Source organism: Pinus tabuliformis, chromosome 9, assembly GCF_031772625.1.
Source record: "Pinus tabuliformis cultivar Carrire ecotype Pingquan chromosome 9, CPIR1, whole genome shotgun sequence".
NCBI classification, from domain to species: Eukaryota; Viridiplantae; Streptophyta; class Pinopsida; order Pinales; family Pinaceae; genus Pinus; species Pinus tabuliformis.
The window spans coordinates 262,744,685-262,816,773 of record NC_142307.1 but is presented as its reverse complement, the minus strand read 5'-3'; the positions used below and the strand labels follow the sequence as shown (position 1 = coordinate 262,816,773).

The 72,089-nt window shown below is 38.8% G+C and overlaps 2 pseudogenes; both read right to left on the bottom strand.

Annotated features, from left to right (window-relative positions):
• Positions 1-427: 427 nt before the first annotated feature.
• Positions 428-1,068, bottom strand: LOC149148210 (uncharacterized; annotated as a pseudogene).
• A 296-nt stretch (positions 1,069-1,364) lies between these two features.
• On the bottom strand, positions 1,365-1,859 carry LOC149148209 (protein MAEA homolog pseudogene; annotated as a pseudogene).
• Between the last annotated feature and the right edge of the window lie 70,230 nt (positions 1,860-72,089).

The following is a 72,089-nucleotide window of genomic DNA, read 5'->3' as shown; positions in this document are numbered from 1 at the left end:
AGCTCAGTTCTCCTCCAGCGCTCAGAATTTTCTCCTCTCTCTTACTTACTAACTCTCTCTCCACACCAAATGAATTTTTTCTTTTTAATATATGAAACAAAACACAGCTGGGGGAAAACCAATCGACCCCAAGACCCGGCATTTGTTTTTATCATTATTAATAAAATAAACTAAAAAAAGCAATCAGCGCTTCCTGAAGAGAGAATAGCGCTCTTTCCACAGAAATCTGTTGAATCTGGTGAATAGATGGCTTTACAGGTGTCACTCCCTTTGCTAAAAATAAACATAGGCAATCGCTCCTCGTTTTCTGCTGTGAACCGTTTGGATTCATCTCCAAACAATTATACCCGCTTTGAATATGTAGCCTCTACCTGCCTTTTGATTTCTGAGTTCATACGTTTGAAAAAATCCTCAAAGAGCAAAGCAATTAACTGACCCGCAAGCTCCAGTTGTTTATTCCCCACATAGTCCTTATCATCAATGGCATCTGATTTGAGCATGGCCCCTCAGCAGCAGAGGTGACAAACCTCTTTTCAAAGAACTTGAATATACAATCTACATCTCTATCAAAATACATTTGCGCATTGCGACGAGAGACAGAAACCATTTGTGGAAAGTCAATCACTGTTACATTTTCCTCGTCATCAATCATAATATTGAACTCATTTAAATCACAGTGGATGAGACCGTGTTCTGCCAGTCGAACAATTAGGCCAATTATAATATTAAATGTTTGTTTTGGATGTTGTAGCTGCTTAACTTGGACCCTAGAACAAGAGACATCAGAACACAATGTCGATTACAGTCTACTGCATTAGGAACTGGAAAACCGTGTTCTTCAAGGGCCTTCATAAAGGCAAATTCTTTAAGAGCGGAAAGTCTTGAAAGGTAGAGCCAATTATAGCTGTTTCGATGTCTCAAATAGTCACGCTTAGATTTAACAACTCTAAACGATGTCCGACCCAATCTGTGCAATTTCATTGCCAATGTTCTACCATCTTCTGTGGCAACCTCGAAAAAATCTGATTCTTTCCCAACACCTATTCGACGACCAACACCTACAATCATGTCGCGGTTTGCCAATGTATTTATTGCAAGAAAGTCATATCCCAAAATGCGATTCAAGAAACGACCAACATCATCTCCTTTCTTTGCATTGAAGCTATGTGTTGTATGCAGTTCTCCTACGCATTTCCTGAAAGGCTGGAAGATTTATAGTATGCACTTAGTGCTGTAGACATAACCATTTGGTAAAACCAAAGGTGGATTATCTTCATCCATTAGTTCTTTTGAAATGTAGCACACAAGCTTAAAATGGATATGCTTTGAGAAAGGTAAATATGAAGCCAGATTCCGGAAGCTTTCCTGTGACAGTGGGTCTTCTTTTGTACAATTTTCCTCGTAGCAAAATTGAGTCTTAAGAGCAGATAACCCAGCTTATAGGTAAATATTCAGCAGTGGTTCAACAGTCATTCCATATAGTTTGCAGAACTCCTCCTTGAATTGCTGGACCAAATTATCCCATTGCTTTGCGTCAAATAATACCTTGTATGTTGCACAATCAGTATTGCTTCTGAAAGCAAGAGTAGCCATCGCATGCTGAAGCTCTTTCATATTGGTGGAACCCCATGGTGCAAGATGCTTCCGAGCATATGCAGTTGCATTCATGCTATGGTCAACTCGAACAAGCTCAATAAACTCTTGCAGCCTGAGCTGGAACTCAAACTTGCTCTTAACCTTCTTCAGCTTAGATTTATTTTCAGCACACCAAGCTAGTGCAGGAGTACAGTCCCTATTTTGCAAGCATTCTACGACCTTCTTTGCATCCATAAACACATTAATATCTACAAGATCCTGTATGGCACTATGCTAGCCAAGTTTCGTAGCAGTGTCATAATAGGATAAGCGTAGCATATAGTCAACAAGTATCCTCGTATGTTGTTCCATTCCTGCTGATTTTCTGCCCGAAGCACACTCAAATGGTCCAACCTGGCACGACACCTTTGAACTTGCAACTGCTCACTCTGGTTGCTCTCATCTAGCTTTCTTTTCAAGCCCTGAAGTCGTGAAACAAGAGAATTCAGATGTTGAACAGCCTCTTTTTTGACATGTCCATCAAGACTGCCTTGCAATCCATTGAATTGATGTGCTTCTGCCGGCATTGTTTGAGATTCATCCCGATTCTCATTGTACATTCCAACCTTGCAGTAATATAGCTCCATATGAAAAATGGGACCAATTGAATTTATACAAAATAGAAAATGTTTTTTGCTACTGTGACATGGCCCAAAATTTAACTTGGCCGGCATAATAAGAAGACCCAAATCTAACAAAATTGATTATATGTCCACAATGGACAATATGAGCTCTTAACCACTGATTGATTAAAATAAACAAACTCAATAATCTGATTGCCACCTCTGACTTAAGTATATAACCGGATAAAAGGGCGTTGTACAACGGTGGAATTATGAATATTAGTGCTCCTCTCAACCTCATAGTCAAGAAGTCTGCAGCAGAGGTTAAGCAACAAGGCCACAGGCATATGCTTGTCAAGAGATTAAAGTATGCCTTTCAGTCCAGCGATTCCTTGACTAAGTAACCAGATATGAGATTGCTGATGATGTTCTTCTTGTGCTTTTGAAGAGCTAGGAGCTTGAAGTCGCTGCCAGTTGAAGAGCTGAAGAACAAATTACATAATCCAAAACAACACATTAAATGATTTCTTCTTCAAAACAGGGTTTTGAAGAAGAATCAATCTCTGACATGAGACGGAGTCTAACACCGTGAATACAACATCCATGAGAGGTGGCACCATCCTTTGAGCAGAATTTCTTAAACAATGTAGATTCATCCAATGACTGTGTGTTTTTACCAGAAACTGCCAGTAGCTTCCCAGTCAAGCTTAGACAGTTGCTTGATTGCCTCTACATTTGTTTTGGCAGTTTGGTCCGCATTTAAAAAGGAATGTGACGCAGGGTTACCCCTACTTACTCCCACAGTATGCATCTAATCCCAGGAATTTCAACTCTCTAAGGAGTCAAATCTTCATCTACTAAGGTTTTAGGCCCCCTTTAATAGTCTCATGTGGAATGATTTATAGACTAACAAAGTCTAATCATTAATCCACCTTTTTCTTTATATCAGAACTCAATCACCCTTCTTAAACCTTCTATCAGTGCTTAACACATTATAAACCCTTTATCCTTTGATAATGGTGGACTTATATATGAAACTTCATATACTTAATCCTTTATAATTCATTTACAAAGGAAATATACGCAAAACATACCTTTTCCGCCTTGGTACGACCTATGCACAGATATCGATGCTACACCTTTATCGCAATTGCAATATCCATCCTCCACGGTTAGACTACAGACTCTACATTCCACCACCGATGTATGAACATATTTTGGATCTCAAATTATTATACATCGCCACTATAACTTCGTCAAGTCTGTTCCACTGATCCTTCCTGCAGCACTCTTTGAACTCTAATCTCTCCGATCTCCGATCAACGATTCATTTCTATTGGCATGTCGGCCATTGGCGTATCACGTTCCATTGCCATCAACCATTTGACCTTCCGAAATATGATTAGCGATCCCATCGAGACCATCGATCTGACTTCTGATCCGACGATTGCGATTAAATCGCTATCGCTATATTTAAAAGGGTCGTTCCAATGGTTTTCGATTAAATCTTGACCGTTGATCTAGCACTCGATCCAACAATCAATATCCTTCCCCGTTCCAAAAGTCACTTGGCAATCCTCCACCGCTGATCTACACTTAGTAGATCCAACGGTCCACGATGATTTCGGATAGACAACAAGCACGGAGAATAACCGCCTGAAAAGCGGTTTTCTCTCTCTCCTTCACTGCTATGTGTCGCTCGGCTAGTGGGATCAGGTGATTACTCCTTTTTACCACTTATGGTTTATACCTCGCCCAAAATACCACTTTTGTCTATAAACCCACCTTTCTTCATTAAGGTTTTCCAATGCAATGTTTCACTCTGCTCCATGCGACATGATCTGGACCGTTGATCTATGAGATCCAACGGTTGTTGTGCATCACCTCTGTACTTCTCCGCTCTTCTCCTTGCTTATGTTTCATGCTATTTTTAGCGTTTTCTCTATGGTTCGAGTTTCTTCAAAGGTTCTCGTCCTTCCACCATTCTACTGCGCACTCTCTCCTAGGCTTGCCTTCTGTGAATTCTCACATTGCAGTCTCTTCAAAGCTTCACTCTGATCATTCAATTAGATTCAAAGACCCACTATGATTCCTCTAAATCATTCTCCTCCTCTGTGTATTTCTTCAAAACTCTCCCTGCAACCTCTGTTACAGAACCTACGAATTCACACATAAATCAATCATTAAATACTCGATTCACACACTTACACAATTCCTGGATAAACCTTTGTATAAACAAGTATAAACAACTGATTACATATCGAGACCCTCTGTCTCACAGGCCTGATCTTCAATATCAGTGGCCTCCTCCCTCACTCTGCCCGTAGGCTTACATTTATACCAGAAAGGTTTTGTTGAACTAATTCTGGTTCAAACCCTTAATCTACTGAACTGACTCCTAAATGTCCTCTAAGTCCACTTCTAACTCCAGTTAATCCCTAAGAACTCTCTCTAGTTCCTCGAATCATGAAATTGCCTTAAGAGTTATAATTGACTTCTCACTCTCTTGTCATTATTAACCACTCATGTTCTCCTTAATTCAAGAGCATTTACAACATCCTCACAAAATATAATTAATTCTTGTCCTACTCACTCAAAAGCCTAAATATTACATTAATTCATCACTTAGGAATCCAACTTCCTTAAAACACATGACCCCCTATGTCTACTAAAATACAATGATTTTCTCTTGGGTTGAATGCTCCTGCATCGGAACGCAAAAAATTACAGATATGACCATAAATACAGTGATGTAACAAAAATAATACTTCATTTCATTGATGTAAAATACTGAAATACGCTTACAAACAAAAATGGAAATAAACTATTTCGGGTGATGGTAGCTTATCTCTAAGAAGAGATGTGGTGGCTACATGCCTCTAAAATGTCTTACAATGAGGCTCGAAGGCCTATTTATTGCTGAGAAACAATGAAAAATGCTAAACATCCAAAAACCTAACCCTAGGAGATGAAGTGCCAAACTATGGGCCCCGTTTTGGGTAAATTGGCACATCAACTTACCGAGGTCATGACTTTGAAATACGATGTTCGTTTGACACGTACAATACCTTGTTAGAAAGATCTATATGAGGACTACAACTTTGGGATGAGAAACATTGGTACGTGGACCCATGTTGCTCCCAGGTTTCCCAAAAAATGTCGTTTAGGACCTCAAAACGGCTTCGGAAGTTCAGGACCTGAAAAACTGCCAAAAATAGTAAATTGTGCTACAAATAAGGAAACTGAAAGAAACAATGGTGGAGGTCCAAGTGGAATAGGTGTGTGGCCACCAATATCATCCTGGATCATTCCTCCCCCCTTAGGAAGCAATGGTCCCCATTACGTTGTGTTCCTCCATGAGATGAGGAAACTTTTGTTGAATGTGGTCCCTGGTGAGCCACTTGCCCTAGTGAAGGACTTGGCCCACTTTGACAACTCGATATAGTTGGATCCTTTTTTGTCGGGTGTTCTTACTCTGCGTGTCAATGATCCAATCAGTTGTGTCATGTTCCATGCAATCTGGATTTAGCTCTGTAGGTGTGAGTTGTTTTGCAATGTCTAATGTGTCTAGCAATGGTGGGAAGTATGGTCGAACGCGGTCCACATTGGACACTGGGTGCAGGCCAAGGAATGGGGGAATGCTGAGCTCAAATGCATTGTCTCCCATAGCCTTGGTAATGGTGTACAAACCATATTGGAGTGGTCTGAGTTTCCGATAGGCTCCAGTAAGGTGTTCCTTTTGCAAATGCAACCAGACTTTGTCGCCCACCTAAAATTTGTCTCTCACACGATGTTGATCATGTCGTTGCTTGTATTTGGCATTTGATTTATCCAGAATGTCATGTACCTGCTATCAAATATGTTGGATGCGCTTAATGAAGTTGTTTGCCTTATCGGTTTCAGACTAGACATGAGCTGAATCTGCCTGAGTAGCTGCAAATGACATGGCTGTATCAATGGGACATAGTGGCTGGAATCCCAAGCCCACCTGAAAGGGTATGTAGTTAGTCGAGTTGTGGAGAGCCTAGTTACATATGTGATAAACATAGGGGAGTTTCTCATCCCGTGTGCGTGGATGCTTTGAGTTGTACATGCGCAGAATGTGTACGATCATCCTGTTGACGACCTTTGTCTGGCCATCAGTTTAGGGATGGAAAGTTGTGGACTTAGTGAGCTTGGTGTACAGCATCGACCAAAGACTGGACCAAAATGCACTAAGGAACCTACCGTCCCGATCTGAGATGATAGATTGTGGGATACCAAAGTGTACCCACACTCGTTCAAAGAAGAGTTTAGCAGTGGCTTTTGTTGTGATATTCTTCTTGCAGGCCACCATAATGGCCATCTTCAAGAATCTGTCGACAACCACAAAAACACAGTCGTTGCCATGCTTAGTAGAAGGAAGGCCCGACATGTAATCCATGGAGATGGATTCCCAAGGTTGACTAAGGGTAGGCACCAAAGTATAGAGGCCTTGCTTCTTGATGGTTGTTTTGGAAATGGTGCAGGCAGTTCAGGATCTGATGTACTTCCCGACATCCTGCCGAAGATTCGGCCAATAGAAATACTTTTGTAGTACGCTCACTATTTTCTAAACCCTGAAATGCCTAGTAGCCCAACTATAGTGCACTTCCCAAATCATCTTGGCACGCTCACTTGAAGGCACACAAAGGTGACCCAAGTGGCATAACAGGGCATCCTGGAGGTGAAAATCTGGAACATGTTGACCCTCCAAGAGCGTCTGGTAAGTGTGGCCAAATTCTGGGTCGCTTTTGTAGAGAAGTGGCCAATCAGAAGTCTCGTGCCCACAAGAGTTGAGCACGGTGGTTAATGCCATGATCAGTGGTCGGCTGAGGCAATCTGCAACACTATTGGTGTTGCCCCTCTTATCCTTGATGTTCAAATGGAATCGTTGCAGGTATGTGGACCACTTCTAATGGCGATCATTCTACAACTTCCCTTGCGTTTGTATGAACTGCAGGGGTTGGTGGTATGTGTGGATGACCATTTCCTTTCCCAAAATGTAATGCTTCCATTGTCGACAGGCCTGCACAATGGAATACATCTCTTTTTCATATGTGAGATACTTCCGGACTGTGTCTGAAAGTGTCTCACTATGATATGCCACTAGATGCCTGTGTTGAGTAACGACTGCCCCAATAACATAGTTTGAGGCATCTGTCTCGGCCTCAAATGGTTGTTGCAAGTCTGGCAATGTGAGCACTGGTATCGAGCAGAGGCGATGTTTCAACACTGTGAATGCCTTCTGTTGAGATTCAAACCAAAAGAATTTTTCTTTTGCTCCTCCCTTGGTGACTTGACTCAAGGGCCAAGTGATATGAGAGAATCCTAACACAAACCTGCGGTAGAAATTTGCAAGACCCAGAAAGCTACGGAGCTCTATCAAAGTGGTTGGAGCTGGTCAATATCGAATGATTTGGATCTTGGCTGGATCCACACACACCCCCTATTCATCAATAATGTATCCCAAATACTGAACTTGGGTCATGCTAAAAGTGCATTTCTCCAAATTAGCACATAGCTTCTGTTGTTGTAGCGTTTGGAGAACCTGTCGGATGTGATGGAGGTGCTCTTCCCAACTCTGGCTGAAGATCAGGATGTTATCCAAGTATACCACTACAAATGAGTTGGTGAATGGTCGCAAGATGTCATCCATCAGCCTCATGAAGGTTGCAGGAGCATTTGTCAACCCAAAAGGCATAACCAACCATTCGAAAAGGCCCTCCTTGACTTTGAAAGCATTCTTCCACACATCAAAGGGTTCGATTAGTATATGGTTATATCCTAACTTCAAGTCGATCTTGTTGAAATATTTTCCCCCCTTCAGTTGGTCCAAAAGGTCATCAATTCATGGGATCGGGACTTATTCTAGACAATGATCTTGTTTAGAGCCCGATAGTCAATACATAGTCTCCAAGTCCCATCCTTCTTTTGTACCAACACGATCAGGCTCCCACAGGGCGATGAACTCAGTCGGATGTGACCTTTCTACAACAAATCCTGAATCTGCCTCTTGATTTTGTTGTTCTCCATAAGGGAGCACCGATAGAGTAGTCCATTGGCCAGTGGTGCACCTAGGTTAGATCGATGGAATGCTTGACCTGGCAATGCAGAGGCACCCCTGTGGGAGAGGTGAAGATGTCCTCATACACCTCCACGACCTTTTTCATCTGTTGTTGTTGTGTAGAGGGGCCTTGTCTGGAGATCGTGGCCACCGTCTTCTTCTTCCCTTAAGGGCATCATTAGGAAACAAATTTCCCGGTTTTGGAAATGAGCTTACTACATTGTTTTGCAATAACCAAAGAGATGGATGTAGGCAATGCTACCTCTGATATCCTATACAACTTATTTCCAAAAGTAACACTAACAGCACGAGGCCTAGACTCATACACAACATGTCACTTCCACAAGTATGGTTGGCCTAATAATACATCACAAACATCAAGGGTAGCAATGTCACACAATACCTCATCTGTGAAGGGCTTGATGTTGTATGGAAGGCAGCAATATTGGCTCACGCGAAGATCCCGTCCTTAGTGAAGCCATCCAATAGTGTACGTTTGTGGATGTGTTGTGGTCGGTAAGCCCAGCCACTTTACGACCTCTGCTGAAATGAGGTTCTTTTGGCTCCCGCTTTCGATAATGAACTATAGTGGGGAACCCTTTACCAACATCTGGGAGTGGAAGAGGCACTCCACCTCCTCTGGATCTTCGGGTTCCTCCTTTTGGATCTTCGTGGTGGCAACGGTGGTGTTGGGCTCCGCATCAAACCATCTTGCCACTGACAAGATGTCTATATTTGCTTCATTTGAAAGCCTGGGGGATTTCTTATTAAAAATGGTATGATAAATTGGAAACATGACACAATGACAAATTTTATAAAAATGGGAGCGAAACTATGATTCCCACAAAATTTTAAGATAAACATGGATGGGTGCAAGAATCATTTAAAGCCCATTTCCAGCCCATGTTTGGGAAATGTGAGCAAAAACATATAACATCCATGACATAAGCACTCATGTAAAAGGGAGGGATAACCCGAGTGGAGACAATTCTATTTTTCCTGTATTCTCTAATGGGCATGGCTAAATTTTCCGACAAAATAGTACTCCAATTCATAATCATAGAATTTGAAATTGCATCAATGACAGGAAACCATTCAATAGAAACTTGGTAGTATCAGCTTTTATGAATAGCCTACACAACATTGCAGCTGCAAAATTGTGTGGGGCTGATAGAGATGAAATGGGGGTATATACTGGTTTTCTCCCTCCTAAACTTGTTGGAGCCAGACCTCCAATTTTGCATAATGTCCATTGGGTCTTCATTTTCTTTGGCAAAATGATCAATAAATGCTTTATCATAGATCTTTTGTGGCTATGGCAAGTGGTACATTTGTCTCAAATTGTCTAGTTTGAATGACCCCATGACTTCTTGCTTGGAGTTTCTGAACGTTCTATCTAAAATATCCACATTATCAATAATCCATCTCTACCATATCTGTGTTGTTGGGTGTGGAGCCTGATTATCTTCTATATTCAAAGGTATCGCCACATAGGACCCCAGTTCGAAATGGGGGCGGCAATGCTGCCCGTAAAATATTCGCTGCAGGGGGGGTCCAGCGGGGGACCTTTGGGAGCCCCCCGCTGGTGGGGGGTTTTGGGGGCAGGGCCCCCGAAGCTAAAAACAGCTGTAAAATTGCCTTGTAAAAGTATAGTAATTTCTAGTCAATCTTTGCCGTTCATTAGGTGGATGATCTGACGGTAGAACTTATGTTTAGTTTAGGATTTTTTGCCCTAGAAGGCAACCCCTCTCTTTGTATGAGGGTATTGTATTTGAGGTTGTGTGATAGATGTGTATTCGGTGAGCGAGAAACAGAGAGGTGAAACTGTGAGAGAAAATAGAGGATATTACAGCGGATTTGTTGTAGGTTGTGTCTCTTCATTTTGCTAGATAATAGAAAGGAAGGACTGGCTGTTCGGGCTGGACGTAGCCCAAACTGGGTGAACCACGTATATCTGTGTCTCTCTTGTTTTGTGCGTTTTCTGTGTTTATATTTCTGCAATATTTTATGTGTTTCATTGCTCCGTAATATATAATTTTCTAACATGTGTATGGTAATAGTTTTGGCCTTGTAGCTATCCTGTGTAGGAAAGAACATGCTGCTTCGAAGTAAGAAGCATCAGATGAACCGCCGCATCTGTTGTTGCTTTAGTTTCCAAGGGCCTTGGGTTTTCTTCCTCCAGTAAATTATACATTGCCTTCCAAGATGTAGTCCCACCATCTTTGTTACAAGTGCTATCAGAGAATAGTGGTTGCATGTCTAACTCCTTAGATGCAGTAGCCTATGTGGTCTTTTTCCCTTTCTTAAGCATTTCTGCGAGCGTTGTCTTCTTCTAAAATTTCTTGAAATTCGGGCAGATGGAGAAAATAGGATAAAAACACAGAGCAGTAAATGCAAGTGGAAACACAATTAGCATGGTAAATTCTGATAAAACATAAGGATGGAGCTTTTATTTCAAACACGAATAAAAGTATATATCTATCATCTTGAGCCGTTAAATGAATAAATGCATTTAAACCTCATTAGCTATGCATTAAGGCCTACACAAGATTTCCTTTGGTGTCTTGTCAGAATATCGCATCACAAGTTTTTGAAAATGATATTTCAAATTGGTTTGATGTTATGCGCGATATCGATCTTGCAATTGCGATGATTTGCAATATCGCAAATCGTAAATTGTGAATATCGGAAAGATCGCAAATCGTAAATAGGGAATAGACCAATTTAAAGCTGCTTTGATGTTTTGCGATTTGCGATGAGGGCATACTTTTTACCTTTTAGAGTGTGTTTCCTTTATGCAGAGGCTTATTTCGTTAAAATAGATATTTACGATATGTTGGACCCGATTGAAGTTTTATAACAGTTTTAATATTCCATTGGGTCCAGACCACATCGCATTTTGCATTTTCTTGAGATTTGTGTGTTTTGTGCCCTTATAATAGCCGTGATATATTGCAATAAATAATTTAAAGAATATCTTAAGCCTTAAGTTTTATAAAAGGTTTAATGCTATCTTTGGGTCTTTTACGAGGGGTTTCTTTTATCGCATCTCGCGGATTCTGCCTCAGGACTAACCTTTGTTACTTCGAATCCTGCAATTTGCGATAAACCGAGAATGCCTAATCAGAAAATGACTTGGTTTGATATCTTAAGTTTATCCAAAGCTTTATTTTGAATGGTTTCAAAAAGGCAAAGCTCTTATTTGCTAAGTTTTTTGAACAAATTTTTTGAAGGGTCCCCATTTATTTATACAATACTGATTATTAATATAATAAATGGGGGGGTTGTTGAACAGTACAACAGAACCACATAAAAAAATGTTAACCCTGAGGGTTAGTTCAATTAGTTGATTTCCCGTCGTTAAAGCATCTTTGTTATTAAGAGGTCATATGTTCAATTCTCTTGACACTCTCAGGGTCAAGCTCCATGGTTGAGCTAACAAGAAGTAATTCTTCAGGTGAATATGCTTGGTACAAATATTCAGTGGACGTAGTGGTCACCGATCTTCGAGGTTCATGAACCGCATAGAAAGAAAAACCTTCATGGTTAGCACAATTGGTTGAGTACCTGTTATTAAAGCACATTTTCTATTGAGAGGTCATAGGTTCAATTCTCTTAACACTCTTGGGGTCACGCTCCATGGTTGAACCAGAAGGAAGTGATCCCTTCAAGTGGATATGCTTGGTACAAATATTTCGTGGATGTCACGGTCAACAATTTCTAGGGTTTTGGAATGACATAGAAAAAAAAAACGTGACATTTAAAAAAACTTATAATAATTAATAAAATCAATATACATCATAAATAAAAAACTTCAATATATAAAAATAAATAATATTGAAATTGATTTCAAGATATATTAATAATTAAACAAAAAAAGACTTTAATGTGAACAACGTAATTCATAAATAAAATATCCTAAGGTCGATGTTAGCTAAACTATTTCAATATCAACAATTTATATATTATATATGGTTAATAATAATAATAATAAGTATATATTTTATCAAGTAATTGGAAAATTAATTTTGTATTGAGCAAATATTTGTTGGAATTGTATGTTTAAGTTATGTTCTTTAAACAATCCAAGTATCCTAGGGATTTTAAAGAGGTTGAATCTATTTTTGCATTCAAAAAACCTATCAAATTTGTGAAAATGATCAAATCTTTAAAGACGCAAACTTTTTAAATTTTGTAATGTAAAAAATGTTTTCACTTAAGATACTTAATCCCTTACTAATGTAACTATTGGTTGTCTCCCCAAATAACTTATTGGAAAAAATTATCTATTCATCATAATGCACTAATAACTAAAGTCCTTGAAAAAATTTTCAAGCTAGTTTATTAATATGAATAAGGTAAAGTCGAGAAGATATAAAGAAAACTATTAAAACAAATATTAGTAAATTTTTATGATATCTCCCCAATCTCACATCCCGCTCTCATCATTTTCCTCCACTATCCTCATATTTATTAGAGATGATTAAGATAGAAAAAACAAATTACATTTCATAGCCACACTATTCCTAACCACCTATGCTTAATTTCAATTTCTAACAAATTGATGTTGTGCAACTAAAACATAATTTATTATTCATTACTTTCTCACGAGCAAAAACATAATGGGTTATTCATTACTTTGCGACGAAGGAGAAGGCATACACTTTCGCTTTCTTGGAACCACAATGATGATTGCAAAAGGATCTCAGTACTTTTTATTCTCTCATTGTACGTTTTACTTTTTATTCTCTCATTGTAATTCTTGTAATTTATATAATTTTATGTAAAATATTTTAGTGGGTATTGTAAAATAGTTTGAATGAACTATTTATATATTTTGAATAGAATTTCTTTTAGCTTTTTTATATTAATAATAAATAATTATTTAATTAAATATATTTAATTTAAAAATAATAATAATTAAATTTTATTTATCGAAGTTAAAGTCATATCTAGTGTTTCTTAAAAGATGCAGAGACTCTTCCGTCAATTATAGCCATTGGAGGTTCTGCTCTGACTATTTAACTAGCAATTTAGATCTGATTTTTCAATTTTTCCTAACGATGAACCACACTGGTTGGTTCGAAACGCGTCAACAAATGAAATATCATGTGATTTATGCTGAAAAATCTCTCATAAACTTGATATGGATCACAAAGGCCTCAATTCAACAATTGAATCCCTTCATGGAAAAGCCATTGCAACCAAGGTTTATCATTTTGAACGGGCACGCTTACAGGTTTCGAAGTTGAAGTCAGGTCTAGCGTTTCTTAAAAGATGTAGAGACTCCTCTGTCAATTATAGCCATTGGATGTTTTGCTCTGACTATTTAACTAGCAATCTAGATTTTATTCTTCGACTTATCCTAACGATGAACCACACTGGTTGGTTCGAAACGTGTCGACAAATGAAATATCATGTGATTTACGCCGAAAAATCTCTCATAAACTTGATATGGATAACAGAAGCCTCAATTCAACAATTAAAGTTATTATTTTTTTTTCATAAGTTATTTCTTATACTCAAAGTTATATATTTTTTTAATCAATTTTTTTTAAACACCTTTAATATAAATTTGATTGTGTATAGACAAGCTTAAAAGATTATGTAACTTATCAATTTAATGGCCCAATCTAGTACTTTTTTACCAGAATTAGTATAATAAAGGTGAAGTTAATAAAGCCTTTCATGGTTCTCATTTTCAAACTTACTTAGATCATTTCCTAAGGAGGTTGAATTCTACGACCAAGTATACCCTAAACCTAGGGCTAGTAGATGTCACTATATATATATATATATATATATATATATATATATATATATATATATATATATATATAGTTTAAATAAAAAAATATTGTTGGCTATCATAAAAATATATAAGCATATATCTCTGGGATGTAGACTAGTTGATTTGCTCAGATCACAAGTTCAAACATCATAGGCAAGGGTGTAAGATGGAAGTCCAATTATAAGGAAACTAAAAAAAACTATTTTAATGTGGACAATGTAATTAGTAGATAAAATATTTTATTGACCATGTTAAATCATATATATATATATATATATATAAGTGTTCAAAGAAAAGATTTAATTGAAAGCAAAAAAATCCAATATTATTTAATTCTTAATCTAAAAATAATATTGGGCATTTCGCAAATAATATTTACATGCATTTAAAACAATATTAACCAAAAGAAAATAAAAACATCTTAATGTGGACAATTTAATTCATAAATAAAATATTTCAATGTTCATGGTAACTGGAATATTTAAGTGTGAAATATGCATATATTATATATGGTTAAAAATTTGGGGTGGCAAGAGAGGGAGGAACTCTCATTAATCCAGAAGGAATAATAGTTTACCGTTATGCCTAGGGATTAGGAAGGAAGACCAACAACAAAGCGGAAACATATGGATTATATTTTGAACTAGTTTTAGCTCATCAAAAGGGAATTAAGGAAGTCAATTTTGGGCAAATCATTCTTGGTCATAAAGTACATGAGCTCCAAATCTTCAACCATGAATAACAAGCTCAATCAAATTCTCAAAATAACCCTTGGTATGCTCCCTCCATTTGAGAAATTACAATTTTCTCACATTCTAAGAGACCTAAATAAGGAGGTGAATACACAAGACAATAAGGCATGCCAAATGAACGAAGGCCATATCATGGTCAATGAAATCAAGGGTTTCCTACTCATTTTGTAAGTTTAAGAATGAATGTCTCAAATTATATGTTAAAATTCCACTTCATCTCTAATGTTCTCTCCCTTAAGTCTTTAAACATGGTAAAAGATAATTACATAATTTATATAGCCTCACCCTCCCTCCCCGTCTTCTCTTCACCCTTCCTCCCCTCCTCCACATCATCCTCCACCTCACCCGCCATCCCCACCTCCCCCTGTCCCTCCCACCCCACCTCCACTTCACCCTTCCTCCACACTTCTATTTCACCCTCCCTCCTCACCTCCTATGGGCTTCTCCCCTCTTTCCTCCCATCTGGCATCAATTGATTACTGCCCTCTCTCCTCCTTTGACATGAGGCGGTGGTAATTCAAGGCACGCAAAGCCACTCGGTGTGGTTAAAAGTTTAATTGTGGGAAACCCTTAGTCTGTCCCTCGTATCTGGGTCCATTACTTTAAGAATCAAGCAAACTCCATGTGAAACCCATCAGAGAGCAAGTTGGATTTACTCCTCCCGATTCAGATCAGATGGTTTGCCTTCTTAAGGCTCAGATGCATGAGGTGAAGTTCATTTCGAATAATAGAGTAACCATGGAAACTCAATGGGATCTTGGAGGCATGCAGAACGCCTCTCAACGCCACACAAGGCTCCTATTTGACCCAGTCTATAAAATGTGGGATAAAAGTTTGAAATTTTTCATGGTGAAGGTGTCCAACTCTGTCCAGTGGGTTGAAAGGGACATATACCTTTGGCAAGGTCTAGGTGGTAATTGGATGGTATTGGTGGTTGGGGGATGCCCAAACCCCCAGTATGGTGAGAGATTCTCGCAAGTAATTTTGATTTGGCTGGACAAATGAAATAGGTTTGGGAATCTTATAAAGTCTCACTGTGAAAGGTCTTATTGTCTCATTGTGTCAATTGTCTCACTGCATCAACTGTTAAGTCATGTGAAAGGTCTCATAGTGTTAATTGTCATGGATGTTGGTTCCTAGGGTTGCCACTGCCCATGCTCGGGCAAGGTGGCAAGTTGCACTAAACATAATTGGGTTAAATTCCCTCCCCTGGCCACTTACTCTCCTTTTTGCAAAACATGTTGTAGTGAACATACATAATTAATTATTGGTATTTCCGAATTGCAATGGCTTCTTCAACAACAGAGGATTGAGGCAAGCGAAATGTAGGAGCTGAATGTAGAGAAGAGAAATAAGATTCGGCAGCTCAACGATGAAGTGGGTGCACTCAGAATCAAGATGACGTACCTCCAAATCCATCTTGGTATGCAGAACACCCAGCCAACAGAAGAAAGCACAGGCTTCGACCTCAACCGTCCAGCCGACCGAAATGATTAGTCTATTTCAAAATGTCTGTTTGGAATGACTAATTTTAAACGCATTTTGCTCATATCACAATATTGTAAAGTCTACACTAGTACATTAGTAGTCACTCATTCCTTTTTTGAACTTTTGAAGGAAAATTGGGCTTGGTTAGATAGTCTTCTCTAGCAGCTATGAATCCCATCAATGGCAATGTATTGAAAATGTAAATCTCTCGTTTTTAGCCACCGAGTGTGAATTAATATATATATATATATATATATATATATATATATATATATATATATATATATATATATATATATATATATAACTCTTTTGTGTTAATATCTGTGTGTGTGTATTATATAAAATAATTGAAAATAATGAATTTTATAGTTAAAATATTTCAAGCAATTTCACTATTTTACATTCTAACCTTTTATCATGTATATGTTTTGTGTAATTTTTGTTTGAAATCTAGTAAAATTTTGATGGAATTGCATAATTTAAACTATAGAGTGTAACCAACCCAAGTGCCAATAAAAGAATTCAAGATGGTTAGTCCATTTATACATTCAATACTGTGATTTAAGAATATAATATATATATATATATAGAGAGTAAATGAAAGTAACAAAAAATAATTTCTTCTTAATAAGAGGAGAATGTGGAATTCATTTAATTCTTGAACTTAATACATGACATTTAAAAATATATTAATATTTTTTTTTAATATGAGTAATATATATATATATATATATATATATATATATGGAGTAAATGAAAGTAACAAAAAATAATTTCTTCTTAATAAGAGGAGAATGTGGAATTCATTTAATTCTTGAACTTAATACATGACATTTAAAAATATATTAATATTTTTTTTTTAATATGAGTAATAAATAAAATATTCAATATGTAGAGCCAAATAATATTTACATGTATTTAAAAAGATATTAATCAAAATAAAAGAAAAAGAATTTAATGATGTTAGTGTGAAATTTCTTGGAAGGTGTACCAAAACTACACTTAAGTCATTAGGTGACGAGTGATGACAAGTGACCCTAACAACAAGTTGATGGTTGCTTGTGATTCAGACCCGCAATAAAAATGGAAAACCTGCAACAAAAGTATAGATGATCAATAATAAAAAGTAGTAAATATATCCAATGCAATAACCCAAATGGAAAGACATTAATCGAATAAATTCTTTATTAAAAACAACTGGTGAAGGAGATCTACAAAAGGGTTTGTAAACCACCGTCCATGGGATGAGTCCTTTGATGTCCTTGATGCTTCAGAAAATGATATTCTCTCTCAGTATGTGAGAAAACTAGACAAAATGTGGAGAACTCAAATGAGAGCTCAAAAGAAAAAAGACGATAATGGTTACGATGATTATGATCATGGGGAAGAATGAATGGAAAAACCTTCTATTTATATCAAAGTATTGAGTTAATCTCGAAAATGGAGAATAATAAAATAATATTAACCAAATCAAGATCTAACTGCTTGGAATACTTTATTATATTTATTGGAGAGGGAAAAGATATTTAAAATGGTTAAATATCTTTATTTAAAAATAATTAACAACTAAAATGATTTATTAATTATTTCAAGAGGATTAAGAATGGTGTGAAATTGAAATAATTATTAAATAGTGATTTAACAATTATTCCAATAATAGAAATTAAGAATATTAAATAAATAATGATTTATTTAATTATTACTAGGGGATTTCGTCAAATGTGACAAGGAATAATTATTTAAATAGTGATTTAATAATTATTCTTAGAGAAAATTAAATAAATAATGACTTATCTAATTATTCTCATGGGTTTTTTTCTTTAAATCACAAAATAATTTAATAAAATTGGTTTACTAAATTATTTTCCACAGTGAAAGTGATTTTACTATGGTAACATAATCCTACATGGTGCATTTCAATCCACCTAGTTAGAAATGGTTAGTTGATCATTTTTTGGTGATAACCGATTGCCCCCACATGTATTAGTGTTAGGAGAAAATTGTATGACTGAAATACATTGTAGGTTACACTTCCACTAGACACCAAAAGGGGAGTCAAAGAGAGAGAGAAGGAACTGAAGCAATACAAGGACAAACAAAAATGGAGGGGTCGAGATCTACTAAATTGATATAAGTCTCCTTTTGTGTGGGAGTGCATGATCTCAAATGAGGTGGGGGAGACATACCCATACTTGCCTAGATATCTATGTACAAAGAATAATGATGATCCCAACAACGTGGGGCTGAACTACAAAGTACATGATACATGATACACTAGCATCAATGGGCCAAAAAATAATACAATGGATCCCATATACATAATGTGCTTGGAAAAACACAGGCCAAGACTGAATACAATAACATCTGAGTACATGAGACATAATGCCCCTCAATCTGACATGATGAAGGGGGATCACAACCAAAGAAGCCCTGTTGAATAGGAAAGGGATCTGAAGATCTGAATGCATCATCTAAAGGAGACATGCGTGTTGTGGGTGTTGCAAGCGACGACAACCAAACCCATCAAATCTGTGGAACTGCATAGAGGCTAGATCATCTGGGCATGCAAGGGGCTACCTGAAGGGCCACCCCCTCATCAGGTCTGGAACATATCTCACAGACCCGTGAATCACTGGGACAATCATCTGAGTCACCAAGCCTTGAAGTGTACAAATCTCAATCGTGTAATAAGGAGTTGATGTCAAGCACTGGAGAAACAACCAATTCAAAGGGAAATATTGATTCCCTTTGGTTGATCTGAGGCACTGAACAAAGACGGAAGTTGTAACCAAGGTACACCGCCCTCTAGACCACTCTTCTGGAATAAATGTATTGATGTCGACATAAGAGTACCCAGTAGAGTTAAGGCAATAAGAAATCCTTAACAAATGCACGAGGGATCACAGTAGAGTGATAGATGGATTGACACTAGGGATGATGATGGAAGGAAAGAAGATGGGTGGAAGACTAATGACTTCCCTTGTCAGAGCATAATAAGGATGATTTACATGGAAACGACTGACTTGATTCTAGAGGGGATGGTCAATGACTCAAACAAGGGTTCGCAAAGACAGAGCAATAGAGATGGAGGCCAAATATGTGTAAAATGGGAGGGACATGACACGAAGACATATGAAACACTATAATGGGACACAAGGGGACTCAGAACAGACTCCATAAATACAAGGGTGACTCATCTCTGATGCTCTGAACAAGGGTGACTCGATGATGTTGCCACATGGGGGAGGCCCAGAGGGGACCATGAAAACATGAGTAAATGATGGTTACTCATGACAAAAATTAACTTGTGAGTCAACTAGTGTAAAGGTAAATTGGTACCAGAGTACGGGTGGCTCAAATGAAGAATTTTATTTTAATAGGTGGCAAAGTGAGACCTCATGGAAAAAATGACTTCCTAGTGAAGTGTCAAATTTGCAAAATCAAAGAGAGACCCATTTTAAAACTTGGTGAGAGTTTTCCAATGGTGTTGACAGTTCATCAAAAAAGCTATAGTTTGGTCTCAATGGGCGACGAAAAAACTAGGGTTTTTCCTATAAAAGGGCCTTTTGCCTCCAAGTCCAATTCATTTGCACAGTGAGTTGCAGAGAATTTGGAGAGAAGGCCAAGGCCCTAAATCTTGTAGAGATCGTAGCAAACAAACTGACCATTGGAGTTGGGATCTGCAAGTTGGAGGTAGGTAGCCTAACCTTATTCATCATTTTTGGTGGGTCATATTTTCATATTAGGGCTTCAATTCACTGTGCGGGACCCCTACTCATCCTCATGGTCGCAACACACTTTTGGGGGTCTATTTTGCATTCTGGAATACAGAAAGTGGGCCCACAAGAGTGTCCATTGTAGTTTTGAGGGCAAAAAATGTGTTTTGGGCTGAGAGGATTGGCAGGATTGGTGGTCTACCATGAGCTGAAGCTAGGTACTAGACATGCATGCCTTTGAATCTAGATTGAAAAAACATAATGGTATTTTTCAAGTATGGAAGAGCTAAAGGTATCATTGCGAGAATGATATTTGGAGTCCCTCCATGATGATATTTAGAGGAATCAAGTAGTGAGAGGGGTGTTGGCATGATATAGCATACTGAAGTTCTTAGAGAACCCCATGATGAGGGCAGGTGAGCCCTTGTTGTCGAGGATAGTGAGTTACTGCGACCCAGATCAGGAAGCCCTTGTAGTACAAGGGCACAAGATTGAGATAACGATCCAAGACATATATTTTATAACATGATTGCCCCCCTTGGGGTTGGTAAGGGTGATACATCTAATGTTGCCTTGTGGGAGGCATATAGATGAGTTTGTTGATCATCATTGTGTATCGGGGAGTTGTGAAAAGGGCACAACCATACAAATCAGTGACTTGGAGAGGTTTGAGACATGAGCTGCAGCTGCAAGGGTGTTGCGGATCTTGTGTAGTCATGCCTTCCACCATATCACTAAAGCGGAGATGATGCTGGTGGAGAGTGTTTTGGGAGGAACCTACTATGGGTGGACCCGGATGCTGTTTTCGTCATTGAAACAATAGTTGACACTATGCAGATGGAGGACCAATGATAATTTTTCATTTGGGACAGTTTTATGCTCACTCTTCTTTGAGAAGATCCCCACTATTTGACCTCATGTTCATATCCGTGATTAGGGCCCATAGGAGCCTACGATGCGTTGCTGGGGTAGATGCTAAGACGAGGTGGGGGAGGGGGAGTCAGAAGAGTGTTTCGACCTGATTTTTTTGCTTATTGGGACTAGATGTCATTGTACATAGATGATTATCCATATAGTGGCATGAACTATCATGGGGATCTTGACTTACCACTTCCGCGAGGCAAGCATGGGGTCTAGATGGTAAGTGAAAGTTCTTAAACATTTGATGCATTTATAGTTTAAGAAATATATGTATGTGGTATTGATTTCTAAACTTTAGTATGCATAAATAGAACCAGTGAGGCTGGTAGGATACACAGGGTGAGTCACAGCGCATGGAGCTGTAGATCATGGTGGGGCCACATCATAATAAAGACTAGAAAGTGATGCTCTAATGGAGGATCTCTGATGCAGATGTGATGTATTACTGACCAAGGTGGCAGGGCGTAGGTGGCATGAGCTAGAAGATCGATATACATATGAGTGCACGGGGCTACCCTCGAAGTGGTGAGGAATCATGCAGTGCATTACTATCGTCGGTCATGTAGTACAAGATCTACAGGTTGGGAGAATGGAGCCGCTGGCATGGGAGCCTCGAGATGATAGTGATTAGGCAAAGGGATATGTGGGTCCCCATTTTTGTTTTATGATAACATGTGAATGAGCATGTCAGATGTATTTAGAGTAGGGACTTAAAACACTATATGAAGATACATATATATGATTATGCATCTTTTGGTGACGATTGTGGTTTTCCATTTATTTATGGATGTCTTATTACCTGTGATAAATTCCAATTTAGAATGTTATTTGCAATGGTATCTAAATAATGATTCTGGGCTCTATGAAAATATTGAATGAAATGGATTCAAATTCACGCGCCAAAATCTTAACTCGTAGATATTTTCTAAATAAGACAGGATTATGCACACGATAAATGTCATTCAATTGCATGAAAAGTAGCAAGGAATCAAGACAAACATGAAGGTGAAGGATGCATCAGTCAAAGGCATAGGCTAGCAAACCTATCACAACATCATATTCAGCCTCGTTATTGGTGGCAAATCTAATGCAAATGCCATTGGAGTGGACTAACAAATGCAAGGGGGTGAAAATGACCCAAGTTGTTGAGGCTAGATTCTTGGTGAAGTGACTTGCACCATTGGAATAACCGATATAAGGTGTGGATGATGGATCCATCTAAAAGACGCAAGAAGACAATGTGTAAGAAGGTGGGGGATGAAAACTACCTAAATGCAAGAAGAAAGAAAGATATACACACATTTCAATGGGAAATGATATGGGTAAAATTTCTTAAGGTAGAGTGCATTTCGAGGATTGGGAAGGATTTCTTCTTCTAGATCCTCTAACAAGTATGCCCCCTTCCCAAACACATAAAAATGATATAAGGCCCTAGCCATAATGGTTCAAACTTCCCACGTCCCAGGACATCATGAGCTTGGTCATACACAAGAACAAGGTTACCTTTATGGAAGGTACGAGGATGGACTTTGCGTTCATACTAAGATTTTTTGCACTTTTTGGCTGCTTTGATCGTTTACAATGCAACACAATAGTCTTCAGTGGTGTGCTTAAGCATGATGATTCATTGTTCTAAAGGTTGGGTGTCTAAGAGGAGTTCGATGACAAGGTGAAGGGAAGGGATTTCCCACTCGATTGGTAATATTACTTCCTCTCCAAAAACAAGGTGGAAAGGAGTGAATCTGATGGCAACATTGACAAAAGTTCTATAGGCCCACAAAGCAGGGAAGAACATTAAATGCCAATTTTCCTTTGTGTTTATTCACCATCCGTTGAAGCATAGTCGTAAGGATATTGTTGACAACTTCAACTTGACCATTGCCTTGGGAGTAATAAGATGACTAATATTGATGTTGGAAGCCCAAAAGAGAGGATATCTCATGCCATATCTCATCTTCAAAGTGTCAGCCATGGTCAGAGAACAATTATTTAGGAACCCCAAATTGAGCGATAACATGGTTAAAGAAGAAAAGGGTTGCAGTAGCTGCGGTGTTATTAAACATTGGCATGGCTTCAACCCATTTGGTAAAATATTCGACGATCACGATAATATACTTGTGGTTATTAGAAAATGGGGGTCAACACTCCATGAAGTCAATAGCCCATTTACATAAAGGACTCGCTACGACGACGGGATGGAGGGGAGTAGGTGGAACTCGTGTCTTGGGGGCATATAACAGGAAATTGGGACAATGTTTTACTGCCTTAATACAAATTCTAAATAGAGAAGGCCAAAAGTACCCAAAATGCATGATTTTTTGGGCAGTGGCCCTTCTGGAGAAGTGACCACCACAAGCGCCACCATCGCAGGCATTCAACACTTGCTCAGCTTTAGCATGGGTGAGACAACGACAACAGATAATGTCAACACCACGACGATAAAGGTTGTCACTGATGAAGATATAGCGATGGGCTTGATGTCAAATACGTTGTCAATAATCACAAGTGAGGTGGGGGGCAGATTTATGGGTTCACAGATAGGTAAGGATGTCACCATACCAAGGATCATATGAGGTAATGGCGAACAAGTGTTCATTTGGAAGATTGTCACTTACTAGTGGATTACTGATCTGAAAATGAGATCTTAAATCAATATTAAGGTATTACAGACTCATGTGCAGGAATGCCTATATTATTTAGTGCAACAAATCGAAAATATTGTGAATAATATAGATAATGAATAGTTATAAAACATAATAAACACACACATCAACACAACAAAATAATCAAGGAGTTCACCAGACTTCCTGGCTATGTCTCCTGGTCCAGATTTCAGTGTCGACCTCTATATTATGTCTTTAAGAGCAAAATATTACAAGTGTGAGCTCAAATAGAGTCTAAACACAATAGTGACAAAAAATAGGGATTTACTCGAAATCCTCGAGTCTAAAAGAGTGCACAGACTCTCCCCCTTGCTCTTTGTCTTCTGCTTTCTCTTGCTCTCTTCTCTGTCGCTCCTCTCTGTTTTTCTATTGGATGGCCTTTAAGCCTATCGGCTTTGTCCGTTCATCTACATTCTTAGGCTTTCTAGCTCCCGATCGCTGTCTCTTCAACTCCCTGTCGAGCGTTAAACAACCATTGTAAAATGCTTAAGGTATGGTGGCCACTTGTTTTCAAACAGAAAGACTAACGCGGTGAAAAATCCCAAATAATTGCTTCTTTTTTTGCATAGAGAAATACATAGGAAAAACTCTAAAACAGAGGAATCTGACGGCTGTTATGCCTGGTCCATTATTGGTCCTTTCACATCCCACACCATAGATATGTTCTCATCCAACGGTTCACATCCATCCTGATCATCCAACCTGCTCGTGCATTCTGCACCATTGATCTGTGACCATTTGATTTGACGCCTGATGTGCATTTCGGATGGCTTACTTGCGCGGAGATCACCCGCCCGAAAAAGCGGTTTTCTCTCTCCTTGTTGTGTGCTACGTGTCGATCAATGTATGGGATCGGGCGGAGCCCATCCAATACCACTTACTACCTGAAGCCCGCCCGAAATACCATTTACCACAGAACCCAAATAACATAAAGTTGCATTCATAAATCCTTTCGAGTCTGTGTTTTATCACTGTAGCACCATATGTCATGTCTCCTTTGTATTTCGGTTTTATAATGGAAATACACCAATACATAGAAAAAGCCTGACAAAACACTTTTATATCGGAACTCAAATTTTATAGAGCCGCATTTATAAACCCTTTCGGGTCTGCCTTGATTGCTATCGCAAATCGCACGGACTATGGGTCTTTGCCCCTTTGTATTGTTGTGATGCGATATATCGCAATCACATATTGCATGGTCTTCGAGCCTTTGGTAAGTCCTTCCCTTGGAAACCTATGATGTGATGGTGTAATCACAATCATTTACCTGCGCGCTTGATCAACGGTTCGCGTTGTGTTGCCGATCATAGTCGCATTTCCCCTCAGGTCGTCCCCGATACACTCCATCGATGTGATATTGCCGAACCCTCCGAGGCAATCCACCGATTTGATGTGGATCGTTGATCGGTCCGATCCAACAACTCTGATTCAACGATACTTCAACCTTCACTTTACTCTATTTTCCTCCATTCTTCATGGTTTTTATTCTGCGATAGTGTTTTCCGATAATATTAAAGACTTAGACTTAGAGGTTTTAGGATCCATTTTGGATCATGCCTTCCCACTGAAAAGCTTTTGGACCACCCAAAGTTGGTTTTTTAGGCATCGATCAAGTGAGGATACAACTCCCTCACTTGTTTAACTTCTATCCATCGTGATTTGCTTCGATTTGAACTTTTGAGCCCTACTCTCAAGTAATCAACATCCCCTCGACGCATAGTTCTCACCTTCCTGTCCAGAACTGTGTCTTCATGTAACTCATTGAGATATTCAAGCAATAGATCCTCAATAGAAGGAAACTGACTTTTCTCTTCAGGATCTTCAATCTACAATCTCAAGTTTTCTGCATTAACGACTGAATAGATCTACGTATAAGCTAGTAAATCAAGGCGAAAAGAATTTTCACCAATTTTATCAAGTATCTTGAAAGGTCCATACCTTATTGGTTTTAGCTTCTTACCTTCACCTTGCATTCTTCTTTGCTGATGTACAGCCATACTTTATCACCAACTCGGAAACTATGCTCAACTCGATGCTTGTCATGTCTTTCCTTGTACTTGTCTTGACTTCTTTCCAGATGTTCCTGTATTTCCTGGTGAATTTCCTAGATTTGTTCAATGAACTTGGTTGCTTTGTCCACATCACTGTGTCCATCAACTACTATGTCTTTACCAAAGACAAAATCCAAGGGATACTTTGGTATAAAATCAAAACAACTCTCAAAAGGAGATCTCTGAGTAGAAGAGTACTTGGCACTGTTGTAATCATGCTGCACATAACACAGATGTTCATCAAAGCTTGGGATGCTTGCTACAATAGCCTTTGAGCAACTGGATCACTGTCATGTTGATCACTTCTGTCTGACCATCTGTTTCTGGATGAAATGTTGTGCTCTTCTTCAACCTAGTGTCCATCAACTCCCATAAACTTGACCAAAACTTCCCAACAGATCGAGAATCTCGATCAGATACAACAGAAGTGGGTAACCCAAAATGAACCCATACATTCTGAAAGACCAACTTTGTTCTTTGTTCAGCTATAACCTACTTGTTACATGGTATCAAAATACACATTTTACTGAACCTATCCACAAAAACATACAAATAATCATGACCTTTCCTAGATTTTGGCAATCCCCCAACAAAATCCATGGAAACACTTTCCCAAGGACGAGAAGGAATTGGAAGTGGAGTGTACAAGCCTAACTTTCTATTACTTGGTTTGCTTGTAACACACATAGTACACCCTTTGATATATCTAGAAACTGTCTCTTGCATTCTTGGCCAATAACAGAACCTTTGAAATTGTGCAATTGTTTTACTTACACCAAAATGACCTGATATTAGAGAAGTATGTGCTTCTCAGATTATGTTAACTCTTTTAGTTTGTGGAATCCATAACTTTCCCAAATGATATAAGAGTTGGTCCTTTACATAGTAATCCAATTCTTCTACTTGCTTGCCATGACTTAAAGTTGCATATACATCTTTAAAATCTACATCTTAAGCATATTGTTCAATGTAACTTTCATGCATTACTGAGTTATGCTTAAGTATAGTAGATGCATTTATGATTGGTCTTGATAACATGTCTGCAACCTTATTGTTTATGCCCTTTTTTTCTGATGAAAAGATGAAATTGTTGTAGAAAACCCATCCACCTATAATGTATTGATTGCTACAATTTAGTTTGTGAGTGCAAATATTGAAGTGGTTGATTATCTGTATGTATGATTGTTTCTTTACCCATTAGGTAATGTTTCCACTTTTTCACACTTTTTACTAATGCATACAATTCTTTATCATATGTGGGATAATTAATTACTGCAAAAGTAAATGTCTGAGAATGATAGCATATGGGTTTTCCGTGTTGCATCAACATTGCTCCCATGGCAGAGTCCTTGGCATCTATCTCAATCTCAAATGGATGTTGAAGATCTGGCAATGCTAGCACTGGTGTTGTACTGATTTTCTCTTTTAAGGTGTCGAAGGCTTTTTGTTGTTTGCCTCCCCACTGAAACACCTATTTCAATCATGTTAAAGCATGTAATGGAGCTGTAATTAATGAGAAGTTAGCAATAAACTTTCTCCAGTATTGTGTTGCCCCTAGGAAACTCCTAACCTTTGTAGCAGATTTGGGTTTAGGCCAATTCATAGTGACTTCAACCTTAGAGAGATCTATCTTCAATTCGCCACCCCCTACAATATAACCCAAATAATTTAAAGATGTTCTGCCAGATTCACATTTTGACAGTTTTACATAGAGATTTTCTCTTTTTAAAACATCTAAAGTCTGCTTTACATGCTTTACATGGTCTTCCCATGTCTTACTAAAAACAAGAATGTCATCTAAACAAACAATTACAAAGTCATCAATAAATGGTCTGAGTACATCATTCATAACTCTCATAAATGTAGAAGGGGCATTAGTTAAGCCAAAAGGCATAACTAACCATTCATACAATCCTTGCTTTGTCTTGAAAGTAATATTCCATGCATCTTGTTCTGCAACTCTGACCTGATGATAACCACTTCACAAGTCTAACTTAGAAAATTAAATTGCTTCTTTCAATTGATTTAATAAATCATCAATACGAGGAAGAGGATAACGATTCTTGATCGTTATTTTATTTAGTGCTCTATAATCAATGCACATTCTCCATGAACCATCTTTCTTTCTCACCAACACGATTGGAGATCCACATGGTGATGTGCTTGGTCGTATAAACCCTTTATCAAGCAACTCATGTACCTGCTTCTTTATCTCTGCATTCTCTAAAGATGACAACCTGTACATTCCAATGTTAGGTAATGGAGCATCTTGGTGCAAATAAATATCATGTATTATTTCTCGCTTGGGTGGTAGACCGTTTGTTTCTTGAAATAGAACATCATACTCTAAAACAACTTTAACTAAATCAGCTTTCTGTTTAGAATCACAACCTTCAAATGCATTGGATTTTTCAGGATACTTTGCCTTTACAACCATTAGTAGAAATTTCTTACTTGAATTCACAATTCTTTTCATATGTCCTGAGTTTATGAGAGAATAGTTACCTTTGAGTTTATGAGCTCTTACAATATATTCTATTCCATATTTAGTGAGTTGATACTTATTCTTAGCTCTATAGAAAATAGCTTTCCTATCATACAAGTATGGACTTCCCAAAACAATACCACATATATCCAATGGAACTATATCTAACTCAACCTCATCTACAAATGTTGATCCAATAGCAAACCTAAGTTTACATTGTCTCGTTACTTGTAGCTTTGTTTTATCACACACCCAACCTAATGGATATGGCTTCTCATGAGGTTTTGTTTGTAATCCCAACTTCTTTACAATTGTTTCAGAAATCAAATTTACTTGTGATCCACTATCAAATAAAGTATCAATCTTATTATGCTTGGAAATTACTCTAATACGAAAAAGCTCATTTATTTCCCTCTCATTACTTTCATTATCAACAGATTGTGCAAAATTACTTGTGGATGCTTCAGAATCCTTACCTTTAATACCTATGGCTGTAACTATTGTTTCATCGCCTGAATCTGACCCCAAGTCCTGCTGAATAGCTACATCATTTTTTTCTTCTTTCCATCGAACTTCTTAGGTTTCAGTTCTGGATACAAAAACCAACAATGTGCCTCATCGTTTCCTTCTTTCTTGCAATGAGTGCATGAAGTTTTATCCTTCTTTACAATGTTTTCTTTCCTCTCCTTCCATTTCAGTTTCTTCTTTTCCTTACTCTTGCTTACAGAATATTTATATGATCCCCCAACCTCTGGGTTTACATTCTTACCTCTAGCTTCTAGATGTGTGGCTTGAACTGATACATCATCTAAGCTAGTGGGATTAAACATGAGAATAGTATGCTTTAAATAGCTATGAAGACCACCTATATACTTCAATAAAGTCTCAGGTGAATCTAAAGATATACCTAGAGTTAAAGCTCTTTTCCTGAATTCCTGAGTATAACTTTGCACAATTTAACCTTTCAAGTGTCGAAGAGTTTGCCAACTCATCATTGCCTGTTGCATGTAAGCTAAAGGATAGAATTTCTTTTTGATAGCAGAAACAAATTCATTCCAGGTAGAAATGATTTTAACATGTTTTTGCATATCAACTTGCATCTTGCCTTCCCACCATACTAGTGTAGTTCCTCCAAGTTGAAGGCTAGCCAGCTTAATCTTCTTCCTTTCTGAATCAACGTTATGTACCCTACAATATACATCAATTTGTCTTATCTAATTATCTAGCTTTTCTGCATTGAGTTCTCCATCATAAATTGGCAAATCAAACTTCACATCTAATTTGATTAAAGAAGTTTTCTTCTTTTTCTTAGAAGAGCTAGAAGATGATGAGGATGATGAAGGTGATGATGTAGGAGATGGTGGAGGAGACATTTCTCCTTTTCCTTTGCCTTCTGGAGGGGAAACTAGAAAAGGTTCCTGTGCTCCTTTGTCTGGTTTAGGTGTTGAAGTGCTTTCACCTCGACCCTTCTTAAATTCCAAATACATCTCTTCCACCATGGCTTGGAGTGCCTTAAAACTTTCTATAAATTGAGATTCTAATCCCAATGGAGCTTCTTCGGCCATTCTCCTCTGAGAATAGACTCTTCCAATCTCTGGATTAGCCTCAACAAGTTCTCCTTCTCCTAGTCTGAGCTTTAATCTAGTTAGCATTCAAAATCCAGCACAAGCTTGTCTAACCTTAACAAAACCAAAACCAAATGCTCTGATACCACTTGATCTGAAAATGAGATCTTAAATCAATATTAAGGTATTATAGACTCATGTGCAAGAATGCCTATATTATTTAGTGCAACGGATCGAAAATATTGCGAATAATATAGACAATGAACAATTATAAAACATAATAAACACACACATCAACACAACAAAATAATCAAGGAGTTCACCAGACTTCTTGGCTACGTCTCCTGGTCCAACTTTCAGTGTCGACCTCTATATTATGTCTTTAAGAGAAAAATATTACAAGTGTGAGCTCAAATAGAGTCTCAACACAACAATGACAAAACAACAGGGATTTACTCGAAATCCTCGAGTCTAAAAGAGTGCACAGACTCTCCCTCTTGCTCTCTGTCTTTTGCTTTCTCTTGCTTTCTTCTCTGTCGCTCCTCTCTATTCTGCCATTGGATGGCTTCTAAGCTTATCGTCTCTGTCCGTTACATTCTTTAGATTTCTGGCTCCTGACCGCTGTCCGTTCAGCTCCTTATCGAGCGTTAAAACATCATTGTAAAACACTTAAGGTATGGTGGCCACCTATTTTCAAACGGAAAGACTAGCACGGTGAAAAATCCCAAAGAATTGCTTTTTTGTTTACATAGAGAAATACACAGGAAAAAATATAAAACAGAGGAATCGGAGGGCTGTTGTGCCTCGTCCGTTATCGGTCCTTTGGCATCCCACACCATAGATTTGTTCTCATCTGACGGTTCACATCCATCCCAATCATCCAACCTGCTTGTGCATTCTGCACCGTTGATATACGACCATTTGATCTGATGGCTGATGTTCATTTCGGATGGCTTACTTGCGCGGAGATCACCCGCCCGAAAAAGCAGTTTTATCTCTCCTTACTGTGTGCTACGTGTTGGTCAGTGTATGGGATCGGACGAAGCCCATCGAATACCACTTACCACCTCAAGCCCGCCCGAAATACCATTTACCACAAAACCCAAATAACATAAAATTGCATTCATAAATCCTTTTGGATCCGTTTTTTATCGTTGTAGCGCCATATGCCAGGTCTCCTTTGTATTTCGGTTTTATAATGGAAATACACCAATACACAGAAAAATCCCAACAAAACACTTTTATATGGTAACTCAAATTTTATAGAGCCACATTTATAAACCCTTTTGAGTCCGCCTTGACTGCTATCGCAAATCGCACGGGCTACGGATCTTCGCCCCTTTGTATTGTTGCGATGCGACATTGCGATGCGATATATCGCAATCGCACATCCCATAGTCTTCAGGACTTTGGTAAGTCCTTCCCTTGGAAACCTGTAATGCAATGGTGTAATCGCAGTCGTTGATCTGCATGCTTGATCAACAGTTCATGTTGTGTCACCATTCGTAGTCGCATTTACCCTCGGACCGTCCTCGATACACTCCGCCGATGTGATATCACCGAACCCTTCGATGCGATCTACTAATTTGACTGGACCGTTGATCGGTCTGATCCAATGGCTCTGATTCAATGATACTTCAACCTTCGCTTTAGTCTGTTTTCTGCCATTCTTCATGGCTTTTCTTCTGCGATACTGTTTTCCGATAGTATTAAAGACTTAGACTTAGAGGTTTTATGATCCATTTTGGATCAATCATGTGCACCAGTGGGAAATTCAGGAATGAGTTCAACAAGGGCTAAACCTTTCTTACTCTTAGGTGTGACAAATTCAAGATCAAATTCCTAAAGGATAACAATCCAATGGGCATATTTCCTACTAATGGTCCATCGACTCAATAGGAAATCCATGGGGTTGTAATTGGCCACAACTTTGGTAGTACACGTAAGGATATAATGATGAAGATTTTGAATATAGAACATGACATCCAATGCAAAATTTTCTTTGTGGGAATAGGACACAAGGGGTCCATTAAGGTTCTTACTAACATATTATATGATACACTCATTTTCTGCATAATCGTCCTATATAACGACCCCAGCAACCGAATAGGTGGATGCAGAGATGTAAAAAATGAAATCCCTTTCAAATTTAGGTGGACTAATCAAGGGAGAAAAAGTGAGAGCATGTTTGAGGGCATCGAAATACTCTTGAGATTGATCATCCCAAACAAATGGGATGTTAGATTGAAGGAATCTAAGGAAGCCATGAGACGTGGTAGCATAGTCAAGAACAAACCAACGAAGAAAATTAGTGTTGCCTTGGAGGCTTTGTAATTGGCGAAGGGTATGGGGAGGAGGAAGTTCAACGATGGCTTGAACTTTGAGCGAGTCAAGAGTGATATCGTATTTGGACATAATGAAGTCCAAAAGCAAGTTGGCAAGAACAAAAAAGACACACTTAAGGGGATTGAGGAAAATGTTATACTTATGACATCGGAGAAACATGATACGCAAATCATGAAGGTGTTACGACCAAAGTTTGGAATGAGCAGTGAGATTGTCTAGATATCCAAGTATAATATGAGCCAAGTCGTGAAAATAGTAGGACATGGTGCATGGAAAAGTGGCCCCAACATTCTTTAAACAAAAAGGAATGACCTTGTAAGAGAAAGTTCCCCAAAGACTACTGAAAGTGATTTTAAGTTGATTGACATAATGGATATGTATTTGGTTATATCCGAAGAATCCATCCATAAAGGATAGAACCTCATGCCCCGCACACTCATCAATGACCTGGTCTATGAAGGGTGTGGGAAAGTTGTCTTTGGGACAAGCTTTGTTCAGATCGTGGAAGTCTGTGCAGACACGGATGGTGCCTTGTTTCTTGAGAATGGGAACAGGATTGGACACCCATGTGGTGTATTCAATGGGATAGATGAAACCAACCTGCTTGAGCTTATCAATTTTAGATTTGATAGCTTCACATTTGGAAGGATGGATAGGAATTTTCTTTTGGTGGACGGTTATGGCATTGGGCCAAGTGTCGATGTGATGTTAAACAATGGCAATATCGATTCTGGGAATTTCATAATAAGACCAAGAAAAACATCATATAATTCCTTGAATAACTTAGTGTAAGCATGAATTTCTTCCGGGGTGCATTTCACCCCTAAGATGTGTTGAAATATGGAAACAAGAATATTCCAATTTAATTTGTCCTTGAACTAAATTGTGAATTAAAATCGAATTTAGTCTTAACAGCTACTTGGAAATAATTAATTAATTTATTTTAAATTAATTAGTTGGAGAAATTCAAGTTAGAAGTCTTTCTGAAGTCATGCAAGAGTTATCCCTTAAATTAAGGAGATAAGATTGAGTTATATTTGAGTTGTCATTAGTTAACTCAGTTTATTGAGTTAAGTCCAGGTAAATTAGTTCCAAACTGTTTGAGGAACCAATAGTGAGTTAACAATCAGTTGATGCATTAATGCACTCAATTAGTGCTACTCCAGTTAACTGAAGATTCCCTCAATAGAAACTCATGCATGTCTATTCTGAGAAAGACCCAGTTTATATTAATGTTCAAGGACAATGTACTATTAGTTGCATGTGTTTTCTCATGGAGAAAGTCATGCATGCAGTCAAGGACTCATCCTTGAGGATTACGCAGTTTTGAAGGCTTAGCTTTTCCACTTGGTAATAGGCTAATCATCCACAAGTAACAACGCAAGGAAATTGGAGCTTGTAGGGTAGAGAGGAAGGCTGGAGAGAAGCCAAGATTTCCTGTGAGCATCTGTGAGGATTGTACTGAGAGCTAGCTAGCTGTGAGAGCTAAGGTTTTGTATAATTCCTATGTATTTCCACCATGTATGATAATACAATAGTGTGGGATTTTATCTGAGACTTTACCCAAAGTATTTTCATGTGTATTGGGCCATTGATTCTTCTTCTTCTGGTTATATTGTTCAGTTTGATCTTTAAGCTTTCGCAAATTGATAGAAGAAGTAGGTTATAGTATTCTGCTTTGATTTATATTGCATTACAGGGTTAACCTATCACAGATTTTCTACATCGTATCGAAGTTGTGAACAGTATCCTCAGAAGAGAATTTGAAGTTTGAAGTTCAGGGTTGCAGGTGCAAATTGAATTCATATCATACTTCAAGGTTGGCAAATGGCGTTCTATGGCTTGAGACTCGATTATGCCTTAGAAGGTAGCTCGAATTACATAGCATGGAAAGATAGAATGAAGGCTATATTAGAAGAGAATGGCTAGAAGGAATTCATTGATCAAGAAATCCCAAATCCAGCTTCAACTAATGCACAAGAGTTGGCTGAGTGGAAGAAGTGTGTGGTGAAGGCGAGACGGATCATCCTTGAAGGAGTTCGAGACCATATTGTCTCAAGTTTCCATGGGAAGGATACTCCATTTTCAATGTGGAAGACATTGAAGGACCTCTAACATAACAGTAACGACTAGAGGAAATTGGGGCTCAAGGATAAGCTTCGAAGAATCAAGATGGAGAAGGGTGATACTATTTCCACATATCTTAACAAGCTCACCACCTACAGAGATGAGCTTGGAAGTGCGGGAATAACTACTGCCGATGATGATATGGTGAGCCTCACTCTCCTTGGTCTTCCAAAGAGTTGGAATAGCTAATAGGACTTTGTGAATGGAAGGGAGAAACTGCCAGATTAGGAATGATTGTGGTCGTATCTTATGCAGGAGGAGATCAGGAGGAGCACACGAGATGGTTCTTCATCCAAGAATGATGATGAAGAAAATCTGGCCTTAGCAAGTAAGGCAAGGAAAGGGAAGGGGAAGGCTTCCCATTTCAAATCGAATTCTTCTCATGGAGGGAAGAAGGGTGACATGTCTAAATTAAGATGCTTTAATTGTAACAAGATGGGACATTATGTGACTAATTTCCCATTGAAGAAGTCCAAGAAGGGATTCAAAGCCAGTCATTTATAGGGTGGAAAGCCTATCTAAGGTGGGCTATAGATGAGTGACAAATCTATAGATTAGTGACAAATCTGTGGGCAAAGAAAGCATTGGCATCATAGGCAAAGTAAGAGACAGTTCTAGTTGGGTTCAAATCCAGTTGATGATCGAGATCGATATATAATGCCCGCATCGAAGGGGCTCTAAAGGCTTCTTGACATGGAGCAGCTTAAGGCAGTCTCTAGGGCTTGAACTACTAATGCACTAAAAAAGAGCTAATTATATAGTCGTTGTCAATACCCGGTTGGTATTGCTGAGAGTTTCCTGGCATAGTTCCCTAGTCAAAGTACCCAGTCATATTGATGATTCAACAGACATAGCCATAAGCCATAGCCATAAGCCCGTTAAAGTAGTTATAAATGTCCTCTTCTCCGGACCTAACTTAATCCATTTGATGAGATAAATATTCTTCATTATCCCGAGTTATAGGTGCGGAACCACCAATTGGTCATGCTCACATATTAGTTAGCAACTTCCTGGTCATCCCTAAACTCCTACAACTCCATGACCACAACTACGGATCATTGAACCTTTGACACTTTCCCCCTTCAGCACGCTCCAGATACAGAGCTGCTACTTGCCCGGGAGGGAAGGGCATAAGGAACCAACGGCTCAACCAACAGGAGCTGAGTATGCAACAGCAATCCAAGGACGCATACCTAGACGGAAGCTAAGCTCCCACTCATGACCCATATAGCAAGCTACACCAAGTAGGAAGTGTAGAACGATTAGCTCCTCAAATCATCTAACTCGGCATTATCAATGCATACATTAAACTCATCCATCCAGCTAGGCCACACGGTCGACCTCCCAAGGCTTTCATTCTGATTTCTGATAGCATTCAAATCCCTAGCAACCAACCAAGGGCTACCCTCCACAATAGTGGCATGGCATCCAATGTCAAGCCAAAGATCCTCTCTCCTTACATGGCAGTTTTCACCATATACAAAAGACACAAAGCAACCTGCAAAGGTAGATGGAACAAAGCAAGTTATAGCGGAGCCAGTTCCAATTGCAATTGAAAAATTCGTAGTTGAACTCGTTGTTTATCCTGTCGAAGAGCTCTATCCGGCAGTGCTGGATCTTTCCTAAATGCATCTAGCTCAGCATCTGATGGATCCGTTGGAACTTTATCTGTATCTGGTGGATCTCTAATGAATGGGTATGGATTTGTATATGGAACCGTAACTGGAGCACGTGTGAAACAAAGCATAGAAGCTCGGATAAGGTGGACCGGGGCACAATGTATGTAAATGTATGTCTAAAGCTCTCTGATCATCGTGCAGGATTCCTCGACGATAGATGATGCTTGAGCCTGAGTGATTGTACTAAAGAACCTACCTTAAAGAATAGTAAGGTCTTTTTTTTAGGGGGCAAGGATGCGTAAGCAGGCTTGACCACCGGGAAAGGATGCGTAAGCAGGCTTGACCACCGGGAAAGGATGCGTAAGCAGGGAGAGGCGAAAGAGAGTGAAATTGAGTTCGTTTCTTTATGTCACACATATGAGACGACGATATTCTTCCCGCCCACCTTCAATATATACCTTATGTATGTCAGTTTCGGGTTTAGGAGGAGGTTCGAAAGGGGTAGGGTTGGATTTAGTGCGCCATCCTATCCTCCACTACAGCTGGCCCACATAGCATAGAGAAGAATAGGGGCTGGCTCCCCTCCTTCCACCAGCCCTAGCCCTCCCACTCATTGGTTTAAGAATGAAATTGCTTTCCGCCCCACCCGGCTGCTCCTAAAGCTATCCAATCCCGTTCTATTTTATGATATCTATATATCTATATATATATATATATATATATATATATATATATATATATATATATATATATATATATATATATAACTTGACAGTGGGCTTGCTTCTTGCTTGCGAAGAGGCTAGAAGGACGGACGGAAGTACCTGTGCTAATCCAAGTGGTCGAGAAATTGAGCGCCTACCAGATTCAGCGCAGACACAAAGGTTGCTTGAATAGATTAACGAAAGCATTCGCATTTGCTGTTTTCATTTTGAAAAACCTAAGTTCCTTATTTGGTGGGGGGGCGTATCTCAGGTGAGCGACATTTTTAGGGGATACAAGGAAAGAATCATTGCTCATTCGGGCACTCAAATAAAGTTTTTGTTACTTCAAATTTGTATTTAGAAAGTGTCTCTCTAATTGGCTTTTGGGATCGAATCTTTTGCTTTGAGGGGCGCCTTAATCTGGCTATAATAGTTGTGGTAGGGGGGGGCATTAGCTTCTCAGTTCGAAATGGAATTTACCCTCATTGCATGCATGGTGTCATCGATGATGGGTTGTGTCTGGTATCTTTATAGTGGAGCCTCATTCCACATGACCGGTGATAAAATTTATTCAGTGCATTAGAGGAGAAAGACCTCAAGATGCGCATAGAGATGGGTGACGAAGGTATAGTGTTTCAGGAGTGGGCATGGTTGCTTTTTAGAGGGAGCACAGAGCTCCTCTCACCTTGACAGATGTGATGTATGTGCCTGGACTGAAGAAGAACTTGGTATCAGTCATGATGTTGGAGGACAAAGGTTACGATGTTGTCTTCAATAAAGGAAAGGCATTCCTAAGACACATAGACATGGGTCAGTCCAAGAGGATAGGGATTCAGGTGAAAAATATCTATAAATTGGAGGTAGATGATTGTGCATCATTGAGTACGAAAGTAGAATTGGTGCAAAGCCAAGACATTAGCGAGTTGTGGCATAGGCGGTTGGGCCATTTGCATCATGGGGCTTTGAAGATAACGCAACAGATATCTACAGGACTTCCCAAAGGTAAACTTGAGCAAGTTGACACATGCAAAGGTTGTACCTTGGGAAAGTACACCAAGTCTTCCTTTCATGATCGAGACAGTTGAGCAAAGGATATCTAAGAGCAAGTTCATATTAATTTGTGTGGACCATTCTCGACGGTATCCACAGCAAAGCAAAGGTATTATGTGATTTTCATTGATGACTATTCTCGTAAACGCTGGATTTATTTCATGCAGAAGAAGGACCAAACTTTCACAAAGTTTTGTGAGTTCAAAGCTTTGGTCGAGAAAGAGTCAGTGAAGAAGATCAAGGCCTTCAGAAGAGACAACGGTGGAGAATGTGTCTCTCAAGAGTTTAAGGACTTCTGTGCAGTGGAAGGAATTAAACGAGAGTTGACGACACCTCATAACCTACAACAGAATGGGGTGGCCGAGAGCAAGAACAAAACTATTGTTTGGGACGTGGTTCCGAGACCGAAGAAAAAGTCAGTGGTGAGTTCCCATTGGCTTTACAAGGTAAAGCAAGCTAGTCATGGTAGTGTGGAGACGCATAAGGCAAGATTTGTTGCCCGTGGCTTTTCATAGGTCGAGGGGATTGACTATGATGAGACTTTTTCTCCTGTCACAAGGTACTCATCTATCATATCTATGTTGGCACTATCAGCACAGATGGGTTGGAAGATCCATCAGATGGATGTGAAGACTACATTCCTCAATGGCCAGATTGAGGAAGAGGTGTACATAGAGTAGCCAGAAGGTTTTGAGACCTTCGATCATGAGTCGCATGTGTTCCGACTCAAGAGAGCATTGTACAGGCTTAAGCAAGCACCTCGAGCTTGGTACACCAGGGTAAACAACTACTTCACCGGGTTGGGCTTCGCAAAGAGTGAAGCGGATGAAAACCTATACCACATCGTGGTGAAAGGTAAGTTGTTGATCATCGTACTTTATGTTGATGATCTCATATTAACTGGTGATGATCAATTGATCATGTCTTGTAAGGAGGACCTTGCAAGAGAATTTGAGATGAAAGACATGGGTCTCATGTATTACTTCCTTGGCATGGAAGTGTGGCAAAAGGATGGGGATTTGTTTGTGTCTCAGGGCAAGTATGCCAACGAGATACTCAGGAGATTCCACATGGAGAAGTGCAAGCCCATGTAGTCTCCTCTAGCAGGTAACTGGAGGAAGGAGGTTTCTACTTCAAGAGAAGTGGTAGAGGTTACTGTTTACAGGCAGCTTGTGGGTTCACTGATGTACTTAATGAACACACGACCATATTTGTGCTATGCGATGAACCAACTGAGTCAAGCGATGGTTCAACCTACCAAGATGTTTTGGAAGGTGACAAAGCATGTATTGAGATTCATCAAAGGCACATCTTAGTACAGATGGTACAGATGGACAGAGGGAGTGAAGCTACAGGGCTTCACGGATGTAGATTGGGTAAGGAGTCCATCATATCAGAAGAGCACATCTGGAGGGATTTTAAACCTTGGGTCCACAGTAGTTTCTTGGTTCAGTAGGAAACAAAGGTCGGTTACACTCAGCTCGGTAGAGGCAGAATACATGGCTACAAGTCAGGCAGCATGTCAGGCCATTTAGATGTGGAAAATCCTAGTTGGTTTGTTTGATCAGAGGATGGATCCAACTGTGATCTATTGTGATAATCAGAGTTGTAGCAAAATCTCTGAGAATCGAATATTTCATGATAGGTCTAAGCACATCGACATCCAGTATCATCACCTCAGAGACTGTGTAGCGAGGAGGATCATGTTGCTGCAGTATATTTCGACAAAGGAGAAAGATGCTGACATTTTGACAAAGGCATTGTCAAAGTGCAAATTCGAGTTCCATAGAGACAAGATTGGGGTGGTAGATAATCCCTTTCTTGTTGAGATGGAGTGTTGAAATATGGAAACAAGAATATTCCAGTTTAATTTTTCCTTGAATTAAATTGTGAATTAAAATCGAATTTAGTCTTAACAGCTACTTGGAAATAATTAATTAATTTATTTTAAATTAATTAGTTGGAGAAATTCAAGTTAGAAGTCTTTTTGAAGTCATGCAAGAGTTATCCCTTAAATTAAGGAGATAAGATTGAGTTATATTTGAGTTTCAAATAGTTAACTCAGTTTACTGAGTTAAGTCCAGTTAAATTAGTTCCAAACTGTTTGAGGAACTAATAGTGAGTTACAGTCAATTGATGCATTAATGCACTCAACCTGTGCTACTCCAGTTAACTGAAGATTCCCTCATCAAAAACTCATGCATGTCTATTATGAGAAAGAGCCAGTTGAGATTAATGTTCAAGGACAGTGTACTATCAGTTGCATGTGTTTTCTCATTGTGAAAACTCATGCATACAGTCAAGGATTCATCCTTGAGGATTATGCAGTTTTGAAGGCTTGGTTTTTCCACTTGGTAATAGGCTAATCATCCACAAGGAAAAATGCAAGGAAATAGGAGCTTGGAGGGCAGAGAGGAAGGCTAGAGAGAAGTCAAGATTTCTTGTGAGCATCTGTGAGGATTGTACTGAGAGCTGGCTAGCTGTGAGAGCTAAGGCTTTGTATAATTCCTATGTATTTCCACCATGTATGATAATACAATAGTGTGGGGTTTTATATGAGACTTTCCCCAAAGTATTTTCATGTGTATTGTGCCATTGATTCTTCTTCTTCTGGTTATATTGTTCATCTTGATCTTTAAGCTTCCACAAATTGATAATAGAAGTAGGTTATAGTATTCTGCTTTGATTTATATTGCATTATTAGGTTAACCTATCACATATTTTGTACAAGATGATATTCTCTTTGGTCACTGGTTTATTCGAAAGGTTAACTTTGATGGTAGGGGAAATGTTAGCCATATTTACTTCTTCAAAAGCATCTGGTGTAGGAATGGGATTTTTAAACTAATCGAATTCACCATGAATGAAGTCGTTGGACTCCACAACATATTGCTCATGGGTTTGCTACAGAAGGAATTATGCACAATGGTGCATATCATCCTAAGGATAATTAGGAGTGGTTATAGCTTCTATAATGTCTTCATTAAAATGGAAGATGGGCATACTAGAGGAAGTGGGACCACATGATGGAGAAGAGTTACCTTAAGCATCTTCATGAGATACAAGGTTTACATACGCATCGTCAAGGGTGGGATACATATGACTAGGAGATGGAATATCTACCGATGTTGAGACCGGGGTGTTCATCAAAGAAGGTTCAACATAAACACAATAGGATACATCAAGGGAGTTCCAATGCATCGATCTCATGGATTATCACAGGTAGAGAATGGTAGCAGTATTATTTGTCATCTCAACTTCAGGGGTGATCCGAATTGGATCCTAGAAACTATCTAAGTTTTCATGACTGTTTCAAATTATGCTAAAAGATTCAAGTCCTAGAAAAGATCGAAGCTATCAGAAGGAATCCTCATAAAAATTGCAGTTGTGGATAGAGTAGAGCAACGAGGACCCTCGGTCAAGCACGCAGATCGTTGGCCCATGGTAAAGCGCAATGGCACAAAATTGGCAAAAACTGGAGGCTAATTCGGGAAACAGAGGTGGATTCTGATATGAAATTAGTGCTAAGCGCTAATCTCGTATCGTAGGGCATCCCCCTCAGTGAAGGAAAGCCCCAAAGCACTCGGACCTAAAATCGCTATAAAATTCGAAAAAGAAATTGTTTCGGTTCCGTAGCACGAGATTCCCCAAACCGGTAGGATATCGGAAAGCTTCGAGGCGGTAAGCAGTTTTGACTGAGTCCCGCCCAATGCCACACATTGAGTGACACGCGTCCGGTAGATGAGAGAGAAAATCGCCTGCATCAGATGGGTAAACACCGTGTGACTTGTCCGCCCGATACGAAGGACAATCGTAGGATCTGGGGGGCCCAGATTGATGGTGGAGATACGCCCCGATGACTCACCAGATTTGACAGGTTAAAAAACAATATGACAAGGGATTTGAAGTTCGACATGGATGATGAGTTGGAAAATGATTCATGTCCGTGGGAGATCTTGAAGCAAACATATTTAATGGCCATTCGAATATGATTCAAGGAATTTGACACCCAGTTCGTTAACAAACAGGGGGCCACCTCCCTGTGAGGTGTTACCCGGTGATGATGACGCAGAGCAAAAGAATTCGAACGGACATAGGAAAGGAAACTAGAAGGCTGGGAAGCAGAAACAAACAGTCGAAAGAATAGACTGGCTTTAAAGCCATAAACTGATAGAAGCATAAAAAAGGGGCATACAGAGAGGCAGATAGCAAAGAGACGCAAAAAGCTAATAACGGAGAATAGAGAGTAGAATCCGAGATGACCTGAAGGCAGAATCGAGCCAGACAGAGCCAGAGAGAGTCAGAGAGAGTCTGTGTACTCCATTGAAGGCTTGAGAGGTTCAAGAAAACTCCTCGTCATAGGCCTATCATACTGTTGTGACCCTTAGAGGTCCAGTTTCGGTAAGGAGAGTTTGTGCACTCCATTCCTACAGACTCCATTCTGTTTAGTGAGTCTTGAATCGAGCTCACTGTTGTAAAAACTCTGCTTGAAAACATAATAGAGAGGCCACCACTGAAAGGCTGGACCAGGAGACGTAGCCCAGGAGCATTGGGTGAACTCCTTATTAAACTTGTTTTTATTTACATGTTTGACTGTTATGTTTTCTCTGATTTCCTCTATGTCTATGTATTCTAGCAATCTTATTGATCTGTTGCATAAGTAACATAGGCACATCCATGCACATGAGTCTGTAATACTTTTAATTCTTTGTCTTGGATAAATTCCAGATCAAGTGGTATCAGAGCTCTAGGTTACTAAGGTTAGACAAGCTTGTGCTGGATCTTGTTGTTGAATGCTAACTAGATCAAAACTTAAATTAGGAGAAGGAGAGTTGGTTGAAACTAACCTGGAAATTGGAAGAGTCTATTCTAAGAGGAAAATGTCAGAAGAAAATCCCTTGGAATCAGACCCCCAGTTCATGGATATTTTTATGACCCTGAGATCCATGGTGGAGGAAATGTATAGGGACTTTAAGAAACATAGAGATGAAGATTCATCAAGCTCCAAACAAGACAAAGGACTAGAAGAATCTCTCCTTCATGACCACTCTAAAGGCAAAGGGAAAGAAGAAAAATTTCTCACGCCTCCTAATAGCCTTGAAAATAAAAAGAAGACACCTTTGATTAAATTAGATGTTAAATTTGATTTACCAATATATGATGGAGAGTTGAATGCAGACAAGCTGGATAATTGGATCAGACATATTGATGTTTATTGCAGAGTGTTATAGACATTTTTGTGCCTCGCATCATGGAGCATGGAATGTCAATAATTACAGGGATCCTCAGTCCCTAAACATGTTTTTCTTACCCCTAAAAGAACAAGGTCATCAAACAACAACACTTCCAATCAGTTCTCCACCTGAAAACACTTCAAAACAGGCTTATTTTGGATCATGTCAACTGCTCCACTGAGCAACTGCGCTGAATGTCAACTGCTCCTCCTTGTACCTGCGCTGAAAGTCAAAAGCAATGAAGGCTACCTGCGCTGGGCGAGATTGGCCAAGTGGCACAGTCATTCTGCAAGGTGTCAATTGCCCAGGAAGCTTCCAAACTGACACTTGGTTCATGAGATTCGCCCTGTGATGAGTAAGAGGTACTTGATCTCCATGTGTAAGCAAGGATCTCCAAGTGGACTCAAGAACTGAAGATTAACTGAAGAGGGAGAGGACACTAGTCAGCTCTATGCCAGCCTCAAGCTGACTCATCCTTTCTTCTTCTCTCCTATATATAGAGCTCTTCTATGAGGTCTAGGGAGGCTGGAATTTTGTATAAGCAAGGAGGTGCTGTTGGTATACCGCCAGGATTATTGGGTGATTGTTTTACTAGAGGTGAAGAGGAGAGTTCTTACTGCCGAGGAGGTGCTGCTGGATTGGATCCAACATCATTGGTTGTAACTTCCTCTGGAACCCTGTTACTTTCTATCAATAAAGTTTGCATGTTCTCCTATATACTTGTTTTACATAGATGCTTTGTGTTTACATGTATATTTGATGCACCCTAATCCATGCTTCAGTTATGAGTACATGTATCTTGTAGTTCGCTCTCTTGTTTTGTGCAGGATCTGTATGTAGCTGGATCGGCTAGGAGAGCAAAGAGCTGGGAGCAGGATACAAAGAGAGAAGGACAAGGATCGACTAAGCGCAAGACACCAGGTTGGTTGACCTTCTTACTATTCTCTCTGTACTTTCATAAAGTGGAACATGAAAACTTTATCATTCAGTTGTTGCTAAAGACTGTCACCTTTAGAAGGGTTAGTGTCATCCGCATCGGATACTTTTCCCCACAACACAGAGTGCAGAGCATTGAATCAGACAAGAGTAAGATTCAGCTAGCCAGCCTACGCCTTGGAGGCACTGCCTTGGTATGGTGGGAAGGCAGGACACAAGCTGACATGAAGAAACATGGTATGATTCTTTCTGTCTGGAGTGAATTTGTTTATGCAATTAAAAAGAAATTCTATCCACTAGCCTACATGAAAAAAGCCATGATGAGTTGGCAAACTCTTCGACAACTAAAAGGGCAAAGTGTACAAGGTTAAACCCAAGAATTTAGTAAAAGAGCTTTGATTCTAGGAATTTCTCTAGACTCACCTGAGACTCTATTGAAGTAGGTGTTCTACATAGCTACACGAGGCACACTATCCTCATGTTTAATCCCACTAGCATAGATGAGGTATTCGTTCAGGCTACGCATCTCGAAGCTAGAGGTAAGAATGGGAACCCAGAAGTTGGGGGATCATCCAAACCCACTGCAAGAAAAAATAAGGAGAAAAGAAAACAGAAATGGAAAGAGAGGAAGACAAACATTGTACAAAAAAACAAGTCTTCATGCACTCACTGTAAGAAGGATGGGCATGATGATGAACACTGTTGGATTCTGCATCCAGAGCTGAAACCTAAGAAGTTCGAGGGCAAGAAGAAGAAGACTGTTGCAGCTATTCAAAAGGATTTGGGGTTAGACTTAGGAGATGAAGCAACAATCGCAGCCACAGGTATAAAAGGTAAAAATTCTGAAGCATCTACTAGTAATTCTGCACAATCTACTGATAATGAAGAAAATGAGAGAAAAAGACGTGAGCTTTTTCATATTCGAGTTATTTCCAATCATCAAAATATTGATACTTTGTTTGATAGTGGCTCACAAGTAAATTTAATTTCTGAAGCAATTGTAAAGAAGTTGGGATTACTAACCACACCTCACAAGAAACTATATCCATTAAGTTGGTTATGTGATAAAGCAAAGCTACAAGTGACTAGACAATGTAAACTTAAGTTTTCTTTTGGGTTAGCATTTTGAGTTAGATATAGTTCCTTTGGATATATGTGGAATTGTTTTAGGAAGTCCTTACTTGTATGATAGACAAGCTATGTTCTATAGAGCTGAGAACAAGTATCTACTCGTTAAAGATGGAATCGAATATATTGTAAGAGTTCATAAGCTTGAGAATAATTATACTCTCATAAATTCAGGGTAGATGAAACGAATTGTAAATTCATGCAAACAATTTTTACTGATGGTTGTAAAGGAAAAGAAACCTGATAAAAACAATGTATTTGAGGGTTGTGATGCCAAACAACAAGCTGATTTAGAAAAAGTTGTTTCAGAATATGATGTATTGTTTCAAGAACCTAAAGGTCTGCCATCCAAAAAGGAAATAGTGCATGATATTAATTTGCAGCAAGATGCTCCATTGCCTAACATCGGAATGTACAGGTTGTCTGATTTAGAGAATGCAGAAATCAAGAAGCAGGTTCTCGAGAAAGGGTTCATCAGACCTAGCATATCACCATGTGGGTCTCTAATTGTTTTGGTGAAGAAGAAAGATGGATCGTGGAGAATGTGCATTGATTACCGAGCACTGGAGATAACGATAAAAAATCGTTATCCCCTTCCTCGCATAGATGATCTATTAGATCAGTTGAAAGAGGCTATTTATTTTTCCAAGTTAGACTTGCATAGTGGCTATCATCAGGTCAGAGTCGCAGGGCAAGATGCATGGAAGACTACTTTCAACACAAAGCAGGGATTGTATGAGTGGCTAGTTATGCCTTTTGTCTTAACTAATGCTCCTGCTACTTTCATGAGAGTAATGAATGATGTACTCAGACATTTTCTTGATTATTTTGTTATTGTATATCTAGATGACATTCTTATATTTAGAAAAATGTGGGAAGAACATTTAAAGCATGTTAAGCAGACACTGGATGTTTTGAAAAGAGAAAAACTTTATGTTAAACTCTCAAAACGTGAATTTGGAAAAACATCTTTGAGTTATTTGGAACATATAGTAGGGGGTGGTGAATTGAAGATAGATCCCTCTAAGGTTGCAGTCATTGTAAACTGGCCTAAACCCAAATCTGCTGCAGAAGTTAGAAGCTTCTTAGGAGCAGCACAATATTGGAGAAAGTTTATTTCTAACTTTTCCTTGATTGCAGCTCCCTTACATGCTTTAGCAGGATTGAACAAGGTGTTTCAGTGGGGAGGCAAATAGCAGAAATCCTTTGACACCTTGAAAGAAAATACTTTTCCTTGATTGCAGCTCCCTTACATGCTTTAACAGGATTGAACAAGGTGTTTCAGTGGGGAGGCAAATAGCAGAAATCCTTTGACACCTTGAAAGAAAAGATTAGTACAGCACCAGTACTAGCACTGTCCAATCTTCAAAGACCATTTGAAATTGAAACAGATGCCAGTGACTATGCCATGGGAGTAGTGTTGATGCAGCATGGTAAACCCATATGTTATCATTCTGAGACATTTAATTCTGCAGTAATTAACTATCCCACATATGATAAAGAATTGTATGCATTAGTACAAACTGTGAAAAGGTGGAAACATTACTTAATGGGCAAAGAGACAGTTATACATATTGATCATCAACCACTTCAATATCTACACTCCAAAACTAAGTTGCAACAATCAAGACACTATAGATGGATGGGTTTTCTACAACAGTTTCATTTAGTCATCAGATATAAAAAGGGCATACACAATAAATTTACAGATATGTTATCTAGACCAATTATAAATGCATCTACTATACTTAAGCATAATTCAATATTTCATGAGAGCTACATTGAACAATATGCTCAAGATATAGATTTTAAATATTTATATGCAACTTTAAGTCAAGACAAACAAGTAGAAGAATAGGATTATCATATTAAGGACCAACTCTTGTATCATTGTGGGAAGCTATGCATTCCACAAGCTGAAAGAGTAAAAATAATTCGAGAAGCACACACTTCTCTAATATCAGGTCGCTTTGGGGTAAGTAAAATGGTTGCACAACTGCAAAGATTTTGTTATTGGCAAAAAATGAATGAGACAGTTTCTAGATATGTAAGAGGGTGTACCAAGTATGCTAAAAGCAAGCCTAGCAACAAAAAACTAGGCTTGTACACTGCACTACCAGTTCCTTCTCATCCTTGGGAAAGTGTTTCCATGGACTTTGTTGGAGGATTGCCTAAATCTAGGAAAGGTCATGACTATTTATATGTTGTTGTGGATAGGTTCAGCGAAATGTGTATTTTAATACCTTGTAACAAACAAATTATAGCTAAACAAACTGCAAAGTTGTTCTTTCAGCATGTATGGGTTCATTTTGGATTACCCACTTCCATAATATCTTATCGAGATACCCGATTTGTTGGGAAATTTTGGTCAAGTTTGAGGGAATTGATGGACACCAGGCTGAAGAAAATCACAGCTTTTCATCCACAAACACATGGTCAAACAGAAGTGGTCAACAGGATAGTGATCCAGTTGCTTAGAGGTTATTGCAGCAAGCATCCCAAACTTTGGGATGAACATTTATGTTATGTGCAGCATGCTTACAACCGAGCTAAACATTCTTCTACACAGAGATCTCCTTTTGAGACCTGTTTTGATTTCACACCAAGGTCTCCTTTGGATTTTGTCTTTGGTAAAGACATAGCAGTTGATGGACACAGTGATGTGGACAAGGCAACCAAGTACATTGAACAAATCCAAGAGATTCACCAGGAAGTACAGGAATAGTGGAAAAGAGCCACGCCAAGTACAAGGCAAGGCATGACAATCATCAAATGGAGCATAGTTTCCAAGTTGGTGATCAATTCTGGCCGTATATCAGAAAAGACCAAATGCAAGAAGAAGGTAAGAAGTTGAAGCCAATAAGGTATGAACCTTTCAAGATACTTGAGAAAATTGGTGAGAATGATTTTCGCCTTTATCTACCAGCTTACATGCACATCTACTTAGTTGTTAATGCAGACAACTTGAGACTATTTAAACCTTCATTAATTGAAGATCCTGAAGAGCAGAGTCAATTGCCTTCTATTGATGATCTTTTACCTGGATATCTTAATGAGTTGTAGGAAGATACAATTCTAGACAAGAAGGTAAGAAATACATCAGAGGGGATGTTGAGTACCTCAAGATCGGAATCAAAGGTTCAAAGCGAAGCAGTGCGAAATGGATAGAAATTAAGCAGGCAAGGAAGCAATACCCTCACTTGATTGACGCTTGAAAGAAAACCAACTTTTAGTGGTCCAAAATCTTTTTCAATGGGAAGGCCGTGATCTGAATTGAATCCTAGAAACTCTCTAAGTTTTCATGACTGTTTCAAATTATGCTAAAAGATTCAAGTACTAGAAAAGATCGAAGCTATCAGAAGGAATCCTCATAAAAATTGTAGTTGTGGCCAGAACGGAGCAAAGAGGACCCTCGGTCAAGCGCGCAGACCATTGGCCCATGGTAAAGTGCAATGGCACAAAACTGGGAAAAGCCGGAGGCTAATTCGGGAAACAGAGATGGATTCTGATATGTGATTCGTGCTAAGCGCTAATCGCATATCGTAGGGCGTCCCCCTCAGCGAAGGAAAGCCCCGAAGCTCCCGGACCTGAAATCACTATAAAATTCGGAAAAGCAACTGTTTCGATTCTGTAGCGCGGGATTCCCCAAACCAACAGGATATCGGAAAGCTTTGAGGTAGTACGTAGTTTTGACTAAGTCCCACTCGATGCCACACATCGAGCAACATCGGTCCGGCGGATGAGAGAGAAAACCGCCCGCATCGAATGGGTAAACACCGTGCGACTTGTCTGCTAGATATGAAGGACGACCATAGGATCTAGGGGGCCCAAATCGACGGCGGAGATACGCCCCGATGGCTCACTAGATTTGACAGGTTAAAAAGTAAGATGACAAGGGATTTGAAGTCCGACGCGAATGATGAGTTGGAAAACGATTCGTGTTCGCGGGCGATCTTGAAGCAAACAGATTTAAGGACCATTCAAATATGATTTAGGGAATCTGATACCCAATTCGTTAACAAACAGGTGGCCACCTCCCTACAAGGTGTTACCCGGTGATGATGAAACATAGCAGAGGAATTTGAACGGACAGAGGAAATGAAACCAGAAGGTCGGGAAGTGAAACGAACAGTCAAAAGAACAGACTGGCTTTAAAGCCATAAACTGAAAAAATCAGAAAAAAGGGGCATACAGAGAGGCAGATAGCAAAGAGACGCAGAAAGCTAATAGCAGAGAACAAAGAGTAGAAGTCGAGCTGACTTGAAGGTAGCATCAAGCCAGACAGAGCCAGAGAGAGTCAGAGAGAGTTTGTGTACTCCATTGAAGGCTTGAGAGGTTCAAGCAAACTCATAGGCATAGTCCTGTCATACTACTGTGACCCTCAGAGGTTGAGTTTCAGTAAGGAGAGTCTGTGCACTCCATTCCTACTAACTCCATTCTATTTAGTGAGTCTCGAATCGAGCTCGCTGTTGTAAAAACTCTGCTTGAAAACATAATAAAGAGGCCACCACTGAAAGGCTGGACCAAGAGATGTAGCCCAGGAGCATTGGATGAACTCCTTATTAAACTTGTTTTTGTTTACATGTTTGACTATTATATTTTCTCTTATTGCATCAGTGTCTATGTATTCTAGCAATCTTATCGATCCGTTGCATAAGTAACATAGGCACATCCATGCATAAGAGTTTGTAATACCTTTATTGTCCTGGATAAATTCCAGATCAAGGGGAGGGCTCACAATGAGTGTTTGAGGGACCTCTTGTTCCGGTGTAGAAGTGGGACCAAAATCCGCAAGTAGAGGATAAGTGGACTCACTATGAACGAACTCTAATTCGCGAAGAACTTGAAGTGTATCATGAAAATCTTCAAGATAGGGATAACGATGAGAATAATGGCCATAATTATCACATAAAGAACATGGGAGATTTGTGTGTAATGATCTGTTCTTCTTAGCTAACTCAGGTAAGGTAACATGAACCTAAGGAATGTTAGAATCAGGGATGGTATCATAGACCACATCCTTGACATGAGGGAGTTTAGGACAATTATTGGTGGCATGACTGACAACATCACACAAAGCACATGGAGTAATAGGCTTTGGCAGCTTAGGAGGAGCTAGAGTTGTTGGGGCAACCTTGTCTTGAGTTCCCTTTTTCTAGGCTTTCCCCCCTCACTAGATGATTTCACAACAAGAGTAATCTCTTGTTAAGGTTTCTATGGAACTAAAGTAAATGCAGTGGTAGGAACAACAGGTTGGACCAGGGCCAAAGCAATGTAAGGTTTAAGTTGATTGGATGGAGTGTTTGTGGGAGGATCAATGTACTAGACTGGGATCCCCAAGGTAATGTTGGGTAAACTCAATGTAGCCATAACAGGGTTTGAATAAACTCTAGGGGGTGGAAAGAAGAATGATATCTGACCAAAATAATAGTGGCCTAGAGGAACTGCTTCAAGATGGTTAAGCCCTGGGGGAATGGTTCCAGGCAGAAATGGATTAGGAGAGACACCAACAGAAGGAAATGATCCTTGAGGAGTATTACCACAAGGTTGGTTGAATTAGGAACAACATGTTGCAACGGTGTTGTCTGATGTGAAGGCATACCAGACTGTTTGTGGGTGTCCCATGATGCTTTGAGCATGCAAACACTGGATGAGCCAGGCTTAGACGGAGTAGGTGGTGGACCATAATAAGCACCAAGAAAAGTGGAATCTTTATAAACTCCTGCAGAGACATTGGTGAAGGACGAGACAGTCTTATTCTCAGCCACGGAAAAAATTTAGAATGAGGTGAAGTCTGGGCTTTGGGGTCATAGTATGTCAACTAATCAATGGTGACGATATTTCCATTGTGGGGAAATCACATCTTGCAGTGATCTACAAATGTGACAACTGACATGGAATAAGTATAAATACGACCCAAAAGGATGTTATAGTCTAAGGGAGCATCAATGACTTTAATGTCAATAGAGACAGTCTTACCAGAAACTATAACTGGGCAGTTGCGATATAAGCCAAGGGGTTGTGAAGGATAACCATCCCATGCACGAAGAGTGATGGTGGGCGGGGATAAGTAAGGGGAACCAAGTTGCTTCCAAACACTTCTAGCCATCACGCAGGTGGAGGCACCTTTGTTGATGATACACTACTAAACAATGGCATTTCTAATGGAGACTTATATTTGAAATGCAATAGTTGAAGGTAGGGGAGGATTTTCTAACATGTCAATATGAAATACAATCATTTGATCATCTTGGGGATCCACAGCACCCAAAGGAGACACTATAGCTTTCCATTGGGATGGGCATGTCTGGAGCACTTCCAACATTTACATGGTAGTAGGGGATTGTGCCAATTCATCTATTATGATATATGCAAGGGTGGCTTTGGCAAAAGAAACATTTCGACGTAATGGATATTTGGGATCTTGGGAATAACCTCAACCTTAGGTTGAGGGATCTATAAGGTACCATTGGATGAAGACAAAGGCTCAGTGGAAACTTGGTGTTGGGACTCAATCATTGACTTAGCGGATGGCTTTTCATATTAGCACTATCAAGTTTGAAGTTTGACTTCCTCGGTATTGAACTCATAAGAAATCATCATAAGAATCTGATACATGGTGACCAGATGGTGGAGTTGTCTGAGTTTCCTGACCTTGTGTAGGTTGGGTAGCTATGTATCCTAGGTGAGGGAAAGGATTGGTAAGAACTTCTAGTTTAGATGAAGCAGGGGATGGAGGAGGAGTGGTGGGTTGCGATCCTCGAGAAGCAGCTGCTTGAGCTTCCCATAATTGATGCATCTGAGGTAAAAGTGTTGGGAGTGGAGCCTGATTATCTTGTTTATTCAGAGGTATCGCCGCATTGGACCCCATTTCGTAGTGTTGTGGCAATGTTGTGTGTAAAATGTCCACTACTAGGGGGGTCTAGGGGGGCGACGATGATTATTTGGAGCAGCCCCCCTGGTGGGGGGTTGGGGGCAGTGCCCCCGAAGCTAAAAATAGATGTAAAACTTCCTTGTAAAATGTTGTAATTTCATAGTCAATCTAGGACGTTCATTAGGTGGATATCTGATAGTAGAAGTTATGTTTAATTTAGGGTTTTTTTGCCCTAGAAGGAAACCCCTCACTATATATGAGGGAATTGTATTGCATCTATGAACATCTGTATTCTAAGCAAGAAAGAGAGAGGAGATTGAGCATGAGAGAAGAGGGAATTACAATGGATACATTGTAGGTTGTATCTCCTCAATTTGTTGGATAATATAAAAGGAAGGACTAGTTGTTTCTCCGTGGACGTAGCCCAAATTGGGTGAACCATGTATATCTGTGTCTCTCTTGTTTTATGCATGTTCTGTGTTTATGTTTCTGTAATAATTTGGTGTTCCATTTCTCTGTAATATATAATTTTCTAATAAAAAGAGGAAACTCATGAGTATAATGATGATATATGGCACAATAGGAACAAGGTTTTTTCGTACGAAGGCCCTTGTTTTTCTTGGGTTGACTACCTTGTTGCTAGGTTACGGGATTAGGTTGAGGACCCTGAGGGGCATTGGGTGGAGGACCCTGGTTGCTTTCATTACCTTCATACTAATGGTTCTGATTACCCTTCCCCTTGTTCCTTTTCTAGGGTTAGGGGGATTGGGTCTGCTCTACTAAGCATACAATTGACCTTGTGGAGGAGGTGGTTGTTGTTGTAGAGGGGGAGCAGAAATGGGGGGTTGGGGCGTTGGTTCCAAAGGGGCTAGAGCGCTAAGTGGTGCATACTGATAATAAGGAGATGGGGAAAATTGGGATAAATAAGTGATGCAACAACTTGCCCTGACATCTGTTGATACAGATGGGGATATGCATATGGCGTGTTGGGACCTCGATAAAGTTTTCCTTGTGGAGGTTTGGGGGAGGGATAATTGTAAGTGGAACTGGTACCTCTATGAGGTGGAGCATATGCTTGAGGGTGTGAAATGGTTCCAACTATGCCATATGTGACATGATATGCTCCTGGTGCATTAGCAGCACTAGGCCGAGGAATATCGGGGATGTCAGTGTAAACATAACCTGACTAGGCATAGATCAGATCAAATTTTAAGGATCCTTGGAATGCATCTTCCTCAATTGGGGGAAGTGTTATGGGACATCTTTGGCAATGGGAGCCAAATCTATCTAAGGAATCAGTCCATATATACATGATCTTTGAGTTTGGGATCTCTATAGATGCTCCTCCTTCTACACCATTCTTGAACATGGTACGAAAAGAAGCCAAAAGTTTGGTACAGATGTCATAACGAAGAGGTAACTGCAGTAGTCACGAAAGTGGAATGCGTGTCTCTGGGTAGATCGATATACCACTTAGCAGCAACTCCAATGAGCATGTGTTGGAATAGACGAAGATGAATGGATTCTTCAATATTGGAATTTGATGAACACCAGATGTGGAAGGAGCGAACATGATTAGTTGGATCTTCTCTAGGATTACCTTCAAACTTTGGGATGTCTGAAGGGAGTTTAGTAGGCATAGCTAGCCAAGTGGGATCATCGAGAAGAGGATCATTGATCAGCTGGCTGAAATCGAGGAGACTCAAACCAGTCATAAAAGGAAGGAAGGGGGTAGGGGTGACCACACCGGTGGGGGTTCTGCTGGTGGAGGTACCCTGATTTGTACCTGGGTTACCACCTTGGTTTCCTACACCCACGTTGGTCACTTACATGGTGGTGATATGGGGTTGAGAAGGTGCGAAATCAAGGGATGAACTGGATGAATCAATAGAGTCAGAATCATAATGATGACTTGATGAAGGACTGTGAGGATGTACTCTAACACGAGAGGGAGGAGTAAATGTCCTAACTGGAACTGAGGGTGAAGACCTCAAATTCGATGCAAAAAATTCCTAGGGGTTGAAATGATGTCAAGAAAATAACGATCTAAGAACTAAATGGTGATGATAGGAATAAAAGAGCAACAAACAACAAGAAAACACCTTGTGCACTGGTGAAAATTGTAAACGAACTATATTAATGATGTCACTCTAATGCAAGCAAACATGTCCTATCAAAGAAAAATACTTCTAGCCTATAGGTGATCTAAATCCTTAAACAATCCTAGATATACTTTTTCATATGGCCTTCCAAAGAACTTCTTAATTAGCAGAATCTGATCCCCACAAGTAGAGTTGTCTAGAGAAAGTTGGGGTAGAGAACCAATTGCTTCCCATAACCAATCCTATAGGGTGTTTTCCTAAGATTGGTCGCTATGGTTACCTTCGTCCCACAAGGGTGGTCGATTCTTGAGCTTCTTGGTAGTCAACCAACGCATGGGATTCCCTGCCACGGGTTGGGTAGCCCCGAGGAGAACCTCTCACACAATGACCTAGCCTAACACTAAATCGGGCTTTTGAAGCACTCCAGCTTTGGACTGTGGGATGGTGAAGGATTTTAAGCTCCCTAATATGTCAATTTCTATGTCCTAATGAAAGCGATCGATGTGTGTTATTGGAAGCCTATCCCATCGATCCTACACCTACACTACAAATATTGTTTAGCCCTAGTGCCCAAGTGGGCTTAATATATGTGTGTTGAGTTATTAAGGTGTAGTATTTCAAGCCTTGGCTTGGTGTTGTTAACAAGCTCACGTTCACTTAGGGTGTGAGTGTCTAAAAATTTTGTGTCAAGTCGATGAGTTAATTGAGCATGTTTTATGATGCCATGTGCTGCTGGAAACAAAGTGCTAAAATACTGTAAATAAATCTAAAAATGACAGAAAATAAACATCCAATCAAACACACAAAAACCCACCCACAAGGGTTACTAAGAAGCTAAACAAGAGAGGGAAAACAAGCTACTCAAAGACACATAACAAGTCCTAAATGATCTAATGTTAAGGGACTAAGATATAGATGCTCTAATTTGTTGTAAATGGTGCAGACAAACAACAAAAATTAGAGGTGAAAATTGCTGCAAAGGATAGGCGTGAAGCTCTAAAACTTAGGATGCTCAAGGCGATCCTAAGGGGGAAAAGGAAAACCAAAAATCTAAATGGAGAAAAGGTAAAATAATTCTATCCAAAGGATTTTAAAATTAATGGGTCAGACTCTGAAAATCAATGGTTGAAAATTATGAAAACCCTAGACTCCTCACTCAACAAATCTTTTCCTAACAATGTGGAGGTGTACTCTAAACCCTTGGGGGATTTTTCCATCCCCAAAGAGACAGATAAAGTGTATATAGTCCTAGGGGAGAATAAAAATAGAGGTGAAGTACCCAACCCAGTATGCAGACAACACTCTTGGCAATTCAGAAATTTATCTGGAAAAATACCAAAACGTAGGTACTGAACTGAAACAATGGAAAACACAGTTTTTGGGCCAAATAGTGTGCTCTTGAACACAGACCAGGGGAAGAAAAGTGCGTTTTTCTCCCTGGACTCTCGATCGGCAGATCTCGTACAAATTTTTTCTTCTCCTGCTCAGCTAGTACCTATGACCTACGGAAAGAACCATAAATAAAACTATAAATAGAAATTGAGAGGCTAATCAGTCACCCAAGAACGTTGTTATTACGCCAGTGGAATCGTCATTTGTTAGTGTGAAATTTCATGGAAGGTGTACCAAAAATACTTCACTTATGTCACTAGGTGACAAGTGACCCCAACAACAAGTTAATGACTACTTGCGATACAAACCTACAATAAAAAAATGGAAAACCTGCAACAAAAGTATAGACGATCCAGAATAGAAAGCAACAGTAAAGATATCCAATGCAATAACCCAAATGGAAAGACTCTAATTGAATAAATTCTTTATTAAAAACAGCTGGTGAATGAGATCTACAAAAGGGTCTGTAAATCCCCTTCTGTGGGATGGGTCCTTTGATTTCCTTAATGCTTAAGAAAAATGATAGTCTCTCTCAATATGTGAAAACCCCATACAAGATTTCAACTCAAATGGGAGCTCAAAAGAAAAAAGACGATAATGGTGACAATGATTATGATCGTGGTGAAGAATGAATGGAAAGCCCTCCTATTTATTACAAAGTATTGAGTTAATCTCGAAAATGGAGAATAATAAAATAATGTTAACCAAATCAAGATATAACTGCTTGGAATACTTTATCATATTTATTGGAGAGAAAAAATATATTTAAAATGGTTAGATATCTTTATTTAGAAATAATTAACAAATAAAATGATTTATTAATTATTTCGCGAGGATTAAGAATTGTGTGAAAATGGAATAATTATTAAATAGTGATTTAACAATTAATCCAATAATAGAAATAAGGAATTTTAAATAAATATTGATTTATTTAATTATTCCTATGGGATTTAGTCAAATGTGACAAGGAATAATTATTTAAATAGTGATTTAATAATTATTCCTAGAGAAAATTAAATAAATGATGATTTATTTGATTATTCTCATGGTTTTTTTATTTATTTAAATCAGAAAATAATTTAATAAAAGTGACTTGCTAAATTATTTTCCATAGTTAAAGTGATTTTACTATGGTAAAATTAATCCTACATGGTATATTTCGATCCACCTAGCTAGAAATGGTCAGGTGATCATTTTTCGGTGATAACAAATGTCGACAATGTAATTCGTAAATAAAATATTTCAATGTTTATGTTAAGTGAAATATTTAAATGTTAAATATGTATATAAAATACATAGTTAAAAAAAATATGTAAATATTATATAAAGTAATTGGAAAAAAAATATTTTATACTTAAAAAGTTTCAAATAGTATCACTATTTTAAATTCTAACCTTTTTTTTTCCTGACATATTTTTTGGTTTAATTTTATTTGAAATATAGCAAAGATTTGATCCAATTGTAAACTTAAGTTATGGTGTGTATTGCTAAAGGAACTTTTCAAGAAGTTTAGTCCATTTATACATTCAAGAATGCAATTTAAGTTATGGAGTGTACTGCTAAAGGAAATTTTCAAGAAGTTGAGTCCATTTATACATTCAAAGATTCAATTTAAGGAAAAATTACACATGTTGTGTGTGTGTGTTTGCGAAGTCTACGGGACTGTCTCGGTAATTCCGCCACAGTTAAAAACTTTTAACTACTGCACACGCAAACAAAGTAAAGTCTCAAAGCAAACCACCTAAAGTCTCTAAAGAACCAAACAAATTTGAATCACATGCCTAAAGAATCTAGGGCGTCAAACCAAGCACAAACAATAGCCTTCCAGACCGAAAACGCTAGTTGGAGATGAAACCCAACATCGCCGGATTTAGTACAGAAGTGGCGGGTGGAATAGTTACCCCGCCAACCTGCTTAATGAATAGACCGGCACAAGTTCCTCCACTTTAACCGTCTCGAGTGAAGTGAACCCCCCGGAAAATCCAAGTGAGTCTAGCCGACGTTTGCTCTAGGTACAGTGGGATCTTCCCTCCACCGTCACCTCGGTAGAATCCTAAAGATAATGGTCACTAAGGTTACCAACAGCAACAAATGCACCTGGGGGAACAGTCTACACTCCGACAGCACGCAAGGGCAGAGTATCAAGCTCAATCCCCTTGCCGGCTCCTTGACAACAATCCAAGGTTTACCGACAAGTGACCCCTGGCTCCTCGACAATGGTTAATCCGAGGTTTACCGTTTGTAATACATGCGTGTCTTGCGTCGTTCCCAACGAGGGAGGATTGATCCCCTCACTGGTTCGGACACGAGCTCGTGCTTCTCCTTTAAGAGGAGCTTTCCCAGAGTATAAATGAAACAATTGGATTTATTCTATCACAAGATAAGCTACTTGTTTGGTTTTGTTGTCTTGGAGAGTTAATTACTCTCCTACTCCAAGACACTAGTCTGATCTAAATTGGTGTTTCAGAGCCCTAGTAAATAAAAGTTACTAAGTTGATTTTACTTTAAGCGTTAATTTTATGGTTTTTCTTAAAGACAAAAGGTAGTGGAGATGAAACTGGTGGTGTGTAGACTCGACTTGCAACCACTACAAAGATGCACCTAAGATGATTTACACTACTTTTCTTTTTCAATGAATCTCCTAACTAAGAGAGTTGGAAAATGCAAATTTTATAGAAAACAACTTTCTTAGTAAAGACAATCAAAGAAAAAATTCTCTTTACCTTTTCAAAACATATAACTCATGACCACTAATTACTCTACGAAATTTCCTTTTTCTCCCAAAAGTCTACAAATGCTACCAAAGAAAACTTTTTCCAAAAGCATTTTTGTGTTTTTTCTATATTAATAAAGCATGTAAAAACTATTTATCAAATGAAATTTAACAAATCTAAGAAAATCAAATCAAATTCACTCAAAAGAAAATCAAAAGTAAATTTACCTAAAAGCAAAAAATAATGAGGACAAAAGCCTACAAGGATAATTCCCGGATGTTTTACTTAGTCAAAATGCAACTAAGGATCAGTTCATGCAGAATCATAAACTAATCAAAAAACAAAATCGAAATCTTTTTGTTCTTTTTTCTCAAAATGGAATTCAAGGCTTTAACAAACAAACTTTTCGAGATTCGCAAAGAGAAGACACAAAGGTAGGTCTCTCACAAGGGTGACTTCTATGACAGGTCCGACTCCTAAGAGGACTGAACAAAACCAAGGAGATCCAAAGTTTGACAACCTCTAACGTCAAAGTCACTACAGGACCAGTTAAAAATCAAACCCTAAGGCAAAATCCCTATGAATTCCACCAAAACCCTCGACACTAACAGGACAAGTTCAGGTGAAGATCTCTGACAGTAAACAAATGGATCTGCGCAGTAAAAACAAAATCTAAAGAGAAAAAAGAGGAAAAATGAAATTTTCTCAAATTTGACAAGGGTACGCAGGTGATATGTTGACACAGGCGCGGGTATGCCCTGTGCACAAAGACGCAGTGGGTACAAGTACGCACTGTGTCAAACGCAGAGACTGCGTACTGCTGGCAAAGCTAAGAAAAATAAAAATCTAATTTGACTCTAAGCTAACCCACCCAAATACACAGTTAAACAGCCAAAAATCAGAAAACAAACGATTTTTCTCAGACCAAAATATCAAATCAAAAAGAACTCAAACACATTCATGGATTCCCCAGTGGAGTCGCCATTTTGTCACGCGGAAAGAGTCGTTAGTGCGGACACAACCGACCTTCCTAGAAGTCTAAGACTTTCTAATGACAAACAAGACAAATAAGAGCAATCCTTCCCGAAATATGCTTTTACAATATGAGAAATCAAGTGTTTAGATCCTACCTGTAATCCAACGCTGTTGTAGTAGTCCAGCTTCGTTGATCCGGATGAGCTCCTCCTTCCCTTCGAAACCTGCATTCACTAACAATCAAATGATTAAATAGCACCTGAATATCACATAAAATAAAACATATTTAACATATAGACCAAGGAGTATATGAAACAACTCATAAATAACAAATTGTTGAGAAGAATGGACTAATTTGTCTTAAAAGGTAACAAAAGGAACCATTACAACCTGAGCCTTGGTGTTGTGCAAGCTCCTCCCAGGGTCCACAAGAGTTCTCCCTTACTCTGATCAGCTCACCCACCTCTCAATGGAAACAAGTAAAGATGGTAATCTCTCCTCACAAGTTTCTACAAGGAAGTCCTAATTCCAGCAGCATCTATCCTTAGGAATGTTCAGCTTTCAACCTCCCCTCCCTTTGGCCCAATGCCTGTATTTATAGTGCTCTAGAGGAAGTTATTCAGGTCCACCATCAATGGGATAAGCCCCTCTTTGGATGGGATAGCTCCCCTCTTGATGGGATAAGTTCCTCTTTGGTAGGGATACATGAACCATCTGGAGGCGCTTCATACACGTCAAATAAGCTTCTAGAAGACTCTAGAAATGACCACAAGTAACTTTTTTGGAGTGAAACTTGCGCCTTTTGACCTTTACAGGAGTACGCACCCATTGCTTTACATACAGAGTGTACAAGTACGCAGGTATTGTGATTTTGCGTTGCGTACACGCAGGTAAGGCTAAGAGAAACTGTGTACCAGAGATAATTGATTTTAAATGACTTTTCTCTTCTTTCTTGAAGTTTGACATGAAGAGAAGAGGCATGAGACTTGCCAAGGAGGATAGTATGACAGTGGATGGAGCCATACTAACTGCAAATAGTCATGGTGACATTTTTTAGTGTAACAATGTCCCATCTTGTGACGATTAAAGCATCTTATTTTAGACACGTCACCCTTCTTCCCTCCATGAGAAGAATTCGATCTGAAATGGGAAGCCTTCCCCTTCCCTTTCCTTGCCTTACTTGCTAAGGCCAGGTTTTCTTCATCATCATTCTTAGATGAAGAACCATCTCGTGTGCCCCTCCTGATCTCCTCCTGCATAAGATCCGACCACAATCGTTTCCAATACGGCAATTTCTCCCTTCCATTCATAGAATCCTGGTATTTATTCCAACTCTTTGGAAGGCCAAGGAGAGCGAGGCTCACCATATCATCATTGGCAGTAGTTATTCCCATAATGCCAAGCTCATCTCTGCAGGTGGTGAGCTTGTTCAGATATGTGGAAATAGTATCGCCCTTCTCCATCTTGATTCTTTGAAGCTTTTCCTTGAGCGCCAATTTCCTCTAGTCGCTACTATTCTAGTAGAGGTCCTTCAATGTATTCCACATTGAAAATGGAGTATTCTTCCCATGGAGACTCGAGACAATATGGTCTCAAACTCCCTCAAGTATGATCTGTCTTGCCTTCACCACAAACTTCTTCCACTCAGCCAACTCTTGTGCATTAGTTGAAGCTGGCTTTAGGATTTCTTGATCAATGAATTCCTTCAAGCCATTATCTTCTAATACAGCCTCCATTCTATCTTTCCATGCTATGTAATTTGAGCTACCTTCCAAGACATACTCGAGTCTCAAGCCATAGAATCCCATTGGCTAACCTTGAATTATGATATGAATTCTATTTGCACTTGCAACCCCGAACTTCAAACTTCGAATTCTCTTCTCAATATACTGTTCACAACTCCGATACCATGTAGAAATTTCCTACAAACCTGGCTCTGATACCATGTAGAAAAATCTGGTGATAGGTTAACCCGATAATGCAATATAAACCAAAGTAGAATACTATAACATACTTCTACTATCAATTTGCTGAAGCTTAAAGATCGAGCTGAACAATATAACCAGAAGAAGAAGAATCAATGCACAATACACATGAAAATACTTTGGGGAAAGCCTCAGCTAAAAACCCCATTATCTGTATTATCATACAAGGTGGAAATACATAGGAATTATACAAAGCCTTAGCTCTCAGTACAATCCTCATAGATGCTCACAGGAAATCTTGGCTTCTCTTCAGCCTTCCTCTCTGCCCTCCAAGCTCCTATATCCTTGCGTTGTTCCTTGTGGATGATTCTCTTGTTACCAAGTGGAACACTCCTCCAAAACTGCGCAATCCTCAAGGATGATGCCTTGACTACATGCATGAGTTTTCTTTATAAGAAAACGCATGCAACTAATAGTACATTGTCCTTGACATTAATCTCAATTGGGTCTTTCTCATAATAGACATGCATGAGTTTCTGATGAGGAAATCTTCAGTTAACTGGAGTAGCACTAGTTGGAGGCATTCATGCATCAACTAACTGTTAACTCTCTATTAGTTCCTCAAATAGTTTGGAACTAATTTAACTGGACTTAACTCAGTAAACTGAGTTAACTAATTACAACTCAAATATAACTCAATCTTATCTCCTTAATTTAAGGAATAACTCTTGCATGAATTCAGAAAGACTTCTAACTTGAATTTCTCCAACTAATTAATTTAAAATAAATTAATTAATTATTTCCAAGTAGCTGTTAAGACTAAATTCAATTTTAATTCACAATTTAATTCAAGGACAAATTAAATTGGAATATTCTTGTTGCCATATTTCAACAATGATAATCTTCCCAAGGTTCTTCTCCTATCATTATTGATTGGACGATTCTTGCATATGTAGAATGTATACGTGAGAAAGGATCCGAAGAAGTACCATATTCTAACGAATGGTCTACCCATACAATTGGTGAATGTGAATTTGGGTTTGCCACACAAGCTCAAAAAATTGATTGCTATGCTAGTTCAATGGGGCTTAGCGGCATGACCTCAATATTACTGTCAACTTAAAAATTGTTGGTAATCCTCCTTAAATCAGATGATGTGGAGGAAATCATGTTGCAAGCCTCTACTCTTGCCACTTCCGCCAAATCAGATGGTGACGGTAGTGTAAAAGTACCCATTAGGGAAGGATCTTTAAAGATACCTAATCCAACACTTTGAAGTGATGGCGAGCGTCTGTGTACCGACGGAATGCTTCCTGTAGCCTGTGAACTATTGGCAAGGAAGGAAAGATGATCGATAACTGTGATTTCACCTTTATGAGGGAATGCAATAGTACGAAAGTACGTGGAAACCACAACAGCGATATCATATACCCATGGCCTTCCCAATAAAATTTTGTCATCAAGGGGTCCGTCAACTACCTCAACTTCAACAGTAACTGTTTTTCCCCCTAGTTCGATTTGCAAGTTACTCAAAATCCCACAAGGAGTATATGGTCGTCCGTCAAAATCTTTTAACGTAGTTGGTGATTGTGACAACGACGGTGAACCATGTGTTTTCCAGTAGCTCATTTACATAATGCAAGTAAATGCCCCCTCATTAATAATAGTTTAGTGAACATTATTATTGAGAGATTTTACTTGAATTAGGAAAGCTAATTGTGTTAATAATTGTGGTGTATATCTCGCATGGTTAAAAACCACAAGATTGGAATCCGTAGGGTCTATTCCACTAATTGCTGATAGTAAAGCCTGCTTTTGGGAGGGACAGTTTTGTAACACCTCGAATGTCGACATAGCAGAAGGTGATTGAGCAAGATCTTCCACTATGTTATAGTTCTGAGTTGCTCAAGCCCGAGGGTTAAATGTCGATTTATTCACAACTCCCTTTGGTGGTTTTATTGTCAATTATGGTGCAATGGGTGGTGGAATATTTTTAGATGAAGTCAAATTCGAAGGATTAGGTTGATCATTGGCCTGATTATTCGATGATGATGGTGGATTCCAGTAATATTTATTTCTCGTTGACACCAAAACTTCGTTTTGTGGCTTTGTGATGAATAACACAAGTACTTGGGATGTGGAAGCATGGTCTGTCACAACCAAATGTGTCTTTGGGTTTGGAAATGGACCAATCAACGTTGTTGATGTATTAGAAGTCTTTAAAAGTTTAGAGACCTCTAAGCAGTGTGGACAATCTATTGTAAAATGCTCGTCATTACAGATTAGACATGGATAATGAGGTTTTCTTGCCGAAGTAGAGGAATCAAATGATTTCTCTTGAGGGGAATTATCTTGTTTCTTATTGTTTATCCCCTTCTTCTTGCCTCCTGGTTGCTTTTGATTTTTGCCTTTGTCAGATGACACGCCATTAAATTCAGAAGCAAGAGTGTTTTCTGATGCATTGGTAGTTTGATTGGTAATGCAAAGAGTTTGACCAGATGGTCTTCTTGCCATTTGCGTGCTCGAAGAACTGATCACACCATCGCCAACATGAGAGTCCTTACTCGATTATGGAGGAGGAGGAACAATGAAATTTGGTCAGGGTGCATTGAGAATTTTATCGTAGAGCGTGTCGAATTGTGTGTAAATCAAATCCAAGTATTGGGCACGAGAAATTACTTGCTCTTCTATGACAACTCCACCTTTTTCCACATCCTCGGTGATTGATGGAAACAAGGATTTTATGAACCACTTAGCCAAAAGTTGATCAGCAACATATGTCTTAACCAATCAACGATGACACCACCACTCATGAATATGATCTGATATATGGGTAGCAATAGTCTATTTAAAGTTGGTTAGGAGTTTTGTTCCAGTCTTGTATCTGATAGGTAACTGCAAGTGGGTTAGAAATGTGGTGGCTAAAGTCATGAAATTGTCAAAAGATGCTCTTGGTAACTCAATGTACATTTAGCAGCTGGACCAGTGAGTTTTCTTTGCAAAAGATGGAGTCTAACCGAATCATCATTTAAGGAGTTTGATGAACGCCACAAATGAAAGGTCATGACATGATTTGATGGGTCTTCAACGGGATTTCCGTCGAATTTCAGAATGTCAGAAGGTAACTTATGTGGAATCACCGACCACCAAGGTACATATAGGATTGGATCATTAGTGAGCCGATTTAAATCTGGTAATTCTAAAGTTGCTACAAATGGCAACTGTCGATTCACGTCAGGTTGAGCATATCCAAGATATGATGGAATTGCCTGAGCAATAGGTCTTTGCATACCAACATAGGGCATCTACATTTGGTAACCTTGATAAGGTTGTGTTGAACAAATCTGGCATAAGGTGGTTGTTGATAACCATATTGAATTTGTGGTTGTCCATAACCTGCAAAACCTTGTTGACCAGGACCTTGGTAAGCTTGATATTGTCCAAACCAGGTTGAGCTTATTGGGCAAGTCCAAATTGGGGTTGGAATTGCTAGAATTGAGGTTGTTGAAATTGTGGCTACCATAGTTGTTGAATCAACTGTTGTTGTTGTTGGTACAACTGTTGTTGACTTAATGGTTGTTGTTGCCGAGTAACGAAAGGTTGGCCAGGTTATGAATAAACTATACCAGTGTAATCTAGGGTCAGTCCAGATAAGGGTATACTAACCTGAGGTTGTTATTGAACCCCGAACACAAGTGGTTTTTGTACAACAACCTGAGAAACTTGAGCTTCTTGACCCGAAACTTGTGGTTGCGAGGTAGAAGGACCAGTTTGTACTAGTTGAGATACAACAGTTTGAACTTGTGACTGTGGTACAGTAGTAACCACAGGTGTAGTAGGAATAGCTTACACAGTTTGCATTGGTTGTGTTGGATACACAATCCTTGGTTCAACTGGCATTGTTGGTTGCCATTGACAAACTCAAATTCAATGTTGACCTGAATATTGCGGGATATTACCATATGATGGTCCTCTGAGATAGGGAGGATAAGGTGAATAAGAATATTGCTCTCCATATTGTGGAAATCCAGTATTTAATGGATACATAGGTCTTTGTTGACCAGATTTCCCAACTTGATATTGATATGCAGGATCAAACTGTTGAGTTTCCGTTAAAGAAGAACCAGGTAGAATTCTGGTTGAGGACATGGGTGATGACCATGGTGTAGAAGCAACCCCTGAGTGGGTTCCAGATAAATATTGGTAACCAACCGGGACGGACGATTCACCATATAGGTGCGACTCAGGTGTGGTAGAAAACATCAAAGAAGTTGCAACAGAAGATTCTACCACAGCTGCATCAGATGATACAATTTAGGATGTTGACGGTTGTTCAGCCATAGTTAACTGACCCAAAAGTTGTCCTAAAGAATCGACTGGTACTTGAAAATAAGCAGGATCAAACGAAGTAGTGAAATGAGGAGTATGAGGGTAAAGATAAAGCCTAGTCCCAAAGTGGAATGGGGTTCTAGGTGTAGAATCTTCTTCCAATTCTTCCTCGATAGCAATTAAACTAAGTGGAAGAACTTCACCGTCTGGTCCATAAAATATTTTTGGTGTTTATAAAGTGGAAGTTTCAATATTTATTGATGTCCGAGGGGTAACCAATCAATCATCTTCCGGTAAATTAACAACTTCTGGACGTTCAAATTTGAAGTCCATATGTTCGGGTAAAAGAACAACAGTTTCAGAAAGACGTTCCTGGACAACTTCAGGTTCAGATGTAACTCTTGTTTGAACTATGATAGGTTCTGGATTAACTTCTAGTTGAACTGATTCAAGTTCAGAAGTAATTTCTTGTTGAGCAACGTCAAGTTGAGGATCAACTTGTCGTTGAACAACTTCAGTTATTGTTTCACTAGGATCAATGCTAATGTCCTCAGGTAATTGTGAAACTTCTCCTTCAGAAACAGATGTACCAGAAATGGTTGGAGTAACTGGAATCTCAGTACTTACCAAAATAGATGATTCAGGTAATTCAGATGAAGAACTAGGAGTTCTTAATGTACTTGACTCAGTTAAACGAGACCGTTTTGACCGAATAGGTGTAGCTTCGGGAGGCAAAGGAGGTTTACTCACTGTTCTCCATCAACGATGGGGTATGGGTTGATGTTCCTCCACGATTACTGATTAATTTTATTATCAAAAAAGAAATAAACAAAAAGGGGTAAGCTAGGCAAAAGGTTTACCAAGCAACTGCGAACTGCAGAATACCTCCTAGCGAACCAAGAAGTACGGGCAGGAAATCTCCCCGAATGTTGTGCTCGGTGTATCACAATGTACAAGGCGGCCGACTCAGTTACCTAACGATGGATATCAACCTAGTGTTGTCCTCCAATATATACCCGAACATACGTGGAGGCCCTATCCATATAAGCGATGTCTAATGAAAAAACGCATAGTGAGAGCATTCCCATATACTTTACGTACTGTAACACCACCCTATATACCCGAAGGTACATGGACGAGATACGATATACTCACGTATGTGGAATGAGGTATCACACTCGGGATGTATTGCAGACAAGTTAGTGACAACTGATTTGTTTTACGACGCCGGAACACGTCTCTAACCTAGAACCACTAAATGTTCTCATTAATGACAATGCTCCATTACGTAAATTGATGTTGATCTTGCTTAGGAATTTTCCTTTCAAGTTCACCACGTGATGTATTCTAAAATTTCTAGGAATGAAATTACCATGATAAGCATTCTTTCCATTCAATTTAACAATGAAAATCCTAGCTACTTAGGGATAGAGCAATCAAATTTCTTTCGATCAAAGAGAAAAGAGCACAATCTATTGCAATTTCCCTACATTATTCCTATTAGCACACACAAACTTTTTTCAATGCAACATGCATGTATTTCTTTTCGATTTCCTTAATGTGAATATGAACAAAAGGAAATATGCACATACAATCAATCAACTTTTCATAAGAAAAAAGACTTTTATGACAGTTCTGATTCGAAGGAAAGGAAGACTTTACGACACTTTCTTTCGAACAAAGATTAATCAACTATATTCTAACTTTGACTATATATTGGTAATGACAAAGAAAAGATTAAAGAAACATCAATCAATCAACTCAAAGTAGGGCTAGACAAGGAGATAGAAACTTGTTCTCTGAGACATAACATTCATTGATCAATCAGCAAACAAACAAACAGAGAAAAGTTGGCAAAAACACTTTCCAAAGGTGGGAAACTGACCTTGGGAGGATCATCTCAGCCCTAAATGGGAGACAGTGTGCTTTAGAGAACTGTCCCTAAGCCAAGGGTGCTCTACTGCACATTGTGTTCCTCACAATCCTACGCTGGTGACAATGAGCCATTTCAAGAGAAAATTTGACACAGTTTTGACCAATTTTTCAATGCAAAGAGCTAAATTACAATCTATGAACACAAATAGGGTCTGCAAGGATGTCCTAGGAGGTGGATAAGCTACTAGGAAAGAGGATTTTCCCCAATGGAGTCCCCAATTTGTTTTGGAGAATTTGGTATCTACGGATAAATACTAATTCCCTAGATAAGTAGTCATATCTAGATCAACATCTTAAAGTGTTTGTCTTTTCCTATAAGCAATAAATAAGATGAGAAGATGAGAAGACCTACTTGTAGTTCTTATTTCCTCTCGTCTCCCTTGTATCGATCCTGTCGCTCCTTCCTGTACATAATATGCTTGAGAAGTACCTATAAACACAAGAGAACATAAAGAATCGATCAAAGCAAAAGATCTATTGAATATAAGTGAAAGGAATCTGAAACAATTCACACATATAAGCATTATAAAACAATACAAACATATGAGAGAAAGGTTCAAACACTTTATTGAATAGAAGAAGGAATTACAACCATTGGTGTCTGATTCAAAGCTATTCCTCCAGCTTGGATCCCATCCATATCACATCAAAAGCATGACAAACTTGTAGCATTACAATACTTGCTTCAAAGCCAAATCTCATAGCAACATTATCTCCTTACAATTCAACATAATTTAGCCCCTAATCACTAAGATGAGTGGTCAATTTATAGGAATATGAAGGAGGTTTTGTCCTAAATGGTGGCATTCAATGGTCTTCCATACTTAGAATTAGTTCCATGGAGGAAGGGATGAGAGGATAGGATGCACCTTAACTCATTCCTCATCCATTTTCGAGCTCATAGGAGTTGATAAGTGAGGGAACCTTCTAGATAACTCCAAAAGATAATAATATTCCCCAAACCCTAAGTGAATTTCGCTCAATCTCACCCAACGCAGGTGAAAGGAAGCCTAAGTGATCTGCAGAGCACCCTAGCATGGACTTAACTACTCTGCAGCTCACCCTTACAGGGGCCTACCTGCGCTGGTCCCTATAGAGGCTATTTATGGATGTCTTCAAGTCATGAAATTGTCTGGGAAGGAGGCATTCAAAGGGGTGACTTGTTTAGGGCATATAGCAACTGCAATTAGGGTTTTATGAGCCCTAAAACACTGATCTGGATGATGGGATTGATGTTCCAAAATGGATCTGTAACATTAGACTTTATTTTAGTCCAAAAGTTTGCCAAGTAATTGACATACTAGTTGCTGATATTCCTAAATTTTATGGTTTAATCCTTAGTAGGGATTGTTCTGAGAAACTTCATGGTTATTTTGCAACATATTGGTCTCATATGTGGCTCCCTTACAATGGAAATCCAAATCAAATAAGAATTGACCGAGAAAAACATTTGAAGTATTCAGTAACTGATTTTGAAGATGAAAATGAACCAATAGCGTTTAACAATAACATCATTGGAAACTACTCTACTAAGTCATTTTTAGGAAACTTTAATGTGCAAAAGTCACATTTTTTGGATAACTTAGTTACTTCTCATATTGAAAACTTTTCACAAACATATTCTTCCAAATGTGTAAATCTTGTAGATAAACCATTATTAAATAATTATTTTGGGCTTTATATTTTGATGGATCTAAATCCAATGATGGTGTAGGAGTCAGTTGTATATTAATTAGTCCAAAAGGAGAAAAAAAATTCTAGCATGTAGATTGGAGTTTGAATGCACAAACAATATTGTTGAATATGAGGCATTGATCAAGGGTTTGTATAAAGCAATAGGTCTTGATATCAAATATCTTCAAGTATTTGGAGATTCTAAAATTGTTATCAAACAAGTGAGAAAGACCCTTCATTGTCTCTCTCGACATTTAAAACCTTATCAATCATTGGTTCAAACCCTTACTTCACATTTTTTAACATTCAACATTTCTCCTATTCCTAGACTTCAAAATGCAAGTGTTGACCTTCTGGCTAATGTAGCATCCAAGCGTATACCATCAAAAGACTACAGTGTCGATAGGTTTTCTATAGAATTAATTTTTCGACCATAGATTCGCGATATTGTCACCAATTGGCAAGTGTTTAATGATGACGAAGATATCTTGAGCTTTTTAACATCTAAAGGATCATATGATGATCAGATAATTGATGAAAATGAACATGGAAATCAGTTGAAACGAAAATCAAATGAAAATCCCATACCTAAATATGTGGTGAAGTTTGAGTATCTTTATGATCTAAAAGATAGATTTAAGAAGGTTACTAATTCTATACTCCAAAGTTCAACCTTAAGGTTTGAACTGATCTAAAACCCCAAAACATCAATTTAGGACTTGGTATCTCACATGATGAGAGATTAGCCTTCATTTATTTATTAGAAAAGTATAAGGGTATCTTTGTTTGGATCTACGAAGATCTTAAAACATATGATACCTCCATCATACAACACACTATTCGGATGATATCCAATGACAAACCAGTACAACATAAATTAAGGAAAATTCATCCCAATATAGAAATCCAAATCAAGTCTGAACTAAATAAACTCCTTAAATCCAAGGTTATCTTTCATGTTAGGCATTCAAAATGGGTTTCAAACTTAGCACTTGTCAGGAATAAAAATGGTGATATTCATATTTGCATAGATTTTAGGAATCTAAATAAAGCTTGTCAAAAGGAAAATTTCCCATTACCAACCATGAAACAAATACTGCAATCAATAGTTGATTCTGAACTAATGTCTTTCCTTGATGGTTTTTCAGGGTATAATCAAATCTTGGTCCACCTAGATGATAGGTTAAAGACTACATTCAAGACTAAATGGGGAACCTATGCCTATTACAAAATGCCTTTTGGTTTAATAAACACAGGGGAAACCTTCCAAAGAGGCATGGACATAGCTTTCAAGGGTTTAATAAACAAAATTGTTGTTTCTTAGTTGGATGAAATAATGGTTTACTCCAAGAAGAGAAGCAACCATTTGCATAACTTGAAACAGATATTTGAATGCTACAAGAAGTATGGAATTTCATTAAATCCAAAGAAATATTATTTAACTCTAAATGAAGGCAAAATTTTAGGGTTTATTGTATCCAAAGAAGGCATCTGTATTGATCTTGATAGAATAAAAGAAATTTATGAAATTCTTTTTTATTAGACATTGGATTTTTTATTGTGGAAGGGTTGTTGCTGTGAATCCTTCCACCCGCTAACCTTGGGTATTATGTTGGAACTACCTAGATTTTGAGGGATGCATCCATGATCTTATATATATGATTGTTGTGTCACAGAAAGGCAAGGGAGGACTGGATGAAACTCATTCAATTGTATACAACAAACCCTGAACCTTGGTAGTAGGCCAGAACCTCACCTTGAGCAGCAGGGAGGTTCTAAGAAGGTTGTAGAAGGCTCGATTATCCAAATTGAGAGTTTGGATAGGTGTTTTTGCACTATTTTTCGCCAGGAGTTCAGTGGTTCTCTCTGTTTTCAAATTTGGGCTTTCCATTATCTGCCCATCTATCAACTTGGAGGTATAAGTATTTTAATTTCTTGTTGTTGTACTTTTATCTCTTTTATGCCACTAATAAAAAGAAGTCCTCCCCACTATTAAGCAGGGCCCAGAGACGTAGTCCAAACTCGATGAACTCCATAATCAAATCATTGTGTCATGGCTTTTGTGTTCTTCTGACTATTTCCGCATTATTATGTGTTTTTTTAAGTTCCATTCTTAATTCACTCTGTTATATGTAATTCAGATGCATTTGTAAGTAAAAGATGTTGTATCAAGTTTGGTATCGGAGCAGGTCTTTGTAGATGAGAATTGCATGAGTTTATGTTAACCCGGAACAAGATGTGAAAAGGAGAAGGAACGCTTAACTCCTTTGATCGTGAAGTAGGATGTGCACAATGAAGAAGAAACATGGCTAATGAAGAAGCTCATTGGGAAGAGGAACAAAATTTCCAAAAGGTATTCTATAATATGGCAGGAAAGGTAGACAAGTTGTTCATAGAGTATGAGAAGGCACTTGGGCATGAGAAGAAGGATGTCGATGATCATGAATCATCAAATCAGGAAGGTGGTGGAGAAGATCCTCCTCCCTCTGTTGATAATTCTCATCACTCTCATAGAAATTCCAAACAAACCTCTAAGAAATAATTCTTCAAGTCTGATGTGAAGTTCGATCTACCCATGTATAATGGAGAATGTAGTGCATAAAAAACTCAATAACTGAATCAGACAGATAGAGGTTTACTACTGAATCCAGCATATCAAAGAAGATGAGGTGAAAGTCCAGTTAGCGTCTCTTTGTCTGAGCGGCACTGCTCTTGTTTGGTGGGAGATAAAGTTACAGAAGGGTAGCACGAAGTCAAGTAACCTTATTTCCTCTTGGTCTAGTTTTATTTCTGTATTAAAGGACCAGTTCTACCCTCTAGGATATAAGCAAAAGGCACTTATGGACAAGCAATATTTAAGGTAAGGTAAGCACCAGAATGTACAAATCTTCACAAAGGAATTCAGAAATAATCACTTAATCTGGGCATCTCATTAGATGCGCTCGAAACTATAACTAAGTACATAGGTGCACTACATAGTTACATCAGACACTCGTTATTACTGTTTGAGCCTACTTCAATTGATATGGCCAACATTAAAGCTATACATCTTGAAATTTGAGGCAAGAATGATCGAGATGACCAAACCAAGAAGATTCCATTCAAACCTCAACATGGAAAATTCCAGAAGAAAGGAAAATGGAAGGATAAGAAGACTATCACTGCCAAGAAGGGGGACGAAGCAACACCATTGTGCACTCACTACAAGAAGGATGGGCATGACGAGGACCACTGCTGGAAGCTGCATCCGGAACTGAGACCGAAGAGATTCAGTGGAAAGGGGAAGCAGAAAACAATGGCCACA